The sequence below is a fragment of the Notothenia rossii genome, assembly GCF_949606895.1.
Source record: "Notothenia rossii genome assembly, chromosome: 2".
NCBI lineage: Eukaryota > Metazoa > Chordata > Actinopteri > Perciformes > Nototheniidae > Notothenia > Notothenia rossii.
Window position 1 is genome coordinate 43,930,419 of NC_136904.1, and position 71,901 is coordinate 44,002,319.

General features: G+C 42.2%; 3 protein-coding genes and 2 long non-coding RNA genes across 10 annotated transcripts in view; 3 read left to right on the top strand and 2 right to left on the bottom strand.

Moving 5' to 3' along the window:
• Window positions 1-12,349: 12,349 nt before the first annotated feature.
• lins1 (lines homolog 1) lies at window positions 12,350-20,697 on the bottom strand. Of its 2 annotated transcripts, XM_079664572.1 has the most exons (6): window positions 20,219-20,697; window positions 18,949-19,038; window positions 18,194-18,326; window positions 14,755-15,351; window positions 14,365-14,551; window positions 12,350-14,093 (listed from the first exon to the last, which is right to left on the bottom strand). In XM_079664572.1, exons 1-6 carry the CDS (start codon window positions 20,561-20,563, stop codon window positions 13,313-13,315), a joined length of 2,133 nt encoding a protein of 710 aa, XP_079520698.1. In that variant the 5' UTR covers window positions 20,564-20,697; the 3' UTR covers window positions 12,350-13,312. The 2 variants fall into 2 exon arrangements, with proteins under 2 accessions (XP_079520698.1, XP_079520699.1); XM_079664573.1 differs by lacking the exon at window positions 14,755-15,351.
• A 145-nt stretch (window positions 20,698-20,842) lies between these two features.
• LOC307029023 (uncharacterized protein) lies at window positions 20,843-26,157 on the top strand. Its single transcript, XM_079664577.1, has 4 exons — window positions 20,843-22,557; window positions 22,659-23,086; window positions 24,094-24,173; window positions 25,943-26,157. Exons 1-3 carry the CDS (start codon window positions 22,541-22,543, stop codon window positions 24,129-24,131), a joined length of 483 nt encoding a protein of 160 aa, XP_079520703.1. The 5' UTR covers window positions 20,843-22,540; the 3' UTR covers window positions 24,132-24,173; window positions 25,943-26,157.
• Window positions 26,158-26,284: 127 nt separating this feature from the next.
• On the bottom strand, window positions 26,285-27,259 carry LOC307029024. The gene is made up of 2 exons (XR_013805198.1): window positions 27,122-27,259; window positions 26,285-26,602 (listed from the first exon to the last, which is right to left on the bottom strand). It is a non-coding gene; the product is annotated as an uncharacterized lncRNA (long non-coding RNA).
• Window positions 27,260-43,320: 16,061 nt separating this feature from the next.
• Window positions 43,321-54,649, top strand: asb7 (ankyrin repeat and SOCS box containing 7). 5 transcript variants are annotated; one of them, XM_079664574.1, is made up of 7 exons: window positions 43,321-43,539; window positions 44,246-44,353; window positions 45,215-45,426; window positions 46,347-46,952; window positions 49,263-49,360; window positions 52,935-53,050; window positions 53,240-54,649. In XM_079664574.1, exons 2-7 carry the CDS (start codon window positions 44,316-44,318, stop codon window positions 53,487-53,489), a joined length of 1,320 nt encoding a protein of 439 aa, XP_079520700.1. In that variant the 5' UTR covers window positions 43,321-43,539; window positions 44,246-44,315; the 3' UTR covers window positions 53,490-54,649. The 5 variants fall into 5 exon arrangements, 3 of the variants coding, with proteins under 3 accessions (XP_079520700.1, XP_079520702.1, XP_079520701.1); XM_079664576.1 differs by having other exon boundaries at window positions 52,935-53,056; window positions 53,240-53,360; XM_079664575.1 differs by having other exon boundaries at window positions 43,539-43,666.
• Window positions 54,650-65,941: 11,292 nt separating this feature from the next.
• Window positions 65,942-71,901, top strand: part of LOC307029529 — an 8,729-nt gene continuing 2,769 nt past the window's right edge. The window contains exons 1-3 of the long non-coding RNA XR_013805371.1: window positions 65,942-66,658; window positions 68,773-68,859; window positions 69,033-71,901. The exon at window positions 69,033-71,901 is cut by the window's right edge and continues 1,269 nt beyond it. This is a non-coding gene — a long non-coding RNA (uncharacterized lncRNA). The remainder of the gene's footprint in view (window positions 66,659-68,772; window positions 68,860-69,032) is intronic.

Here is a 71,901-nt window from a genome sequence, read left to right on the forward strand (position 1 = left end):
GCGGCAACATTCACGCTGTAGTATCTGGCGAATGTGCTCGGAGATGCCCATGTGGCCGCAGCACATATGTCCTCCAGGGGCACACCTCTCAAGGTCGCCCATGACGTGGAGACACTTCTGGTAGAGTGGCACTTTACTCTGGGTGGCAAGGGACGGTCATTCGACCTGTATGCCTGGGCAATGACGTCCACGATCCAGTGGGACAAGCGCTGTTTTGAGAGCGGACAGCCCTTTCTAGGACCACCGTAACACAGAAAGAGCTGTTCAGACTGACGCATGCCTGCGGTAGTCTGGACATAAGCTCTAAGGGCCCGCACCGGGCATAGGAGTCTTGACCTCTCTTCCCCCTCTCCTGATGGGGGGTCAAACCGTGCCAGCTGGATAGGCCGATTAAAAAGAGAGCGTGCCAGCACCTTAGGGAGGAACGCTGTGTTCGGCCATAAGGTGACACCTGAGCCATCTAAGTTCCACCTCAGACACGAGCTGTTCACGGACAAGGCCTGAAGCTCGCTTACACGCTTTGCTGAGGTGATGGCAAGAAGGAAAGCAGTCTTGGCTGAGAGCCACCTCGGTACTGCCTGTAACAAGGGTTCAAAGGGAGGCGAGCATAGGGCATCCAGCACCAAGGGCAGATCCCATGTAGGGGCCCTTGGGATGTTCGGGGGGCGAAGTCTCAGTGCTCCCCTTAAAAAGAGGGATACCAGCCTATGGCTCCCCACTGTGCTGTTGTCAACCCTTGCATGTTGAGCTGATATAGCAGCCACATACACCCTCATGGTAGCGGGACATCGGCCGTCCTCCAGGAGGGACTGCAGGAACTCAAGGACAGTAGGCAACAGGCAATGTACTGGGTCCTCATTTAGCCATTGGCACCAGTCAGAGAACAGTTTCCACCTGTTTTCGTACTGTTTACGAGTAGATGGTGCCCTAGCATTGAGAATAGTCCTCCTGACAGGCTCTATGCAGTCGCTCAGCAGTGGGTCGGGCCCTCCAGTGGCCAGACCCACAGCTGGAGGCGGCAGGGGTCAGGGTGCCATATCCGACCCTCCAGCTGAGACAAGAGGTCCTTCCTGTCGGGGAGACGCCAAGGTGTCCCACAACAGAGTCTGTGCAGCAGGGAGAACCAAGTCCTGGCTGGCCAGAAGGGGGCCACCAGAAGAAGCCTGTGGCCCTGATGAAGCACTCTGAGGAGTGTTGGTAGGATCAGAGGGAGGGGTGGATAAGCATAGAGAAGACACCCTGGCCATGAATGAGCCAGGGCGTCCTGACCCAAAGGGCTGGTTTTCTCCATCAAGGAGAACCACAGGAGGCAGTGGGTCGACATCTTATTGGCAAAGAGATCTACCTCTGCCCTGCCGAAGAGACCCCAGATGTTGGCCACCACCTCTGGATGAAGCCGCCACTCCCCTGGTGGAGGTTTGTAACGGGAGAGGGAGTCTGCGACTTGGTTCTGCTCTCCGGGCAGATACATTGACCGTAGGCTGGCCAGGCAAGGAGCTGCCCAGGTCAGGAGAGTCTGGGACACCTCTAGCAAGCGGGCAGATTTGGTGCCCCCTTGGTGGTTTATAAGATACACCGTTGTAGTGTTGTCCGAGCGGACAAGCACATGTCTCCCCCTCAGGTATGGCAGGAAGTGCCTGAGTGCTAGGTGCACAGCTCGTAGCTCTAGCACATTGATATGTTCTGTGCCGTCCAGAGCAGACCACTGCCAGGGCTGTCCTGTTTTGCCACACCGCACCCCATCCCGAGAGGCTGGCATCCGTCGTAATGGTCTCTCTGCGGAAAGGGTCGGAGCCCATGGCCACGCCCCTCAACATATACGACCTCTCCCTCCATGGGAATAGAGTGGAGAGGCACTGTTGTGACACCCTGATTTTTCTGTGCCTGTGCAATTTGGGGTCTAAGTGGAGGCCGTTCAGCCATCTCTGCAGGGGGCGCAGTGACAACAAGCCCAAGGGAATGACAGTTGAGGCAGCTTTCAGCATGCCCAAGAGGCAGAGAAACAGGATATATCCCAGAGACCTGCCCCTTTTGAAGAGGGGAAGAAGCTGGAGGATGTCGTCCAGGCGCTGAGCAGATGGACAGGCCCGCATAGTGACTGTGTCCAGAGCCACCCCAATGAAGGTTAGGCTCTGAGAGGGGTTCAGACAACTCTTCTCCATGTTCACCTTGAGGCCTAGCCGGGCGACATGAGAGAGAAGGAGAGCCTTGTGCTGGGTCGACTGCAACCGGGATGGTGCACAAATTAGCCAGTCGTCTAAGTATGGCAGAATCTTTATACCCTGAGACTGCAGGGGCGAGAGGGCTGCCGCGACACACCTGGTGAACACCATTGGGGAGAGGGAGAGTCCGAATGGAAGCACCCTGAACCGGAAATGACGGACTCTGAAGGCAAAGCGAAGAAACTGCCTGTGATGAGGCACAATAGGCACATGAAAATAAGCGTCCTTTAAATCGACGTACGTGAGCCATTCCCCCCTGGCCACGGTACGAAGAACGTCCGCTGTGCTCAGCATATGGTAAGGTAAGACCTTTAGGAACTTGTTGAGTCCCCTCAGATCGTGGATTGGGCAAAGTCCACCGCCTTTCTTCGTTACCAGGAAGTAGGTCGAGTAGAAGCCCCCGGGCTTTGAGATGGGGTCCACAGGCTCGATTGCACCGTTGGCAAGGAGGACTGACAGCTCCTGGTTTAGGGCGATTTCTTTTGCCGGGTCGCTTATGGTGGTCATTTTGACCCGGCTGAAGGCTGGGGGCCGGCGTCGGAACTGAAGCTTGTACCCTTGGGTTAAGGTGGAAACCACCCAGGTGTCTGAAGCTTGAGCTACCCAGTAGTTGAGCTGCTGCTGGGAGAAATAACCGACAGCCGGCCCCAGACCCTCAGTACCTTGCCCCCCGGCCTCTGGAGGCTCTGGGGGGGCGACGGTTAGGCACCGGATACCGAGGCTGCCTTGGGGGCGAGTTAACAGGACCGTAGCTGGCCGGCCCCCTCGTGGGATACCGAGGCCCCTGGCGGGTACCGGGGTGAGCCGGTGGACGGGAGCGGCCTCGGGAGGCAGATGCGGACGTCTAGGCCTACTGGGGGGGGGGGGCATGTCTCTACGAAGAGCTGAGAACTGTTGCCTGGTCTGACTAGTTTGGACAGTCCGTTTGAGCACCTGTACGGCAGCTGAACCAAACAGTTCCCCCGGCTCCACTGGGACAGCACGGAGAGTACTCCTACATGCCTCTGATAAGGGTGACTGTGCCAGCCAAACCTGGCGACGAGTCTGGACGAGAGTGGACATCAGGCGCCCAAGCTCTCTAGACATCAGAGCAAACGCCTGTAATGAGGCGTCACTGAGGCTGGTAGCGGAAGCGCTAAGAGCCTCCTGCTGCAGGGAAGCTGAGAGGGCAAGCATGAGGTGAGAGAGGGAATTGCCTATACGGCCCATGCGTGTCGCTGCATCGTACGCCTTAGTGAGCAGGTCATCAGTGACCCGACATTGGGGTCGAGGGAACCTGGCCTCCACCCTCAGAGCTTCGTCAGGGGAAACTATGAGGGAAGCAATGGTTGGCTCAACAGCCGGCATGTGGTCAAGGCCGACCTTTGCCGCTTCCTGCATGGCTGCTAGGGCTCGGCCATCGGACGTAAGAGTGTCCCTCCAGCATGCATGTAACTCCCTCAGATACTCACAAGAGGGAGGAACTGCAAGGGTGGCGGGTGCCAAAGTGCGCCTGAAGAACGCACTGGCAGGCGCTGTTTCGGGCTGCTGTACATCCAGCTGCTGGCGAGCCAGTGCCATGCGGATGACAGTAGCCATGGAGCCGACAACCGCCCCCTCCGAGGATGCATGAGCTGAGGTACATAGGCCAGGCCCAGAAGCATGGGACGGGCCCTCTCCGTCATACTCATTAAATTGAGTGGCTGAAGCTGCCATCGAGAACACATCGTCATCTGGAATCAGCTCAGCCATGGGTGGACTGGGTGCAACAACGTGCTCTTTACGGACACCAGAATGGAGAGCCAAGAGGAGTGACTTCATCTGGGCAAGCTCAGTAGTGAGTAGGTCCACCCTAGAGGACAGCCTATCAGGCTTAGTCCTCTTTTTGGGCGGGGCACCCGCAGCCTCTGCTGCCCGACGCCTAGGACGGGTAGGTTGGGATGTAGTCGACTGTGCAGGGGTAAGGCCACCCTCAGTCAGTAGTTCAACCTCGACTAGTCTAGCAGCTCTTACTGCAGGAGGCATGATGGTGCAATTCATGCACAGGTCCTCCGAAAGGCCCTCCCTCAGATGCTTGAGGCCAAGACAAGAGGGGCAAAGGTCATGGCCATCCTCTGGTTGCAGAGAAGCCATACAGGTGTTACAGCCGTTAAACATAGCGTCAAGGGGGAGCACTCAGCTGACTGTAAATAACTGGGCCAGGAAAGAAACTCCGCAGTGGAGGGGAGTGAGCACAATAGTAGTTAGCGTGAGCGTGAGCACTCTGCTCACTGGGGTGAGAAAAAATTAGCTGTCAGTTAGTGGTATATATATATGCTGTGAAAAGGAGAGTGGGAATACTCTCTTCACTAGCGCCGTAGCGAGTTAGCCTGAGCGATAGCACTCTGCTAACTGGAGATGGAACGGGTATTAAACCAACTGTGTGTAGTAAGAGGGGAGCGGAAGCACTCTCTTCACTAGCGCTGTAGCAAGTTAGCTTTGAACGAGAGCACTCAGCTTACTGGAGGGTGGAACAGAAACCAACTGTGTGCAGGGAGAGGGGAGCTGAAACACTCTCTTCACTAGTGCTGTAGCAAGTTAGCTTTGAGCAAGAGCACTCAGCTAACTGGAGGATGGAATAGGAACCAATTGTGTGCCGTGAGAGGGGGCAAAGACACTCTTTCACTAGCGCCGTAACAGTTAGCTTGAACGGGAGCACTCAACTAACTGGACGATAGAACAGGCAAAGAGCCAAATGTATGTAGTGAGAGGGGGGCGGAGACGCTCCCTTCACTAGCGCCGTAACAGTTAGCTTGAACGAAAACACTCAGCTAACTGGAAGATAGAACAGGCAAAGAGACAAATGTATGCAGTGAGAGGGGGGCGGTGACGTTCCCTTCACTAGCGCAGTAACAAATTAGCGAGAGCCCTCGGCTAACTTGTACACAGTTATCTCATTAGCTTGAGAATAGATAGCACACTCAGCGATAAATGGTAGCGATCTCACCGGCTGACATGCAGGAGTGTCCGCTCTTTACCAGTCCGGAGCTCCTAGGGTCTGAGCGGTGAACACCGCGGTCCCCTCCCTTGGGAGGGCGGACAGCTAGCTCGTCGCAGCCTTTGGAGGGCGAGCGTTTTCCTAGCCAGCAGCTCCGATCAAGACGATCAAAAGGCTACAGGTAGCGATGAGCTAGAACCTTAATTTTCAGTAAGCTAGTTTGGCTTCTACTCATAAAGTAGTAACCTGTGCAGCGAGAAGATGAAAAAGGACTGAACTCGTTGACAGCACCGGAACTTATACCTTCCGGGGTAATACGAGGTCACACGTGACTTTGTTGATATAAATATTCGACCTGCGCATGCGCAAGACAGAATATATCCAGTGCTAAAGCACCGCCTCTGGCGGTCAGTATAGAACTTGATTTAATAAAGTCATGTCAATCATCTTTGACCCCAGTGTGACACAAACAGCTTTGTTCAGTCTAAAACAATTTATAACCTAGAGACATAATATAAGTGAAGAACATGTTGTGTTGCTGTTTTGTATTGTATGTGTTGAGATTGCTGAACATTTTGTGACTTACAATAAAGGAACTTATTTAAATTAAGCTGTATTTGTCTTTTTAAAAGGAAAGAACAACTAGCATATAAAAAACAAAACAATAAATCAACAACACATGTATACATAACACAAAGGTTATTTTAAATGTTGTTTGAAGTAAAATGTTAACTATCCGTATTATATTCACTTCAGATGAATAGTATCAGAAAATGTAAAATAAGAAACCAAAGTATATCAGTAGGTGATTCTCTTTGCCATTGTTTTCATCTAGTCTATACTTTTACAACAATTAAATGCTTGGTTTTGGTGGGCCACCCCAAGATTTTTAGTGGCCCCATTTGGCCACCTCTTTGAAAGATTTCTGGAGGCGCCACTGTGTCTCTGTTGAAATCCATTGACGAGAACAACTTGGAGGATACGTTTGCTGAGACTGTTATTTTGGTCAAAATAATAGTAACAACTCCGATGACGACATCCGAGTCAGAGAGGAACTTTTCCACCCTCAAAAGGATAAAGACTTTCACTCGCAACATCATGGGACAGCCGCGACTTAACGCATTGGCCAGGCTCTCAATTGAAAGCCAGTTGATCCAGCAACTACAGGACTTCATCCCCAAAGTGAAAGAAACATTCTGTCAGAGGAAGGACCGCCGTGCCGCTTTTCTTTTCAAGTGAGCCTTCAGTTTTGGCAAGTTCATTTATGTCATATATGTTGTTGATCTTCTGTGTTTTGCTTTGTGATGGTGCCCCATTACTCCATGTATTAAGGTGCATTACAATATGACATCCCCACGCTGTGTACGTAAATGTATGCGCTCACAGTGTTGCTCTGTGTGGTCTTCAGTATGTAATTTGACACTCCCCCCCTCTCTCTCTCCCCCCCTGTCTCTCTCCTCCCCTCTCTCTCTCTCTCCTCCCCCCTCTCTCTGTCCCCCCCACCTCTCTCTCTCCTCCCCCCCTCTCTCTTTCCCCCCCACCTCTCTCTGTCCCCCCCCCTCTCTCTCTCTCTCTCTCCTCCCCCCTCTCTCTGTCCCCCCACCTCTCTCTCTCCCCCCTCTCTCTCTCCTCCCCCCTCTCTCTGTCCTCCCCCCCTCTCTCTTTCCCCCCCACCTCTCTCTGTCCCCCCCTCTCTCTCTCTCTCCTCCCCCCTCTCTCTGTCCCCCCCACCTCTCTATCTCCCCCCTCTCTCTCTCCTCCCCCCTCTCTCTGTCCCCCCCACCTCTCTCTCTCCTCCCCCCCTCTCTCTGCCCCCCCAGTTTTGTACACATGGAAACGCCACTGACTAAACGTAACACTTTCAGACACAATTCTGTGATGGCCTATTTCACATCCCATACAATTTGTAATAAAGACATGTGTCTGTAAAGTCCTTTGCTCTAAATAAACTTCAGCAAGGTGAAATTGGAAATAAGGCTTATAAATGGCACAAACAAAAGAACAGAGTAATGCATCTGGCCAGTAAATGCATTTTTAACCTGACAACAAAACTAATGGGTAACAAAAAAACTGGTCATAACAAAACATAGCAGTTTCTTGATCGGGCACCGGTTTGTGGTCAGGAGCAGAGATTTGGTCTGCCAGTCTGTCTCTCCGGCCCTGTCCACCTCGCTCCCCCCTCACAGGACGAGGTGGAGACCTCTCTACCTCTTCCTCCTCCAACATTTCAAGAATGTCTCCTGCAGTAAAGCAGATGTTGTGTAGGACACAGCAGGCAGTGACCACAGCAGGGACAAAGTTATGGTTCACCTCCAGGACCTTCGTCAAGAGGCACCTCCATCGCACCTTCAGTTTCCCGAAAGTGCGCTCGATTATGCTGCGCGCTTTGGCATGGCAGCCGTTGAATCGGCTCTGTACTCTCCCCTGTAGTGGCTCCTGATACGGGGTTACGATCACTATAGGTAGACCCTCCAGAAAAACGCGATTCTGCAATCGCAGAATTTAACGCATAACCAGCAAAATGGCGCAGATTTGAATAGCCCAATTGCTTTTACAATAAATAAACATTGAATGTGTTTAATTGAATAGTAAAGGGGTTTAACGTTAGTGGCAGGTTGTGTGTGAGAGAGAATAAATAAGACAGCCCAATATTTAAAACATTTTTTATTCTTTTTTCCCGCATATTTAGCATATTTCGCAACTTTCTGCAATTTCACCACATAAAATCACGTAAAAACCCTGCATGTTTAATCGTATAATCAAGGATTTTAGCCCGCATAATCAAGGAATTTAGCCCGAATAATCAAGGATTTTTGCCCGCGTTTTTCTGGAGGGTCTATATAGGGTGTACAATGCAGGGGTAGCCACCATCCCCCACAATGAAGTACCCTGGAGGAGGGTAAAGAGCCTCTTTATAGAGGGCATTGTGTTTTAGGACACGGGTGTCGTGGACTGAGCCCGGAAATCCAACAAATGTTTGGAGGACTTTCCCCATCCCATCGCATACAGCCTGCAGCTGTATGGATGGGAAGAGCTTCCTATTCACATAATCCTGGCCACAGGGTCCAGATGGGGCCCTGATTCTTATGTCGCACCCATCTATTGCATCCACACACGTATGGAATGCCGGACTGTTGGCCAACTCCCTGCCCGACCTCCTCCAGCTCTGGACCAGCAGGCAGCTTGATAAGCGAATGCAGGAGAGCAGCGGTGTCCTCCACTCCCTGGTGGACCAGTCTGTGGACCGTGGAGAGGGGTACCTGAAAGGCCCGGCACACCACACTGTAGGACAAACCGTGTGCCAGCCAGTACAAGGTCGTCAAGATAGTCATGTCGTGTCCCCGGGCCTGTCTCCTCTCAGGCCCCAGACATCGCATCAAGGCCTCCAGGGAGTTACGGCTGATCCTGTAATCCTTGAGCAGGCACCCATCACCCTCGAAGTACAGCTTCAGCAGGGGGACACTGTTGTTCAAATGTCTGTAGATGGGAGAGTGTGGGTGCTGAACCTACAGGAAGAATAAAATGTACAGAGGTCATAGCTTTGTCCAGCAAACTAAACTCCTTTATCCCGCAATTTAAACTGCGCATAAATATTCTCTCATAACAAATTAAGCCATGGCTAAATCTGGTAGGCTACATTTGATGGTCTCAAGTGCTCGTGTTAACTAATGTGCATGTTCCCTTCTTGAATAAATACAACTACATAATAAAAAACACAACTTTCTCTCTGACAAACATGCTTTTTCTCTAACTTCTTGTGCCTGGACCTTATAGCCTGTCAGGTCCCTCATGATTCGGTAATTGATTAGAAATTCGGTAGCCTACAGGTGTTTAGTCAAAGAACTGTGACTTGATGACCTATCATGTCATTAAGCCTACTAGTTTAAAAACGTAAACATACTTTGTATAGTCATTGGGTTTTTTAGGCTTTCGTGTGTGTGCATATGTCAAACGTATATAAGACTAATGTATATGTCTCCCTTTATTTGTAGGGTACTTGTCATAGCCTACTAATGTTTTAGTGCGGCACAATACAGAAGAGATGCTAGGCCTATGTGTTGAAAATATTCCTACATTCTTGTCATACTATGCCTTGTTGTAAATTGAATTACATGTACATATGTGGGGGAACAATGTTCAGCTGATCTAACAGAGATTATAAAATACAGCGCTATGACAAAACACTTGACAGCTGATGCAGCTGTTGCTACGTAATAATTAACGGACGTCGCTTTAAAATGACCGCTAAGAGGAGAAGAGTTCTAATTTCTCTAACCGCCTGCTGCTTCCCCTCCTCTCTCCTCGGTTCCCCTCCTCAGTCCTCCGCTCGCATCTCCTGTGGGCGGCACCAAGTCTCGAGGATAGGAGTCGAGGAGGGGAAATTTGAGTATTGAGAAACCTCTAATGATGGGTCCGCCACTCCGCCAAGGTTCCTCCGTGGATGCATTTCCAGCAACAGAGATGTTTCAAAGAGTCGTGACGCACGGCCGGACTTATCTCAGCCAATGACAGCTCTGCATACATCCCCCTGGATATTATTTTATTAACTGCTTTCATTGCGACGCAATGTTAACAGTGAGAACAGCTGTGAGGTCCGTGCAGAAAGCAGAGCAGTGTGTATAATATATATATCACTCAGTATAACAGGCCTACTCTATTTGCTTTAGTTTAGTTTAGGGCTGACAGCCCAGGGGCACAGTGGAGGACCCGGAAGGGGTCTCGGGCGGACGGCACGGGGGCAAGGCAGAGATCAAGGATGGGGTCTCGGGCGGACGGCCCCGGGGGCAAGGCAGAGTTCAAAAAGGGGGACTCGGGCGGACGGCCCGGGGGCAAGGCAGAGTCCAAGGTGGGGGACTCGGGCGGACGGCCCGAGGGCAAGGCAGAGTCCAAGGTGGGGCGAAGGCCAAACAGCTCCGGAGGCCGGGCAGGACCCGGTGTCTGCCGAACAGGAACCGGAGCCGGTGGGAAAGGCTTCGGCAGGATCCCCCACGGAAGAGGACAAGGAGTTGGCAGGACCCCCGGGGAGACAGCTGATGGCGGGGCCTCCAACGGAACAGGACAAGGGGTTGGCAGGACCCCCGGCAGAAGAATTGATGGCGGGACCCCCAGAGGAACAGGACATAGGATTGGCAGGACCCCCGGCAGGAGTAGTCGGCGGGACCCCCAACGGAACAGGACACAGGGCGGCCGGCAGGACCCCCGGCAGGAGAGCAGTCGGCGGGACCCCCAACGTGACAGGACACAGGATTGGCAGGACCTCCGGCAGGAGAGCAGTCGGCGGGACCTCCAACGGGACAGGACACAGGGTTGGTAGGACCCCCGGCAGGAGAGTAGTCGGCGGGACCTCCAACGGGACTGGACATGGAGCCGGCAGGACCCCCAGCGGAACCTCCATCGGCACAGGACATAGGGTTTGCAGGACCCCCGGCAGAAGAGTAGTCGGCGGGACCCCCAACGGGACAGGACATAGGGTTGGCAGGACCCCTGGCAGGAGAGTAGTCAGCGGGACCCCCAACGGGACAGGACATGGGATTGGCAGGACCCCCGGCAAGGGGAGTAGTCGGCGGGACCTCCAACGGGACAGGACATGGAGCTGGCAGGACCCCCAGCGGAACCTCCATCGGCACAGGACACAGGGTTGGCAGGACCCCCGGCAGAGGAATCGTCGGCGGGGCCTCCAACGGCACGGGACATTGGGTAGGGACTTGAGAGGGAACTCGAGAGGAGACTTGAGAGTCACCTATCTGGGCTGGAGTTGGCCGGTACGCCGACAGGACACAGGGAGCTGGCGTCGGCTGGAGACGAGGGGCTGGAGTCGAAACCATGGCTGCTGGGTCAGGACTGAGGCTGGAACCATGGCTGCTGGGGCCAGAACTGGGGCTGGAACCATGGCTGCTGGGGCCAGAACTGGGGCCGGAACCATAGCTGCTGGGGCCAGAACGGGGGCTGGAACCATGGCTGCAGGGGCCAGAAATGGGGCTGAAACCATGGCTGTGTGGGCCAGAACTGGGGCCGGAACCATGGCTCTTGGGGCTCGGGCTGCTAGCCTGGAATCACACACTGAGAGGAAGTCCAAAATCCAACCAGGTAAGAATTTAACTAAACCTGGTCTCTCCATTGCCATCTGGTGCACCTCAGCCAGAGCAGCCTCACGCTGCTGAACTCCGGACGCTCCCCTCCACTTATCCGAGCAGCCAGCCAAAGAAAAGGAAAAATCCAATAAATCCTGCTCAAAAGGATCTGGCAGGACCCAAATTTCTCAGAAAAAACACCTTTATTCCAAGGCTAAATTAAACTAAACAGAACTCTTCCCCGTGAACGAGGTCAAACTCCAACAAGGAACTCACAAAGACTAACAGAAAACACAGAACCTAAATGCACACAGGACTAATCAAACAAACAAGAGACAGGTGAGGAGGGAGGAGAAAACACAGGGGCACCAGGTGAACACAATCGGGTAATCAGGGAGGGAAAACAGACAGAAAGCAACAGGCAAGACAGAAGGTGAACACTTTTCAAAATAAAACAGGAAACCAAAGACAGAAAAAGACAAAACACAACACAGACAGATCGTGACAGTTTGCTTCACATAATAAAATACACAACGGCTGTAGCCTGATTGCTTTAGGATCTGTAGGTGTGTGGTACAGTGTGTGCGTAGATGCAGCGGACAGACAGCTCTCAGTTGGTTTGGTGTCCTATGCTTACTTTTAGTACTTGTAAATACAACTTTTGGCCCGTAATTTATTTTCCTCATTGTAGCGACCGGGGGGGGGGGGATATGTCTAGTCTCTGATAGTGTTACGTTATTATGAGAGTGCTCTCATACTTGTTTGATTATGAAATGGTATATATTTATATAAGTGTGTGTGTGTCCCCGCATCTGTAGCCTGTTATTGTCTCATTATACCGCACTGTGAATGAATTCAAAGTAAATATATAAGTCATCATGAACACATCTGTCCATCAGACAGAGGGCTGCTCTGTGCCTCCTGTCATCATTAATGGACGTCTCTTTAATATGACCGCTCAGAGGAGAGGAGTTCTCAGTTCTCTAACCGCCTGCTGCTTCCCCTTCTCTCTCCTTGGCTCCTCCGCTCGCATCTCCTGTGGGCGGGACTAAGAGGGTAGGAGTTGAGGAGGGGAAATCCCAGAAATGAGAAACGGCCTATGAATGGAAGGCTTGTGACTTTTATTGAAAAGATGGGTGGCTATATTGGTATATGATCTTTTTTTTATGTCAGAAAAGTTTATTTGTACAGTGAGACGGGCAATATTCTTTTTTCCTTTAGTTGCATATTAATTGTGCACAGAGTTGAAGCGAAAATCATGACAGTACAGATTCACACAAGATTAATCAAATGAAAGATACAATTATATAAAGGTAAGTAGCTGTTAAAACAAGAAATTAATTAAATGAACATACATATTTGAGTCCCAATGTTAAATATATGTACATGTATGTGTGCAGGTCAAAGTTATTGTGAAAACAGTGCAACAGTACATGAAATGAAATATTGAGACTTGAGGTTTATAAACATTGATTGACAGAGAGCACTGTAGTTCTTCAATAATTAAAATCCTCAAAAATACAACTTGCCTAATAAGTGTGCACACAGTGCATATGTGTTTTTTTGTTTTTCTCTCATCCTCTGCAAGGGTCCGAGGACAATGATATTGTATAATAAAGATTGTAAAGCCCCCTAAAGCTAAATTATAACATTGTACTATATAAATAAAATTGGATTAATGGGTTTGAATGAACAGTCCATTTATTATTTATTTGATCCGTTTCTGCATGTCATCCACTTGCATCCTTGTATTGATTGTTGTGCCAGCACTGCTAAAAGAGTATTTCTCCTGGAAACATTTCACAAAGAAGAAATTATCAAAGTTATCAATCTGATAATCAAAAAACCATACGTTCCTGGTTTGTATGTGTGTATTTCGGGCCTGTGTGTAAAACCTAAAACAGGGTAAAACATTTTTATCAATACCTCCAGAAATACATAAGTAAAACTTCTTGCCAGTCCTAGCATGCACCGGTTGAAACACACTGGACCATTTAGATAACAAGCTAGCTCAGAAAACTCAGAACCTATTATAAAATCTTAAAACACAAAATAAAAAAGTTTTATAATTGTTCTAGGAGCCTTAAGAGTGAAGAAGGGTTGTATGGGAAGAGCTTCTTTGTGTGCAGCCTCTTCACCACCTCTCTGAGTTGTGACATGCAAAGGACCACCCTGGCTAATGTGTCACAAGTCACATGTCCTGACACAGGTGCCATGTTTGGACACAATGTTTGCTCACTCTGGAACACCGGCACTTGAGGCCCTTCTGCTCTTCTGTGTGGTGTGGTGTTAGGTTCAATCAGTATTCCTGTTAAGTCCGATAATCTTTGTAGTTTCATGTCCAAAGCACTGAATCTGCTTTTCTCACTTACAGACGCCACTGGTGCACCCTGAGATACCTCCATCTCCTCTGTATCAGACTCGTCAGAACTATCATACTCTACAAGGTGAAACCCAGTGGCCATACTGATCATTCCTGCTGATGAAATAGCACCTGTGTGCTGAAAACAGGCATTGGATCGATATGGATCTTGATCTCTGTTAGTCACCTTTAACACATCACCCCCACATAAGGCAGTAGGTGACTGCTGCAGAGAAAGGTGGCGATCTAACAAGCTGGTTTTTCCACATGCTGCAGTGAAGCCCTGCCAGTCAGCTCTAAGGTATTTAAGGTACCGCACAAGGTACTCCAAAAAACAGGTTTCAGTGGAGATGAGAAAGTCGAGGAGTATGCTGTGATCGAAGGAGATGCTCTGAAGCAGCAGCAGGAAGTGGCAGTGAGGGTTGCATCCAAAGACACAGGCTGCCTTCAACATAGAACAGTCATCCAGTCCAGAACACAGTCTGCAGGAGAAACAACAATTCAGTTGGCTTATTGTCAAAGCTACCTTACTTTTTTTTGAATATCTGTTCCATATACTTTAATTTTCCAAGAATTTGAAGAGGCAGGTTTTTATTTTCAGCTGAATTTAGAAAAAAAATCCCCTTTGCTCGGTTGTGATCCAAAATGTTATGTGTCAAAGTGTTATTGTGTGTTTTTATCACACTCCCCTACTGACATTTTCATTTAATGTTGGTAAAAATAAAACACACTACATCTGCATAATTGTAGTACCTGTGATGGAGGAAAATGGAAAACAAAGCTTTAGCTGCCTCCATCATGTCGTCGTCCTGTTCTCCAAACAGCAGGCTGAGCCAGCAGCAGCAGTGTGTGACCTCTGTCCTCAGCAAACTGCCCTGCGTCAGGAAGCCCCACACACTCTGCAGATACCCACGCACCTTGAAGGCACTATTCACTCCTGCTGTGAGAGGACACAGGAAGTATCAGCATAACCACTCGACAAGTATTGTGATTTTTTTTTGTATTCAACCAGGAAGGTTGATTGAGATTAAACTTTTTTTTTTCAAGAGTCCTGGCTGAGATAGGCAGCAGCACAGTTGAACATCTTACAGCTCACAGTTTTGATTTTCAGCCTGCTGCCAAAAAGATTCCATGGATCCTCACCTGCTCCGCTAGGTGTTTGGATATAAAGCTCCAAGGACTTGAGAAGCAGCAGGCCAAGCGCTCTCAGCATCACACAGTCTGCTTTGCCTTCCTTTCCTCTGACATGTCTGGTCCCCCCAAAGAAAGAGCTTGACTCCACTTGAACCCTTTGCAACCAATTAGTAGCCACTGCTGTTAACATACTCTTGGACAGTGTGCTCATATCAGCGAGGAGGTGCTTGTTTTTCGGCCCAATGTACAGCCCTTCCCCTAGAGCCCAGTCCTCTCCGGACTTCTGAAGCACAGCTCTCTTCAGTAGCAGCAGTGCGCGCTTTTTGACAAAATAATGCGAAGAGCCGCCGATTATTGTCAGGAGGGCTGAGGAGTGAGTATAAGTTATTCTCTGACTCTGCAGACAGACATCAACTGCACAGATCACACTTGATGCAGTGAGCAGCTCCAGCAGCTCCAGCAGGAGGCACAGTGTTGTTCCCCAGCGTCTGCTGCGGCTGACATCATCCAAACGCAGCAGTACCTCACTTCTCACTTCAGGAAGAAACTTTGAACAAATAGCCATCAGGCTGGAATCAAAAGCAGCCAGAAGTTTTGCAATGTTCTCTGGTGGAAGAAAATGCATGCAATCAAAAATACAGATTGGACACAGCAACACAACAACAATCACACTGCCAGCATCCTGGGCTGCTCTACTCTGACCAAATGTTGGTCTTAGCTAGCAAAGAATCAATATTGGATGATTATTTTAATAATGGATCAGTTATGCTGCCATGATCATCATGTGCATGAGTGTCGGAGGATACAGAACACACCAAACATTCTGCTGTTCTCTGATGCTGGTGGCTATGTTCACCAACATAGTAAACATGTTTGAAGGTATTTAGTGATGCCGTCTTTATTGAAAACATACTCACTCACAACCTACTTTAACAAAAAGGAATTAAGGGATCCCTGTCAGAATATGTCTATGTTATGTGTTGACCGAAAATAATGAATATAAGCCTTTATATCATTATGATTGGTTTAAAGACTGTATTTATTATATATTATTAAGAAAGTGGGAAATGACAAGCAACACAGGTTCTTTTGACATGTCTTCCCCCCCCCTAACATTTCCTTTATTATCTGATAACTTAAAAAAGGTCTTCTATTATACTCTTTTTCATCATTATATTATAGGTCTCAGATATATACAAAACATGTCTCTGAAGTGTTTGTCTGAAACACCAAACAGATCATTGCAGCATCCCATAATCCCCTCTGTTTCAGCCCTGTTTCCAAAATGCTGATTCTCTGTCTGTTACTTAAGCTGAAAATAAGGAGCCCCTCCCCACGCCCCTCTGAGATGGTTGAAAAGAACACAATGGTGCTCTAGGAGGAGATTCAGGTGATAAGGTGTGTGCGGGGGGGTACCTTGGTTGCTGATTGGCTAATGGTTACACAAGCCAAAACATCGTGGCCAAAATCTGATCGGCTCCTTTTCAGAAAGGTTTTTAATAAATGGATCAGGAAAAAAAGAGAGAGAATCTTTGTTCCTGAAACGTTCAGAATCTCTTTACACAGAGGGGACACATGTTGATGTAGAAGGGACATGAAGAAGAGGGGTCACATGTTGATGTAGAAGAGACATGAAGAAGAGGGGACACATGTTGATGTAGAAGAGACATGAAGAAGAGGGGACACATGTTGATGTAGAAGAGACATGAAGAAGAGGGGACACATGTTGATGTAGAAGAGACATGAAGAGGGGACACATGTTGATGTAGAAGAGACATGAAGAAGAGGGGACACATGTTGATGAAGAAGAAACATGGAGAAGAGGGGACACATGATGTAGAAGAGACATGAAGAAGAGGGGACACATGTTGATGTAGAAGAGACATGAAGAAGAGGGGACACATGTTGATGTAGAAGGGACATGGAGAAGAAGGGACACATGTTGATGTAGAAGAGACATGAAGAAGTGGATTTTGCATCATAGGTAACCTTTAAGAAATACTGGACCATCCTTTTAAACAATCGTGTCCGACAAATGCAGATCATGTAAGTAATGGTGCTTATTAAGCATTTTTCAAATAAATGCCATAACATTTCTAAAAGTTTTATGTGTTTCACTTTCAATAATATATCAACCAAAAGGCAAATTATGAACGTTACGCTTATTATTGGTTATATGATCTGAACAGTGATATGCACAGTAGTAGATGTGTGGGCCTAAAAAGTACTGGATATATGGCATTGAGTTCTATAAAATCATACCAATTGGGATACAAGTCAGTCAATGCAAAAATAAATCATTTCCTTTCACTTTAATTTTTTTATTAAAGGGGACCTATCATGCAAACTGCACTTTTTGATGTCTTTTATACATAAATATGTTTCCCCGGTGTGCCAGGGAACTCACGCAGCGTCAGAAAATAAAACCCTCTCTTTTCCTCCGTAACCAAATCTCTAAAAACGGGGCTACAACGGAGCTGATCCAGATTTGCGTCCGATATGACGTAATATCTGAAATGTGGACCCACGGCCCTATCAGAAACGTTTCTATCAGAAACAATGCCCGACTGTTTTGGACGTAATATGGTCGGTGCATGTTTACATTAGCATCGCTAACACTCAGAGCTAACCTGTACTGGAGAGCATGTGTGTGAAGAAGCAGGAAATAAAAAGGAACTCACCTTGTGGTATAACCGGCAAGAGAGAAAGTCTTCGAGCTCCATACTGTTTCAGAAATAATCCTTGATAATCCATGATATGGCGTTTCATCACGGCAGTGTTTAGTTTAGACAGTAGCTGCCGGGTCCCACATGAGCTCAGCCACCTCCTTTTTCATTTAATCAATTTCTTCTTTTTAAAAAAAAAAAAGCTTTAACCCCAAATCAGCACTTTAGAAACAGGAAGTGAAATAGAGGGATATGAGGCATGGCTAGAATGGGTGATCTGTTTGGTATTATGAGCAAAACACTTCATAGACATGTTTTTTATATATTTTTATATATCTGAGACCTATGCTATTGCCTAAAAATAGCATGATAGGTGCACTTTAATTCAAACCTTGCAAATAAAGTAACATCTGTTTCACTGCTGTCTCCTTTTATAAAGCCCAAATGAAACAACACGATAAGAAAACTCGAGGCAAAGTAACAAGATGCCCTTTTAGAAGTCCAAGTATGGAAATTGTTGATTTCAACGGCAGTAAACATCAATCAGTCGTCTCATCAGTAATAAGCCCAGTGTAGTCAGATTCTCTAAAGTCCTGATGTATTCTCCTTCACACCTTTCCTTAACCTCATGACATTTTGTGTGAAACACTGCAGTCTGCCGTTCACACATCAGCCTAGTTCAGCTGTCACTGGGGCTTAAGATAAATGTGTGAATGGACAAAGCTTGTTGTATATTGTGTACAATGACAACAAATGCTTTCTATTCTAGCTCACTTGCTTACCTTGATGACCTCCTTGAAGAAGTCTTTTGAAGACATCAGTTATTGACCACAGACAGTTGTCCAGAGCAGGGCTGGGGGTCGAGCTGTAAAAAGCCTGAACACACTTCTGCTGCCAGACAGGACAGACTGTGCTCTAAAAAAAAAATATATATATAATAAACATATAATGTGGGAATAAAGCACAGTATATTAGATACTTTATGAAACTAGTATTGGTCAAATAAAGTGCTGACCAGCTAATTTCCAGGTTTTATTAACAGTTATACCTATAACTTCTCGTGACATTTTTACCTCCAATGCAATGACTACATTTGTAAGCCAACTCTTTGCATGTTTTTAGTGACAATTTGTTGTTTACTTAAATTATTTGTCTATGACAATCACCACCAAATAAGCTGATTTAAATGTTCTGACATGTACAGAGCAAATTCTTTCTAATCATTTTCCAAATAAAGTATATTTGTAAAGACTCGGGATTGCGGGGACAGTGAACTCCTATTAACTGCCAGCGTAACCAAACAGTTTTTCCATTGTATTAGAGTTTCATATTCTATATGCTTTTACAAAGTTTCATTAAATGTACAGGTGAACCAGTCGGGCTCTGGGCGGTGTGAACAAAACGGTGGCTGAAAAGAAAAAACGGTTCCGAACAAGAAAAGCTCGGAGCTAGAACGGGAACCGTGTTGGTGTGAAAGGGGCAAGATTGCATAAAGGGCAAATTAAGGCAAATGTGTACTACAACCCTGAGAACTTACAGATGTGTGGAGCTGATAGAAGACACATGTTGACACGCTCTTTGCAGCTAGGTGTGAGATGATCTGGTCATTGGATTGGAAATGAAGGATCTGTAGAATAGAAGTCTTTTAGGATATCACTGTGGAAAACATGTGGGCAGCAATCAATCCCTTACATAAATTCAAGTAGAAAGCAGAGAATTATTATCTGGATTATTATTATTAATATTATAGCTAAATTAAGTAAAATGTATTTCATGCATAACAGCCATCCAGTATTACATTATTTAAGAATGTATAATGTTCGTTTTTCATTACCAATATATTTTAGGGTTCATTAATGTTGTAGTTTATCAATGTAGAACCACTTTCAATTACTTAAAATACATGACATATTAGTAATAGAAAATAGTAATCATACCATGTAATTATATAATCCATTTTTATAGTGAACAAGTAAATAGGAGTGTTAAATAAATGTAGGAGTAAAAAGTGCAATAACTGTCTGTGGGTGTGTGTGTGTCTGTGTTTGCGGTGTGTGGTGGGGAGGTTAAATGCCACAGCATGCCAGTTGAAATAGTTAACGATCGCCATTGTGTATGTATGGTAGCAGCCTTGACAGGCCACTAGGTGTTGCCGTTGCGCAGCAAATTGTTGTTTTTTGGCCATTGTGGGACACTGTTCCCCCGCTGTTCTGCTCGCGCCGCCATCTTGGTTCTAATGTTTACATTCACTCATGCTAGGTGAGCAGTATTTAATTGTGGCAAATCATTTTACATATTATGACGTAAAAAACGTCCAAACATTCAATTTCTGTGACAACTGGGTTAGTTTAAATGTTTATTTACCAGTTTGGGAGTGAAATGTTTGTATTTTGTCTGTTAATTTTGTGGTTTTTATTGGTTAGCAGCATGCTGCTAATGTCTAATGTTTACATGGAACAAATAAATCACCGCTCAGCGTCTCCCCCACAATCCCAATCTGCTGGGTCCCGTTTTCTTCCCCTCTGTATAAAACCCCATCACACATACGAAACACAACGCAGAGTCCGAGGGTGTTAAGAGAGGCTACGGGACATTTGGCTATTTCTGTTGTGTTGAATATGATAATATTGTAGTGTATTCAAGTTAGCAGTTATATCAGTTATCACATGAGCACAGAACATTTACTAGCAACGCCATGCTGTCATATTAGCAACTACTAAGCTACTGCAGTGAACAAATCCTGTCGCCGCCCATGTTCATTGGCTTCGATCTTTAAAATGTATGTGTGTTTTAGGAAGCCCACTTACAAGTTGTAACATGAGATCCATGTCTTGTAACCCCGTCAAGACCTTGGCGTAATATAAGGTGGCTGCTGGTGGCAGGCTCCCAGACATCAGCGCGGAGCAGATCTTCTCCAGCAGAGACATACTGATGCAACTCAGCTCCACGGTGGGGTCACTGTGGTTCTCTGGAGGACAAATCTCTCTGTCCCCGCTGGAGACCCCTCCACACACCCCGACAAATATCGCAGAGGCCACATCGTGAGCCCTTTGGCTGGGACATGATCCCCTCCGCAAACACGTGTAGGCCTCTGTAAGGCAGGCACGGCGCTCTCTGACGGGACCCGGCTCTTTGCTCGCTGTGGGCTCCATGCTGCTACCGCTTCCGCGTGCAGACTGTCATGTGATCTGCGCGGAAGCAGCACTTCAACAAATCAAACAAACGGTTAAATCACAGAGAAATCATACCGGATGTATGCCATAGAGGCCTTCAAATTAAAACGAATTTCAGCTCGTTTTAGTTTTGTGGACTATTACGTACTGACTAACTGACATATTGTTGGACACGACTTGACTTCTTATAGAACATACATCTTTTGCAAAACGAGCATGGGTTGGGTGCTTTTAATCAAAGGTATCAGCGAGGATTTCATTTTTCGGAAAAATAACTGAATCATGGATTTAAATGTCCCATGACATGGCCATTTCTACTGATCATAATTCCATTGTTGAGGTCTACTAGAATAGATTTACATTGTGCCATTTTCCAAACTCACATTGGTTTCTCATACAGCTTCTTTGTATAGTATGCAGGGCCGTTTCTAGCTTTTTGGGGGCCCTATGCAAGTTGCTGTTTGGGGGCCCTAGTTTTGACAGTTTTTTAAAACTACAATGGGGGGGGATTGCGAAGCCTTTAAGATGATCTGTGGATATGCATCAATCTGTTATACTTTAATAGGAAAACAGGCTAATTTCACAAAAACCAAGCAATTGAAAATTACAAAAAATGATTTAAAAAAGGTAAACAATAAGGCTCCTCTATGTCCATAAATGCAAGAGATGCAGCATTTTCTCAACAATGTTTAATTTACATTTTTCATCTTCCTCAGACGTCACTCATTGGCTGTCAGCCAATGAGTGATCGTTGTCGTTTGTGTTTTGTCGAGATTTATGATAGACTTTTTAAACTACAAGAAGATAAGGAGGACTTTTACAAAAAAGTAATAGAGATTTTTGTCCAGAAGGATAGGCAAATGGACTTAATCTTCAAGTCAAGGTAAGACCGCAATTTTATTGAAAATGGGATCTTACTAAGAGAGAACAATTCAATATTTGAATGATAAGATTACATTTTTTGGGTATCCTTTTGTCGAACTGTCTGTTTAAAATTAATCGAAGCATCAGAAAAAAAAAGCTTTTGAAAATAATATTATATTTTGATTTAGGTCAAAATATAATATTTGTAAACCTGAAGAGTCAGTGCCAGTGCCTCACCAGCCATGAACCTCACTGCAGAAGCTTATATATAGACATCTACGTTTTTTGTGCCCCACCACTTTTGTACATATAAAAACGCCACTGCGAACAAAGGAGGGGGCTTGGCTGTATACAAATAAAGACGGCTCATTGTAATTCTCCCCAAATATATTGAGGCTGAACCTGAACTTTGAATTCTTGGCGATCTTGTTAAAATTGTGAATGCAGAATAAAAAATACTATGTAACTGGTTTGCAGTTAATAAATTAACCCTTAATGTGGCCAAAACAAATTACATGTTATTCAATACAAAGTCTGAGAGTAGAAATTACTGCATTATACGGATTTGCAATACAGAGATAGAAAAAGATGGTGCATGTACATTTTTAGGAATGCTTGTTGACGAAAAACTCAATTGGAGCACCATACTTTATAAATTATGTACAGACTAAACTGTCAAAAACAATAGGTATTTTATATCATACTAACCCCCATGTTAAAATGCCCAACTTTACAGCAGAAAAAAACATGTTTCTACCCATGGATGCAATACATATTATTATGAATATAGTTAGATTCCACCTTCATGATTATGGATCTGTGAGTGAATTGTTTTCTAACACGACCCTTTTATTTATATTAGGTCTTAAAGTTTTTGCATAAATTAGGCCGTGGTCACATTGAGTGACGGCTCTTTGAAGTAACTGCTGCTGTTAGCTTCTTGTCTCTCTGCTAGCTGCTCCGTGAAGCTACAGGCACTCTGCCTGTTCAGCTCATCCAGGGAACACAACTTGCCCCCGGCCGTGTTTGTTTGTTCTTCATGCTTATATATCGGACTATTGTGACTCACTCTGCGGTTGAAACAGACGGTGCATGAATGCAGTTTTGCGGTAAGTGAAATTAGAGTACTTATTTATGTGTTAATGATTTTAATCTGCAAGGAATCTGGATGTGACCCTAGATAACAAACTGTCCTTCACTGCAAATATAGCTGCTACAACCTTTACAACATCAGGAGAATACGTCCCCAGCTGACCCAGAAAGCGACGCAGGTTCTGGTCCAGGCTTTCGTCATCTCTCGCCTAGACTACTGCAACTCCCTCCTGGCTGGTCTACCTGCATGTGCCATCCGACCTCTGCAGCTCATCCAGAATGCAGCGGCTCGTCTGGTCTTCAACCTTCCTAAATTCTCCCACACCACGCCACTCCTCCGCTCCCTTCACTGGCTTCCGGTAACTGCTAGAATCCACTTCAAGACAATGGTACTTGCGTACCATGCTGTGAATGGATCTGGCCCTTCCTACATCCAGGACATGGTTAAACCGTACACCCCAGCACGTGCACTCCGCTCTGCATCAGCCAAACAGCTCACTGCAACCGTACTGCGAGGGGGACCCAAGTTCCCATCAGCAAAAACACGTGGGTTTGCTAATGCTATCCTTGCTCCAAAATGGTGGAATGAGCTCACCATTGACATCAGGACAGCAGAAAGCTTACACATCTTCCGGCGCAGACTGAAAACTCATCTCTTTCGACTCCACTTTGAGCGATAGAACTATTAACAAAGCACTTATATACTAATAAAGGACTGGCTTATCTAAAGCCAGTTGAGTAGCACTTGAAATGTTTTAGCTCTATGAAACCTGATGTACTTATATGATTCGGTTTTCTTCAAGTTTGTACTTTATTGGTCGAACGCACTTATTAAGTCGCTTTGGATAAAAGCATCAGCTAAATGCAATGTAATGTAATGTAATCAGCTACGTAATTAATGTTAAGGCTTGGGTTAGCGTGTAAGCGAGTGGTAGCTACATCGGTGCTAACAATGCTAATAGTAGCCTCCAAGTTAAAATCATAGACTATATTTATAAAGGTTAAAACGAAATAGACAAGTGTTAAGCGTTAAGTGGGATAATACTGTTGAACAAACGGCTTCTGTTTGAGGTTGATAAAAATAAGGTCATCCTTGTAACTTAGAGAGATGATTATTATGTAGGTAGGAAAGGAAATGTATGCATCGCTAAGGTTAATTTAAATTGGCTATGCTCAAGTATGTAGACAAGCTAATGTCGAAGTAGTGTATGTGAAATCAACCTCACAATAAGATGTGTGTATATTACAATTATTAATGTCATATTTCAAGATGATTACTTAGATACAGACAATATGGTTGGTTGAGCTGGAGTTCATTATTGAGCTTACACGTTAACATCTGAAGAACAAACCCAAACCTTGTTGTTTTTATGAATTGTATTACCAAATTGGTATCAAATAAACAGTAAGCATTGGTAACACAACTTCCAAAGTTACAGTATAATAAAAAAGACCCTGACTCGGACAATACACAATCCAACATGTTCAACAGAAGGGAATCAGTTATATCTTTTGTACACATGGTACTTTACATATATATCTGTTTGTTTAAGGTGTCCAGGTGATGCAGACAGGCTGGACCAGAGAGTGAGAGACAGAACTGGACTCCTCACAGCAGTGAACTTCAGCTCAGGTACAAAGACTCTTTTTTTCATACTGTACAAAGAATCAAGAAAGATATTGGTTTAAATAAATGAAGTATTGACTTTAATACACTGATATACATTCCATTAAACCAGCGGTCTTCAAAGTGTGAGGACGCGCCTCCCCTGGGGGGCGCCAGAGAGCTTCAGGGGAGGGGCAGCGTGAGACAAAAAAGAACGAGAAAAAGACGAGTAAAGTGACACTTGCCCACTTGTGGCTGTCTGTGGAGACCGAGTTCCCCCATCTTGCCAAAAAGGCTGTAAAAGTGCTCATTCCCTTCACCTCCACCTACCTGTGTGAGTGCAGGTTTTCCGCATTGACTTTGATCAAAAGCAAGTACCGGTAAAGGCTGCAGCCAGAGTATGATCTGCGTTTATTCCTGTGTGCATCAAAGACGCAGACTCATTGTTCCCACTAATGTAAGGGTGAGTGTAATAAGGAGGCAAAGTTGACGTTCAGTGTGTTACCGGGAGCATATAAGGATTTATCCACCATGTTGAAAATGTTAAAAAAAAATATGTCTTGAGAACACGGCGTGTGGAAATATACGGGTCGTTCTGCAGCTAGATGTGCCTGTCCTCTGTAAGAAGGTCTTGGCGACTGACATGCAAGGAAGAACGGCTGTCCACAGGCTGTTCCAACTTTAACAACTGTATTAACTTCCAGGGTAGTGAATTGAACATGCAATTGTAATTGGGTGTGTGGCATATTTTCATGCACGGACACGCATGTTCCACAACACACAAACTGAACAACACTCAATTTTCCGATCGCTACCAGTGTCCTTGCGATCTTGTTATAATAACAAGTGCACGTTACTGATGCAATATGGTTGAGACCATTCGGGCTTATTCTAGAGGGGTGCAAGGAATAGTCCAAGTAGTGGGGGAGTTTTATACAATATGTTTAAAACATGAAAATAAAAAGGTTTAAAAAAAGTTATTGTTTAATGTTTTAAGGAGGTGATGCTACTCAGCCAATCAAATCGGTGCAGTCAGCACGATAGCACGATTTCAAACACACACACACAGAGACGAGAGAAGAGGAGAGAAACAGTCGGAGTAATTTCAAATGGCGGAAGGTAGACAGCGAAAACAGAGCATTTAATTACATTTTCTCTTACTGGACCTCTTTGAAATGCAATTGAATACCCCTGCATTATAGCAACAACAACAATAATAATAATAATAATAATAACAGCAATAATAATTGGGAGGGGGGGCGCGGCTTTTCTTATGTTCTCTGAGGGGAGGCTCACCTACCCACACTTTGAAAACCCCTGCATTAAACAATACTAGATCACCTACACATCAGTGAAGTTGAGGGTTTTTTCCATGCAAAGTTACATTTAGATGTTAACAAGCAATGTGATTTTGTCCGCTTTCTAATTTAATGTATTGAAGGCAAAGATATTTAACACATAGTGAGAACTGCTACTATTTATCTCTCAATATTTTCTGTGAAAAACCTGGTAAAAGTTATTCTTTCAGTGAGACAACAGAGCAAGCTTCTACAGTTGCACTACGTTTTCATAACAGTTAAATATTATTTTGATAATAACATATATTTCAATGTTGAACTTCATACTGTTCATTCATAATCTGATTGTCTTTGTAGCTCATTGTTGAAATAAAAAAAAAACATTACAATTACAAAATAATTATATCTACAGCCCCTAAACACACAAACACACCGCTTTCATAAATAACGCACTTGTTCTGCAATAATATGTTTTATGTTTCCTGTATTTTTCGTTAGGAAAGGACATGCCTGAAAGACACGACATTTTCTCCTTCTCTGAGGGTCAAGACGAACATCCAAGAGGAAAATTAAAAGCTGATGCTATGAGATTTTAAGACCAGTACAGGACATTCTCTAAGAAACTACTTTTATTGTAAAAACAGTCAGCTGATCGAATGCACCTATTTCCACATCTACACTCCATCCGCTGATTATTTCTATGTGCCTCGCTTTATGAGCTTCACAACACTTGTGCCTTGTACCCCAGAGTTTGCAACGTCACAAATAAATGGGGACAATCTTCAGTCCGATGTGAATTTGTAATCTAACATTTTCAGTAAGAATAATGGACGAAAGGAGTGCAAATACAAATACAATTTATTGAATTGTGAACCAAAAGTTAATCAAATGTTTTAAATAAAAAGCACATATGGACAGAAGGTGTAAACCTATTAAATGTAAAAGTAAACACATTTACTCAAATAACGTGACAGATTAGGCCTGTGCAGTTGGTATCAGCTTTGCCCAGCATGGGCTCCTCCATCAGGCCCGGTCCTCCATGCTGAGGAAAGACCCACAGTCCTCTCCAAACCAACAGACAGCACGTCCATCACACGGAGGTTTCTCCCTGAAGTCTCTGCAGCTCTATGGCCACCACGCTGTCTCAATCCGTCCACACTGAATATGAGAGGGGGAAAATGAAAATAATAAATGCTTTAGACAACAAGAAATATAAAGTTGACTGTTGAGTTGCTCAGTTTTTTAGATTGTCAATACTATTACTGTATAACTAATATATCAGGTTAAGAGGCACATTCAAATAAAGATTGGTCTTTAAATAAATGTTGTCTTTTGAATTGTTTGTCTAAAGTCAAGGATCTAGAACTGGTACTTAGTTTTAATGATACAGTCTGGTTATTATGCTGTTTGGAGGAGGCCTCACAGGTAAGAACTACCTACCATGAAATGTACCTTAGCTTGACTTAAATGTATTAAACGTATAGTTTGTTAAGTGATATCAAAATGTAAATAACTAATGTCATGCAAACATATTAATATTTGCTTGATTCCAGTGTTGAATTTAGCACAATTGCATACAAACGTTAAGGGATTTTAAGATTCTGAAGTATTATGCTAAAAATTAATTGACTTAGATTATTATTTATAGTTTTGCTGAATAGTTTCATTTCCGCTTACCTTAGAAACGTAAAATGCCACGGCAGTGTGCAGATGGGGAGCATGTTAGCTTAGCTTGGTAGCTTCAGCTAGCTCTGGAACTTTCAGGGTTATGGCTAGAAAGGATCCGTCTTGTGTAAAACTCTCGCGAGAGTTGGGCTGAATGTCACGTGGATGAATGTTTACGTTTGGCAGGCAGCCTTTCAGTTACGATCGTTAACATCAGTTGGCCAAAGCAAATGATGGTGAGAAGCTAAACTATCTATTAATTATGTCAATGACAGGGAGTGTGATTGTTGAAATAGGGTGTTAGCGGTCTTGTTGGTGTTCAAAGAAGAATGACAACACTGTAGATCACCAACACTATGGTTTATTTTTTATTCACAGGCAAGTCAACGTTGTCGCAGTAAGAGTCCCAAGATAGCTCCTGGTGCAATAAAATGTTCCCTTGCAGTGTTTTACTATTAAGTCTGATTTTTCTCTATTAATATTGCTGCTGCATTAATGTGTATGTTGCATCATGTTACTGCTGTAGATGTGTTTCCGAGCCGCTCCGATTACAACGAGAGTTACAACGAGAACGTGACGTCATATTTACACTAGACGGATCCTTTCTAGCCATAACCAACTTTCAGCTCGGTGGCAGGAGGTCCCGCCTCTTTGCCCTTATTTGGAGCAGGCTGGAGTCGGCGGGAGTTGAACTCTGACGTCACTGTCGAGCCGTTAGTGGCCGACTCCGCCTACTAAAGGGTTATGGCTAGAAAAGATCCGTCTAGTATAAAACTCTCGCGAGAGTTTGCAAGTCACGTGACTGAATGTTTACGTTTGGCAGGCAGCCTTTCAGTTACGATCGTTAACATCAGTGGGCCACATCAAATGATGGTGAGAAGCTAAACCATCTATTAATTATGTCAATTACAGGGAGTGTGATTGTTGAAATAGGGTGTTAGCGGTCTTGCTGTTCAAAGAAGAATGAAAACACTGTAGATCACCAACACTGGTTTATTTTTTATTCACAGGCGAGGCAAGTCAACGTTGTCGCAGTAAAAGTCCCAAGATAGCTCCTGGTGCAATAAAAGTGGTCCCTTTCAGTGTTTTACTATTATGTCTGATGTTTCTCTATTAATATTGCTGCTGCATTAATGTGTATGTTGCATCATGTTACTGCTGAAGATGTGTTTCCGAGCCGCTCCAACGAGAGTTACAACGAGAACGTGACGTCATATTTACACAAGACGGATCCTTTCTAGCCATAACCCTACTAAGGGCTTCTCGGCAACTCTGCAGAATCCTATGGGTGACGACACGGACCCTACGTCCATTTATATATACAGTCTATAGCCGCTTTCACACCGCAGGACTTGCCGTACTTCAGTGCCGGCACTAAAGTGCCACGGCACTGAATCCGCCAGGGGGCTAGTGCCAATCGCATTTACACCGCAGTACTTTCCCTTAGGCAAGATTACGCTGACGTCACTTCGTCTTCTTCTTCTCTGGTTTTACTGGCAGGCCGCAAAACCACTTGACGGCAAGTACAAAAAAAAACGAGAGAAGAAGAACTACACGGGGGACGGGGTATAAAGCCCACCCACTGTACATGATATATATATATATATATATATATATATATAATAGGTAGACTCAGCAGACAGACCGTAGTGCAAAGATAAAGTGTCACTTGATTATCTACTAAATAGTGAATTCAGCATCAACTTCACCAAGATGAAGTTCATATCTTCCTAAGATACGTGTTACTTTATGTCCCTACTAGAATCCGAGCTCAAATGACTCAAACCAACAAAATGTCCAAGCAAAGAATCATGTGCACCATGAGGCTGGGTTATTTACAAATAAAATACCCCATTATAACAATGGACTTTATCTTTATGTATTTATTATATATTACCCCCTCAGGCTGATTTTGGAAAAGGACATTAACCGTTGTTTGGTGTTTTTCCCTTATTTATCTAAAACAAATGACATGATAAATTACTTGTGTTTATGTGTGTAAGACTTGTGTTTCTGCCCCTGCCTTTGCTGCACAAGGTTGCAACATTGTAGATAAATTCAACCACCGACACCTGTCTGCTCTCACATTCTTCAATTCTGCAAATTTGGTGTGGGACACAATAAATAAAGCTTCGCCAGTTTTTTTGTTTTATTGCACAGTCAAGACATAACAATAACGGCATCACGCCGCTCAAGTAGCTTTTGCGAACATCGCTCAAAACATTTGGAGTTGGGAACTGCTTTCTGTAGAAGCTGCTGCATCCCGTCCTCATAGTAAATTGCCAGAAGCGCCGACACTTCCTCATCATTCCACCGCTCCGGTGTTGTAGTACGTGTGGTCATAACTGCTTTAAAGTACAAAAAACCTACTCGCTCAGGTGTGGATGTGGTTTTGTAGCGAGGAAATAAATGGCTGCCTAACAAAACAAATTCAGAGTCTAACGGAGCGTGGTTTGCAATTCGCCCAGCCAATAGAAATAGAATAGAAATTGGCACTCTTTTATCACCAGGTTCGTACCACCTCTCTAGCAGGCACCAAAGAAAATGGCCAAAAGAGTTCCCGGCACTGAGCAGTCCCGGCGGTGTGAACGCAACATTATTGGTACTAACGGAACTAAAGAACCAAAGTACCAGGGAAAGTCCTGCAGTGTGAATGCGGCTTATGGTGTATTCACGTGCGGCTTGTTGGAGCTCCTGCCCCCGCCCCCCCCCCCCCCCCCCTACTCCCTGTGAGCCCAGTCTGCTCTGATTGGTCAGCTCGCCCACTCTGTTCTGATGAGTTACACCGTTACAGCTGGACATCAGTGATTATGTGTCAGATTGGCGTTAGCAACCAGAAAATGACACCAGTAATGACAAACAGATGAGAATGCTGCGTGGGGTCTGGGTGCCGTGTTGGCGGGACGTTGCTAGGCTCGCTGATGCGAGGAGCGGACAGTGTGAGCTGGCTTACTGGTGTGGTTTCCTGGTTGCTGCGTGGGGTCAGCAAGACACAGCGAAACCCAGCCCGAGCACACACACACACCCGCAGCCTGGCTGTGAGTCTGTGTGTGTGCTCACGCACAGACTCACAGTCTCGCCGCGTCCCGCCGTCTCACGGCCCGTCCACACACAGGCATGAAAAAAATCTTTCAAAGCATCGCCCATTCACTTGAATGGGGTGACGTAGAAGATTTGTAATCTTCGCCGAACTGCATTGTGGGGAGCGGAGCATGGCTTTGCAAGCATCGTGAGCATCAAAAGTTGAGCAATGTTCAACTTTTGATGCTCCCAATGCTTGCGAAGCTGGCATCAGCCAATCAAATCCCGTTTATGCAAATCCCGCCAGTGCAAGCGCTAGCCAATCAAACCGCGTGTACTGTATGCAGATACCGCTGCGGTCTTTTCCATATGTCATAAAATGGAGGATAAATTAATCATCGCTGTAGGAAATGTCCCGGTCCTTTACGACTGCTCTCTGTTCACCAGGGGCGGTTCTAGCAAGTTATACCTGGGGTGGCGAAAGGGTGGCATGAGGTTCCAGCTGGGGGGCAAATGTTATCTCCCCCGAAACCCATTTCAACTTCAGAGACTTCATTTTCTGCATTCTCTGGTGATTTGTATGCATGTGAATCACATAATAAGACAATGTAAAATCAACTTATGTTGAACACTTAACCCAGTCCTTGCATGCAATAAAAACTTACAACAATTAGTTTTACGGTTTTTAATATGTCTTAAGCCCTTAAAGTCAAATATTCAACTTACACACACACACACACACACACACACACACACACACACACACACACACACACACACACACACACACACACACACACACACACACACACACACACACACACACACACACACACACACACACACACACACACACACACACACACACACACACACACACACACACACACACACACACACACACATTAGTTTTTAAAGTAGCCTACAGTACTTGAAATTACATTTACTAATTTACCTTCCTCCCCTGAAGCACAGTATCATATTTTGTTTATGGTAAAATCTTAATTTTTAGTAATTTGAAGAAACCCCCGCACATACACTGTGTGAGCCTGTGTGTTGTTTTTGTGTGTGTGGGTGTACATGCATTGGGAATGTCCAGTTTTTCCAGGTGGGGGTTGTATTTGTTAAGGAGCCTATAAAATAGTGGATATAATGTGTGAATCTCAGAAATGTACTTAAGTAAGTCTACATTTAGCCTACTTTAGTAATGCAATTAGTTCCTTTCTACTGGTTGTGCAGGCCCCCAATGTGCAGGTGTAAACTATTAGTAATATCCAGTGTTATGATAGTGTGCAGCCCAGCAGAGGCCTGCTCTGATTCCAGACTTCACCACCAGCAGCTCCTATCTCCTATCTCCTCACACACACACATATATATATATATATATATATATACATACATGTGCACAGAGTACAGTATACAAAGATTAAGCCAATTTAAGGCGGCGGTTATCATGCTGTCCAGCAAAGCGTTTAACAAAAATATCTAGGTCCAGTGCCTTTGCACGCTCACTCTTAATGCTGAGCACAGCTAAATGTGTCAACCGCTTACTTGCCATTGTTGACCGCAGGTGAGTTTTAACAAGCTTCAAGGTTGAGAAGCTGTTCTCACACCCAGCACTACTCACTGGCAAAACAGCGGCAATCTTGCATAAACGAAAAAGCTCAAACAGGACGTCCTTAAAAGGATCCAGGAACTTGACTAAATCCATCAAAGTGGTGGGAGTCTCTTTTCCCTTTGCCCTGTTTCTTTCAAAAAGTCTTCTTGCCTGATTTAGTTTGTTCTTCAGATCTTGCAAATCTGAGCCATAAGCTTCTGCAAATAACAACACAATTTCTTCCTTCAAGAAGTTGCTGCTTGACGGATTTAGAGCCTGTATTCCCTCCATTATGTTACAGTTGGACTTTGAGAAATGTTTCTCCATTTCACCAATCATGGAGTTTATGATGGGAAGGAATCTTTTTACCCTAAAGGCCTCTTTACTGTCAACTTGGGTTCTCTGTCCAAGTGTGGATTTGACTACACCATCATCTAGTCTGCTTGCTGTCTGTGTGGCTCTTTTCTCTTTCATCACTTCAGAAATATTACAATTTTCACATGTTTCAATTACTGTATTCCACAGCTCATTGAAGCTTTCCCCTTCATTGCGATATTCCTCAAAAGTCTGCCTGAGGGTCTCGATCAGATCAATAGCTTTGCAAAGGTCTATTTTCGATGACTGGAGCATATCTGATAAGAACTTTGAGTCACCTAGGACCTTTCTGAACACTGTAAGTAGAGCAATGAACTTAATGTCAATTTGACAAAGTAGCCCGCGTGCCTCTACAGCCCTGGTAGGATTGGGCTCATCTGAGATTTCTTCCAATACTCTTATTACTGCAGTCAACCTATCCATGAGGTTTCGACAAGCAATGTAGCGGCAGGCCCATCTGGTGTCGCTAAGTCTCTGTAGTTCCCGTGGTGGGCCACTGAACAATTCTTTCTGCACTTCAAGCCATCTTTGGTGGACATATGAGGTTGACATGAACACATACAGCTTTTCCAACAACGATAAAAAACATCCAGCTTCAGGTACCTTTTTCTCACAGTCTACAAGAACGAGATTTAAACAGTGTGCATTGCAGTGGATATAGAATGCATATTTGGCTACTTGCTTCACTCTAGCTTGGACTCCAGAACATTTTCCACTCATCACTGCAGCGCCATCGTATCCTTGACCCACTAGATTCTCTCTGTATTCCAGCCCATATTTCTCCAAGCAGGAAATTATTTTATTGGTTAAACTACCTGCATCTAAGTGTTTCTGCTTCCAGGTACTCAAGGAAGCTCTCCTGTACCACACCATCATAATAGTACCTTACCACAAGGGACATCTGCTCCTTTTTGCTGGCATCTTTTGTCTCATCATTCATAACGGAAAAATGCTCGCTGGCTTTAACTTCATTTATAATTCCCTCCTGCACCATTCCTGCCAAACATTCTAATATCTCATTTTGAATTATTTTACTTGTGTACTTTGCATTTCTGGGCCTGTGACAATCTTTTTTTAATAAATGGATCATGGTCACTCACAAGATTCAATATCTCAAGGAAATTTCCTCTGTTTTCTGATGTTTCAGTTTCATCATGTCCACGTTGTGCGATATTCTGAGTAGCTGTGAGCAGCAAAACTTCAGCCAAGGTTTTGATGTATTTTTGATTTTCCAGTACTTGTTTTTGATTTTCAGCTCCCATCATTCCCAGGACAGATGTGTTTGTTTCAGCCATTCTTTTGTGTTCACCCCATGAGATCATTGCATTAATATGTGTCTCTGACTTAGCATGTACATTAAACCCACTATCCCTAAAAGTGGCCTTTTTCCAATTAGAATATCCACTGTCAGATGCATAAACAGTCTTAGGGGCATTTGTAGGGGCAAAATGTCTGCATGCAAAGCAATATGCTGCATCCTTAGATTGGGAATATTCTAGCCAGGTATGCTCTTTACACCACTCACTGTGGAACGATCTTCTTTCCCCTCCTTGTATGGTTTTAGGAAAAAGGCTGAAAGATGTGGCTGCATTGGTCAATCGGTTTTTATATTTTGATAAATCTAAAATGAGAGAAAATAAACAATTAGGGCCATTCATTTACTACTGTATCAGTAGTACTTACTAAACAATTCAACTGTCCTATACTTTTATAGTTTTAGTTGTGTTACGGTTCAGCTCTCAATTTAAAAAGTAGTGAAAGAGAAACACATTTTAAATTGCCATCTTAATGTCAAATAAGTTACCAAAGAAAGGGTTTAAATTGGCTCATATCAATATTTGTAGTTTAAGGAATAAAGTTACTGAGATAGATTAAATACTATCATCGGGTATTCATTGTTTAGCTATATCAGAAACTCACTTAGATGACACATTTAATGACGCAGCAGTTGACATTCAGGGATATAGTATATTTAGAAAAGACAGGAATGCACATGGAGGTGGGGTGGCAGTGTATATTCAAAAGCAAATACCAGCTAAAGTGAGATACGATTTAATGTCTCCTGATATTGAAGTACTTTGGTTGCAAATTCATTTACCACACTTAAGACCTTTGTTGGTGGGATGCTGTTACAGACCTCCTAATGCTAACCTTGCTTATTTAGAAACAGTATGTCAAATGTTAGATAAAGTTTGTGATCTTGATAGAGAGATTTATTTTACAGGTGATTTAAACATAGACTGGAATATGTCGCACTGTGCCCTAAAAAATAAGTTGCTGACAATTACTAACACATGTAACTTAGTACAAATGGTGACTAAACCTACTAGGATAATCAGAAAGAAAGATGGATCAAATAGTGCAACTTGTATTGATCATATATTTACTAATTTCAGCCATTTATGTTCACAAGCAATTTCAATCCCGGTAGGGTGCACTGATCATAATCTAATCATCATTGTGAGAAAGACAAAGGTGCCAAAACCAGGACCAAAAGTAATAGTTAGAAGATCAATGAAATATTTTTGTGAAGAGTCATTTATAAAGGATGTTCAAAAGATATGTTGGAAACAAGTTCTTGAGAAACTAAACCCAGATGATGCTCTTGATGGCTTTAATTTCTTATTCAAGCAAGTGATTGATAAACATGCACCACTTAGAAAGCAGACTGTAAGGAACCTTAGAACGCCCTGGTTAGATGATGAGCTAAGAGAACTAATGAAACAAAGAGATGATGCAAAACTTGTAGCTATCTCATCAAGTTATGAGTCAGAAAATTGAGGAATTATGTTACAGCATTAAATAAAAAGAAAAAACGAGTGTATTATGGAAATAAAATTAAAGCTATTAATGATGATAAGAAGAAGATGTGGGATTTAGTCAATGGCATGATGGGCCGTAAGCCCAAATCCACCTCAACATATCTTGAAGTGGAAGGGAAATTTTTGACTAAACCGGTACAAATTGCTAATTATTTAAATGATTATTTTCTTGATAAAGTGGATACTTTGAGGAGAGATATGAAGCAACCTATTAACAGGAACTCCACTTTTCTAATAAATGATTTAATCATGGAAAATAAGAATTGTAAATTTAAAATAGAGAAAGTGTCAATTGCAGATGTTGAATGTCTACTAGGTAAATGTAATGATAAACCACCGGGTGTTGATAATCTAGATGGTACATTTCTTAGATATGTTGCTAATTTGGTTGCGGAGCCTATCTGCCATATCATCAATGTAAGTATTGAAAAGTGTATTTGCCCACAGGCATGGAAAATAGCAAAAATTATTCCACTTGCAAAAAATCCAGCCGGATCATTTTCTGGAACAAATAGTCGCCCGATAAGTTTATTACCAGCGTTAGGAAAGATAATGGAGAGAATAATGTTTAATCAAATACAGAAATACTTTGAAGGTAACAATCTTAATACTGCTTATCAACATGCCTACAGACCGGGCCATTCCACATGCACTGCTTTAACACAAATGACCGATGACTGGAAGGTGGAGGTAGATAATAGGAAGTTAGTGGGAACGGTACTACTTGATTTTAGTTCTGCCTTTGATGTCATCGATCCTCCATTGTTGTTGAACAAGCTAGAGCAATATGGTTTTCATCTGAATGCACTGAGGTGGATAGAAAGTTATTTGACCAATCGATGTCAAACTGTTTTTTTCAATGGAAGTCTGTCAACTATTAAGAAAGTCAGTTGTGGAGTTCCTCAGGGGAGTTGTTTGGGACAACTTTTATTTTCTATTTTCACAAATGATCTACCATTGGTCTTACAGGAATCGAAAATTGTTATGTATGCAGATGACTCGAAAATATATGGAGCAGGTTCATCTACAAGGGAGCTGAGTCACTGTATAAATAAGGATCTACAAATGATTTCAGAGTGGGTAATAAATAATAAGTTGGTACTTAATGCAGGAAAAACTAAATCTTTAATAATTGGGTCAAATCATCAGTTAAAATGTGAACCTAAATTGCAGTTACATTTAAACCATATTGACATTAAACAAGTCAAGGAAACTAAGTTGTTAGGGATAACTCTAGATCAAACACTGTCTTGGTCTAAACAAATTGATAATGTTGTGTGTAAAATGGGAAGGGGTGTGTCACTCGTTAAAAGAATTGTAAAACATTTGCCAATAGATGTCAGGAGACAAGTCTTGGATGCTTTGGTGCTATCACAGCTTGATTACTGTTTTGTTGTTTGGTCTAGTGCTTCAGAAAACGATTTAAATAAACTACAAGTAGCACAGAATAAGGCAGCACGATGTGTTCTGCAGTGCTCCTACAGAACCAGAGTGACTGAAATGCTGGAGACACTGAAATGGATGAGTGTTAGACAGAGGTCCATTTATTCTCTGTTAAATTTTGTAAAGAATATTACAGTGACACACTTACCACATATATTGTCACAAAAGTTCATAGCACAGTACTCTACACATAACTATCAAACCAGACATGCAATAGAAAAAAGGTTCATTTTACCCAAATCAAGATCAAATATCAGACAGAAAACAGTACTATACAGAGCAATGGTCAGCTGGAATTCGTTACCGGTCCATATCATTCAAGACAACTCAAACATACATTTCAAACATTTGCTAAAACAATATCTGAGAACTACAAATTAAATTTGAACTGTACTTGTGGGTCAATTAGTAATTAGTAATTAGTATTATCATGTAAATTATATTGTTGGTAAAATTTTGTTTAGGTTTTGACTTGATGATGGCTAAAATGTGATGACTATTTTTTTCTGTTTTGTTTTTGCTTTCACTTCCTTACCATGCACTTTTCATGAAATGATGAGTTGTTCCGTTCTGGTTTGTATTATGTATGTTTTGTGTGGGTGAGGACCCCAGGAAGAATAGCCAATGCTCATGCTAGTGCTAATGGGGATCCTAATAAAAACTAAACTAAACTCAAATCCATTCGCCCACTCACAGCCTAGAGTGAGGGACCTTCCATTAACTTCAACATACAATAGTGTGCCTAGACCATGCACAATTCTGAACATGTAGGCTACAGTATGAACTCAATAGGCTACCACAGGCCAATATATGAGAACATGAAAGCCATGTTGTTATATAGAAATATGTTAACAGTGAACTAACATACTGTACCATGTGGTCCAGCTGGACTTGTAGTACTGATCTGACTACCACTGCTCCTGTCTGTCTGTCCAGCACTGTTCTGCTCTGCCCCTCTTTCTGGGTCTCCGTCTTCTCTCTCAGTGGCTCTGTCTCTGGTGTTTTGTTCTTCACACTCATCACTAAGTTCTTCTTCATTGCTCATTCCTCCTTTACTCTTGCTTTTCTCTTCTCTTCCTTGACTGTTCTCCTGTCCCTTGCTCTGCTCTTCTTCACCGTTGTCTAACTCTCCTCCTGCCTTTGTTTTTTTTGGTTGAAAACAGCTGGCTATGCCACCACTTTTTGTCCTTCCTTTTACTTTTTTGCATCTGCTACTTGGACCTACAATATTCAAGAAGATGAGGGGGGGGGGGGGGGGGGGGTATTATCTCACGATAAATAAATGTTTAAAGCTTGTAAATGGTAGAAGACAGGCAGCTCTCACTCCACTCTGCTCTTCCAAAGCGCCGCTCCCCCTCCCTCCCGTTGCAATTATGAAGTAAAGGCTTATAGTTACCATATAGAGAGTTTGTTCTCATCTGATTTCAAAATAAGTCTTGGCTTTCAGAATATTAAACTTGTTTCGGCAAATTCAGATGATAAATACAGCTTTGAAGCTTGTAACGGCATAATTACAAGCGGAGAACGGAGTAATTTAACGTCACAGCAGGCATAACAACAGCCGGTGTTTCTTGTGAGTGTTTCCCCGGGAAACAAACGCAATACACACAAACGCAAAAATACACAAACACCCCCCCCCCCCCCCCCCCCCCCCCACACACACACACACACACACACACACTCGCGAGCGCCCCAGACCAGTAATTCTAACCAAAATATGTTTCCTCTGTACTATCTTAATCATTTGCTCCGCTAATAATCAATCAGATCGATGGATTCCAGAGAAGAGGAAACTTTGAAGGCCTTTTTCTCAAAATGATGACTCGGTGACAGTCATAATGTGACATATTTTGCTTAATATTTGGAGTACAACAACCTGATATAATTAGAAAGCTAGGAATCTCCTCTTTCCAACAGTGTCTATAATTCAAAATGTGTCTTCGGGTCAATGTGACTGATTTCGATAGAGTAAGTCACATATAGGCAAATTATAGCTTACTCAACTTTCACTCCGACCGACTCCGTTGACTTGTTCGAGCAGGGTGCAACAGCGCAGCAGCGAGGCGATGAACGTGACACGATTTTCCCGGGGCGGGTGAAACCATTATTTAGGTGGGGGGGGTGTTCATTCTAAACTGTTGCGTAAAACGTTTCCACAAACTATGGAGAAATGTCACAAACATTTATAATCGACATTTAAATGTTATTAATAAATGAATTGCCTACATTTAGGGTGGCAACTGGGGTGGCAAGGCATTTTTCTGAGGTGGCAGCTGCCACCCCGTGCCACCCCGTAGAACCAACACTGCTGGGGGTGGACGCGTTCGCGCACCGACCTTGGCCCAGGGTGTTACTGTACGCTTTCCCACCAGTCCCTCTGATCCCTCGGTTCCTCGACCGAGTGCAGGAGGAGCGGCTGATAGCGGTCTTAATAGCCCCCGGAGCGCACGTGAGCGTCCTGGTTTCCCTGCATACAATACAACGTTTGTGGGCATGGCCCCTGAGCGGGAACACTTAGAGAGGCTTGGCCTCTCTCAAGATGTTGTTTATTCAGGGGTCTAGGGCCGCGTCCACCAGGGCGTCTTACACAGCCAAACGGACAGGGTTCCAGCGTTGGTGTGTAGGGAAAGGCTTGGACCCCGTTACGTGTCCCCTGCCTCACGTGCTGTCATTCCTCCAGCTGTTGCTGGACAGGAATTTGGCCTATAGAACGATAAAAACATATGCCGCTGCCATTTCTTCATGCCACGTAGGTTTTGAGATCAGCACGGTGTTTAGTCATCCTCTGACAAAACGTTTTCTACTAGGAGTACAGAGACTCAGACCGGTGTCACGCGCTTTAGCGCCTCAATGGGATTTGGCTTTAGTGCTGCGCGCACTGGGTAAAGCTCCTTTTGAACCATTAGATCAGGTTCCCCTGAAGTTTTTGTCAGCCAAAGTAGCTCTGCTCTTAGCTCTGACATCAGCTAAAAGGGTGAGTGATTTGTCTACTCTCTCGGTGGCTCCGTCATGTCCCCAGATCCAAGGAGATGGCAGCTCAGCTGTATTGCGCCCGAACCCGGCGTTTATGCCAAAGGTGATCACAAGCTCTTTTAGATCAAGAGTGATAACCTTGAAGGGCTTCTTTCCCCCTCCTCACACATCGGAGGAAGAAGCCACTTTTCCTCTCCTCTGTCCCGTGCGCGCGCTGGCAGGCTATATTGCACGTACGGCTGCTTTACGCAAATCCCAGCGTCTGTTTGTACATTATAGAGAGCGCTCATTAGGGCAGCCTCTATCTATACAGCGCCTGTCACACTGGCTATGTGAGGCGGTGTCACAGGCGTATGTCTCCGCTGGGTTGGATCCCCCGGAGAACATTAAAGCGCACAGCACCAGGGGAGTTTCAACCTCTACATCGTTGCACGGAGGAATGACAGTGAAAGACATTTGCACTGCTGCATCTGGGTCTTCACCCTGTTCTTTTATTCGTTTTTTTTTGAGGGATGTCTCCCATTCCTCTCTGACACATTCAGTACTGAATAGCCTGTCAGAATGAGTAATGTCGGGGTTTTTAATTGCGTGCCCTCTCTCCTACCTGTAGGCACTTAGAGAGCTGCCCTTTTTCCCCTCTCTTGATCGTTTTATTTAATGAGACTGGGTCCCTATCTTTTATAACGACAGGTAGCCTAACTTCTTTCCGTGATGGAGAATATTCATTTTTTAAATGCTATATTCCCTGGGAATGTGATGCTCCATTTACGCAGGACGAAATGGACATGGGATATTAACTGAGTAGGTGTGTTTTGTGCTTCTGATAACGGACGGAACCAGTGGGGCGTAGACTACATCCTGCTTCGCCCTTAACCCAATAGCGATAGCCTTAGAGGGCTAAGCCTTATACGATATAGAACTGGGGTTATGTAATGTAACCCAGCTTCTATGAGTATAGGCGCAGCCCTCCAAGGGTCGGGCCCCACTGGCTCCGCGAATAGCTGAAGAAAAGCTGTTTGTGTGGGAGTAGATGGTAGGGCCTAATTCCTATTTATACGGAAGTGAGCCCGGAGGTGGGGCCCACGTCATAGGTGGGCGTGGATTAAATCTGTCAGTGCTGCACACGTGCAGGAGGGATTACCCAATAGCGATAGCCTTAGAGGGCTGCGCCTATACTTATAGAAACTGGGTTACATTACGTAACCCCAGGTCTATTCTCTGGCCCCACTCGGCAACCCGGCAAGATCAAAGAACCAAATATTTCACGCTTACATTGGAGGGGGCGGGATTAACCTGAGCAATAACAGTTCATGGCGAGTATACAAGTTGTAACAAGCAGTAGCGCTGAGCAAAGTGACTAGAACGCGAACACACACTTATAAAAAACACTTATATAAAGTCAGGCAACACTAACCAGGCTTAGTGTGATTCTGTTTATTTGACCTTACTTTAATAACCGTCCGTTCACTGTTACTGACCATTGTGACGAGGCAGACGTTTTCCTGTTGTTTTGTATTATTTCAGCTATCGGATGGAATCAATACATGGGCTAAATGTGGCCATCACAAGTAAAATCATAACGAAAACTACGCCGGTAAAATATGGGTGTAGAAAGCGGCTTATGCCACAATATAATAGCAACAAGTAGTCAAGATAGTCTGATTAGCTAACATCACCTGTAGAATGCCAGAGAAACGTTCATAACAGCGTTGTGATGCCAAACAGCTTTCAGACTAAAACACATTCACTTATGGGGATGGGGGATATTTATCAGCTGCTTGTTGTGTGACAGTCAGATAATGAAAACTTTACAGCGGCCGATGTCGCGAGTTAACGGGAGAATAAACTCCGGTAGGCGAGCAGCACTGCAGCGGGCAGTAATGCAGCTGAACCACATTAATAAACAATGCACCACGGCACTCTGGAGAAAGGTATAAGGTTGGAGAAGTTGTTCTTTAATTTAATCTGGCTTCGTATAATTAAAAACTACCCGACGCAGTCCTCTATTGATGTTGTTGTGAGCAGTGTTGCGGAGAAAATCGGCGACGTAAAACGCTGTGTGGGTCCTAAGAAAGCACATAAACGGTTACGTCATGACGCAAACGATGACGCAATGACGCAATAATTCACCTCTGAACCTGCATCTGTAACAATGAGTGGACCAAAGAAAAGAAAAGTCAACATTGAGTGCCGGGTCTATAAGGAGGAGTGGACAGCTAAATATGTTTTCACCGATCTGCTACTGGCCCGGCCCGTCTGTCACATTTTAAAACTCAGTGGCTAGTCGCTAGTGGCCCCCGAGCCAAAAAAGTTTGCCCATCCCTGATATACGTGGTTAGGATATCAAGACTTTTGTATTTCTTACTGTGGCAAAGACACAGTGGTCACTGATGTAATTTGCAAATATAGAAGCAACTGTGTGTTTATTTTACTCTGAGTTGAAGTTTTTATGCTACAGCCTTGCCAACTAACACTGTTCATAGGCACATCTTTTGCATTTTGCTTGTACAGTATATGGGTAAGTAGATGGTTATCTGTCCACAATATAAGGTCATGCCCTTTTAACCAGTGACTGAACTTCTCTGACTGACAAGTTCCCTTTTAAGGCCATGAACTCTAATCTAGACCAGTGGTTCCCAACCTTTTTTCCCAATAGCCCCCCCAAATGACTCCGGTTGCAACAGCGGTAATTAAAGTTTAAAAGTCTCAAATATGCTACAACTACTGTCACAAACTGGATGAATGTGAAGTATTTTGTTAAAGGAGGATGAAAGCGTAATTAAGGAGCACTATTGGAGTGACTTTGATGGTTATTGGACTCAGGATTAATTCATTTGGATTCCCGCTGTATGAAGAAATTAAAGGATGCCCCCTGGCGCCCCCTATTTTCCAAAATGAAAATGCATTGGTATGCCTATTCCCCAAGACAGACTGAACCTATCCACCAAAATCTGTGATGTTTGGATACATTGTTGATGAGTTATGAGCATTTCTTTCTAAGCCCCGCCTTTTTGCGAGTACGTTTTGATTGATAGCGGCAATAATTGATCTCTGAACATGCTCATTTTATACGGTAATGTGTCTGACCCTCCACCGATGTTGTATACGAAGTTTGGTGTTGAAAAACTGAAAATTGAAATTTAAGTGAATATTTAAGTGTTTTTGAAGATTATGCTAATTACAAATAAGTGTAGGCGGAGTTTAGGGTTCCAAGAGGATTATTTGTAGAACAGGTCCACTCGGATATGTGTGCGAAATTTCAGGTCATTTGGAGTTACGGTGCGATTTTGTAAATGTATTCAGAAATGGAATTTTCATAGGTGGCGCTAGCGAGCAGGTTGAAATATTGTAACCCATTGACTCCAGAATGTTGTAATTTTTACCGGTTCGGAAGTCCTTGCAAATTTATACAACTTTTTAAGCGTCCTAAAGCCCTCAAAAGCAGGAATGATGGCGACTAATAATAATAATAATAATAATTCCTCCAATAACAATAGGTTCCTCGCACTTCGTAATAGGACGCCGTCGGGTCCTAGCTCGGGCCCTAATTATTGATACATTAGGTGTTATCAAAGTTGGTAAAGGTGCAGCTAGTTTTAATGACTTTGTATACTGCAGGGTAGCTTGTGAATTTAGTCCAGGTGTAACTAAATGTTGATTATATTTCTGCTAATCTGCGAAGTTACTAAACGTATTAATTAAATGTTGCAGTAAAAGCACAACATTAAGATCTGAATTGTGGTGGATTAAAAGTAGCTTCCAAAAAATATATAAATACTCAAGTAAAGTCCAAGTACCTCACAATTGTACTTAAGTACGGTAGGCTACTTGAGTAAATGTACTTAGTTACTTTACACCACTGGGTATAGACCCAACAGACAAGTGGGACATTCTCTCCATTTTTAGCGAAGTAGCAGTGGGTTTATATTTAAGGAATGCTTTTATTGTGAAGGATTATAGACGGAAGTTGTCGTGTTTTACTGTTTAAGTCAAACTGATGTGCTCACAGCTCTCTGAGAACACTTTGTTGTTAAAGCGGATTGTTGAACAAGGAAATGATTCTCAACATTAGTGAAGTTTGAACAGACAGTATACTGTTACATGATGTTGAGGAACAGAATGGTGCAGCTCTGACAACTCCAGCTCTTCCTGAGTGGAAGCTGATAGGCTAAGCTAGCCGTTGGCTCAGCGTCTGTCCAGTATGTGAAGTCTTTGTTGTATAGTATCACAGCTGTTGTGTTTATTAGCAAATGTGAAGAATCAACATTATCATCGATGCACCCAGTGCTTTTCCTGTGTCCTATACTTCAAGTAACGTTACAAAAGGTGAACACAAGATAGCGAGCTAGCGTCTATGAGTTTGTTAGCCTGCTGGCTAGCAGTGTTAGCTGAAAATATAATATAATATCTTGTCAAAGGGTGCATTCATGACATTTTCTACGATATATAACACGAATGGTGTTCATCAGCCCGTTTTCCTCCCGCGGCTTTTGTAATGGTCTGCTTGTGCGTGCTTTGTATTGTGGGTTATGTTAGTAAGTAAGAAATAATTCTATTGTCCTGTCTTCTCATCATCCGGTGAAGATAAAAACTCAAAATGTTACTAGTCACTTTGTGACTACTGTCAAAGCTTTACATTAGTAAATAAGAGTCAAAATTGACCTCGTTTATAAGCAAGTAATGCATTCCCTTTTTTCTTACATTCCTGTAAATTATAATAATTGTGTATTTTTTCTTATAATAATAATAATAATTAGTATTAGTTGTAGAAGTAGAAGCACTCCAACATTTTCTGTAATTGCACATTTTCACATCGAAGAAAATAATATTCATTTACACGTGTCTTTTATGACTTAAAGTGTGTGTGTGTGCGTGTGCGTGTGCGTGTGTGTGTGTGTGTTGCAGGAGAGCAGCTGAAGACAGACTGATGTCCTACCTGACAGGTCAGCTGTATATTTGCAGGTGAAGCTCCGACATGACTAAGAGAAGCCCATCTATTCAGCTTGTCAAAAGGTACATCTACTTTTTTGTCATATTGGCCGTTTCAGTGGTTAATAATAAACTTGACATGAACTCAGATGCAGTTTAGTCCAGAACAAAATACTGTTGTCTCTAAAGCTGCATATCTCCCCAGAGCCTTCGGTCTTAAATGTCTCTATGACGTTGTTGCGTAATATAAAATATGCCTTGCGAGAACATGTGCACACAAACCTGTATATCTACACTCGGTTTCTGCATAGGTGGTGGACATGTTTACACGTATTTGTCAGTGAGTGTGGGCCACCCATAAGTCTACAGAGTCATACATTTTGTCAGGAAACTTATTTTCAGTTAACTTATTAATTACAATATGTCCAGCTGTGGCTCAGTCAGTAGGGGCTTGGACTGGGAGCCATAGGGTTGCTGGTTCAAGTCCCCAAACAGACCTACATATGGAGTGTGGACTGCTAATTGGAGAGATCCCAGTTCACCTCCTGGGCCCTTCAGTCCTTGAGCAAGGCACCGGAGACCCCCCCCACCCCGCTGTACAATAGCTGCTCCTAGTACTAGGATTGGTTAAAAGCAGAGGTCAAATGTCACTGTGTGTGCATTGTGCATGAGCATGTGTGACCATTAAAGAGGGTTTCATCCTCCAATTCTATTTAAGCACCTGTCTACAATGTGTGCTTTTGACAATGTTCAGTTCAAGTTGAAAAACCAATGACATCTATTTCAAAGATGTATATGATTTAAGATTGTATAATATTTTCATAACATAACACCAACCTTTGGAGTCATAACCTTATACATACCCACTTAGTTACCCAACACATAAAGAATGTGTTCCTGACAGAGGTGATGAGCAGGTGATCAATCCCATGTGAAATGTGACAGGATGCTGAACCATCACTGCAGAAGGAACCCGGAGCTTCATGAGGAGCTGCAGATCCAGGCTGCAGTGGCAGCGGGGGATGTGTGTACTGTCAGGAGGATGCTGGAGCAAGGATACTCGCCGAAGATCCGCGATGCCAACGGTTGGACACTGCTACACTTCTCTTCTGCCAAAGGCAAAGAGAGATGCGTTCGAGTCTTTCTTGAGCATGGAGGTTAGAGGCTCAGTTTTGTCTTTCTGTTGAAGTTGGCTGCCTTTGGTGATTATAATTGGCTTGACAGGTCTTAACAATAGAGGTCATTACTTTACTGGAAGAGGCTCTTCTAGGCCCATTAAAAGTACATATATTAAGTCTGACTCATATCCATGAAAACTCTTACATTTGCCATATCGAGAAAATCAGATCTATAATAATATGTTTTCTATATACTGTAAGTTTACATATGATACTGTAAAAGCAATTTAGGAAGCAACAATAAAATACAACTATGGCTAGCGCCATAGTCCTTTCAGATAAACTTTCCAATTTTGTTTTACTTGATCATACTTACATTTTGGATGTTGATATGAACACAATTAACATGTTAAAAACCTATAATTCCTGAATGCATGAACATGTTAACAAGGAAATGAAAACCGTTTTAGAGGGCATTTCCAGGAACACCTGTTTTGTTTTGAAAGCCTTATTTATATATCAATTTCTGCAGCCAATTGCTGCAAATTTAAATGAACGGTTAAAGTCAAAGTCAACTTTAATGTCAATCTTACTCAGTTTGTGTTTACAGACAGAGAGATCGAAAGGACGTTTCCAACAATCCCGAATATAAAATTGTACAATATACAGATATGTACAAAAATATGTATAATATATGAATATACACAATCAACAGACACATTTACACATAAATTAAAGTTTTCACACTCAGGAAATCTATTGTCTAGTCACAATGTCCAGCTGTGTCTGAAACCCACTGCACTGTCACTATCAGAATCCTTAAGTATACAGGGAACTGTGCGTTAGGGTAATAATATTAGAGATAAGAGGGACTGTAGAGTCCAGGCTGATTACAGATCATGTCACAAACAGCCTGTTTATTTTTCTTTAATTTCACTCTTTCCATGTGCTCTATGCAGCTGACCCCACAGTGAAGGACTTCATCGGGGGCTTCACAGCCCTTCACTATGCTGCTATGCATGGCAGAGCGCGCATCGCCCGACTGATGCTTGAGTCTGAGTTCCGCAGTGACATTATAAATGCAAAAAGCAACGATGGCTGGACGCCGCTACACGTGGCTGCCCACTATGGTCGAGACTCGTTTGTACGCCTTCTCCTCGAGTTCAGGGCCGAGGTGGACCCGCTGAGCGACAAAGGGACAACACCACTACAGTTAGCCATCATCCGTGAGCGCTCTAGCTGTGTGAAGATCCTTCTGGACCACAGTGCCAACATTGACATTCAAAATGGCTTCCTGTTGCGATATGCCGTCATCAAAGGCAATCACTCATACTGCCGCATGTTCCTGCAGAGGGGAGCAGACACTAACCTGGGACGTCTTGAGGATGGTCAGACCCCCCTGCACCTGTCGGCTCTCAGGGATGATGTGCTGTGCGCTCAAATGCTCTACACGTACGGGGCTGACACTAACACCAGGAACTACGAGGGCCAAACTCCGGTTGCTGTCTCTGTTAGCATGTCTGGGATCAGCAGGCCCTGTCTGGACTACCTGCAGGAGGTCACCAGTGAGTCTCCAACATACCCATTACATTACATTACATTTCATTTGGCTGATGCTTTTATCCAAAGTGTAAAAACCATAAAGATTCAAATTCAGAACAGCGAGTAAAAAACGAATAAAACAATTAGTTATCGTTATTTATAACACATTGGTTATTTTATTGATGAGCCTAATGATAATTTATTCCAACCAACATTTGAAAAAACACACCATTTTATTTACTGGATAGAGCCTCAGAAAGGCAAGGAAGAAGGGAAATTACAGAAAGGGATTTCGATGGCCTCTGAAGGTCAGTGTTTTGACAATGATTCAGTGTTGCTGTAAACGTCTTTGGTATTTATTCACGTCTCCCCTTGTCGACTAATGCTTTCAATCACTTATATGCTCCCTGTGACAATAACATTTTCACTATGGTTTATGTTGCTGGTGGTAAGCAACTTCAGAATTTCTGAAATTAATAATCCTAAAGTGAACCACATAGATACAATTCTATTGATGGATGTTGAAAGAGAAAGGGGAAGGATAAATATAAATCTTGTCATCTCAAATATGAACGGTTTTCAACTTATTTTTTATTTAATGTTGGTCATAGTAACAATTGTGAATTTTTCTCCCCAAAATTCTAAAAATAAATGAAGACATAATGACTCGCAGTATGAGTACAATGGGTCCTTACCCATTGGAATACATCTGTGAACATGTATAGGGTGCAGAAAAGGATTCCAGGTTTAGCTCAGAGTGTAAAGCTTTTTACTGTTAACTGTGAGGAGGAAAGAGTAAAAGAGGTTCTAAAGACTTCTGTTCAGACACAGGGAGCACATCACCTGAAGCATTACATTTAGAGGGAACAATGGCTCGCTGCATTCCTCCACTGCCCCCTGCTCTTTGATATCAAAGAGCTGTGCTCTGATTTAGACAAGCCCATTCAGAGACTCCAACCCTCAACCAGATCACATATCTGCTGGCTTTTTGATTTCACCTCCACCTCCTGGATTAACTCATATGCCATGAGAGACTTGTCCCACAGTATGACAGGCACCCAGCTCTGTTCAGCTGCTGCACATCTCAGTGTTGCTTGTGTGTCCCAGGTCAAATACTGCATTAATGCATTATTTATTCATGCATGCTTGAAAGCACTTGACACCAAAATACAAGTATTAATTTTTGATAACCATGCAGCATGTGTGGTAATATAAAATCAACATAATAGACACAACTTGTAATAAAGTTCTTGGGGGCATCTGAGCTTTCTGTGAATTCAATCGGGAAACACTTTTTCAGCTCATCAGCCCTCGGTTAGAACACATATAACTATAGACTCTATACAGAAGGGATGACTAAGTCGGATCCTACTTTTAAAATAATTTTTTCATCAGCATTGTTATTTATCAATATAGAACCAAACCGGTTTTATTGGGAAATGACTAATCCTAGCTTTTGTCTATAGTGTTATTGAGTATAAATGTCACATTTCTCCAAAATGCGACTTTTGATGTTGAGGTCACACAATTCAATAAGATGTTTCATTGAATATATAATAAAACAAATCGCATCACTGGCAGCCATTGTTCAAGTCTTAATTGTTAAAAATCAACAGACCATTGGATTTCTGTTCTGACAACCGTCGTTTACATTTAATGATACAGGTGACATGATATAAAGATCATATATCCACAGTATGATTCTTTTTTCTTCTTTTATGTACCAAACTAAGGCCATAATATGGTTACATTTCAGTAGTTTATTTTAAATTAAATAATAACTTATTGAACTAAATAACACATTGTAAAACACAAAGTGAATAGCCCCTTGATAACCTTTTCGGATCTCAACTATAAAAGTGTCTAACAAAGAACCGATACCGCAGTATTGATAAAGAACCAAATTGATCTTATTTGGTCATAGAAATCCATTTTTTTTTAATTTCTCCAGTTGTTATTTTAAATGTAATATCATAATGTAATTTTTTTTATTTTTGAATCTTTTGTTGATGAAGCTACCACTGAGATAGGTAAGGTGATTAACTAAAAAGTCAAACTAAATTAACTAAAAAGTCAAACTTTCACAAACATGAATAGCATCATTTATCAGCTAACTGGGAGGTCAGTCTACTAAGATCAGTGTTTTGCAGTCTGCTCTAGTGAGAACCTGTTCAAAAGGCACACTGCTAAATAACATTACTCTTTTTTACTTTTTAATTGCTAATCGGCCAATACTCACCTATCTGCAATAAGCCAAAATTGGCTGACATAGCAGTTATATATGCGGTCCAGTGTTATTCACTGTGTAATAACGGTTTCTGTTCTTTTTTCAGGACAACCTCGGACTCTTCAAGACTTGTGTCGAATACAAATCCGTCACTGCATTGGCCTTCAAAGTTTAAAATTGTTGGAGGATCTACCAATTGCAAAGGTTATAAAAGACTATTTAAAACATAAGTTTGACAATGTGTAAAGGGTATAACAACAGAAGATTAAAGGGTGACTAAATCCCCTCTACTGTCATTTATAAAGACTATGCAATCCCTCTGTTCCTTGTCTGGAAGAAAGGTCCACAGTTCTGTCTATTACACACTGAAGGATAGTTAATGTAGTGTGGTGGTCCAGCTTTCTGGTCCTGTTATTTATTTTAGCCTTTTTACATTTAGATCAGTGGCTGAAGGATGGAAATGGATTGTTTGAAAAAGAACACCTCATTTGACAGAAAGCATTGTCACTACAGTTAACATCATTTCCATTGATGTTGTTACTGTAAAAAGGTGCATGATTCTCATCAAGTGCATAATTGCCAATGATTCCTTTTTTTTTTTACTGAGCTATAACCTCAACTTGCATTGCTGCAGTAACGATTTTCTTTCTGACTCAAAATCGACAAAGTATTCAGCTATTTGGACAAGGATGGCTTTAAAAACTGGACAAGGTATAGTCCCAGATTTAGTTTTATCACCCTCTAGTGAGTCTAATTCCAAAAATGTATGTCGTTACAAACCTCTCTGTAATTGTTAAATACTTTTTTAAGCAGATAGCATTTGATGTGCCCAGTAAAGCTATTTGACAGTTGACGATTCAGAGCTACCTATCATATAAATGTCACAATTATCAAAATCCATAATTTGATTGGACTTTTGATGTTTAGGTCAAAATGTATTACATTCAATAAAAAAAAAATGCATGCCTGGTATAAATGTAAACAACGGTTGTCAACAAAAAGACAACTGTGTGTCAACACAACAAAAAGACAGGATATAAAAAATCACATGCTGTTAAATGAAAATAATCATTTGAAATGTTATAACTTATTTCACAAATTATTACACACACAAATTAGAACCAATAGATAACATTACGGGTCTTTACATTAATAACAGCATGGGTTTGCTCACAAAAGCAAAAAATCCACCAGACCCCAACATTTAGCTTTTCTGACACTTTGCCTATGTTGTGTAGATGTTACATAGCTCATGGGTGAGGCCAAATGTTGCCACACCACTTCAGGAAAGCAAGAGACATTTGTAGTTTAGTTCCCCCCCAATCTCCGAACCTGGCGTTGGCTGTGGTCTCTCTGAAACGGCACGGTAACTTCACTCTAGTGTCTTTGGAGCATCTGCAGGCCCTCGATGTTAACATTAATAAACATGATAAAAGTACAAAATAGACAATCCATATGGCAAAAATGATCATGTGAACAGAGACTCTAGGAACCACAAGGATCGGTGCATTGTTGGAGCGCAGTGGGGTAAAGGGGTTTAAAATAAATCGGTCTAACTATTAAGGGCTTGTAGGTGAAGAGTTGGAATTTAAATGATATTGTAGAGCCAGTGAAGAGAAGCTAATATGGGAGTAATAGGATGTTGTTGTTAATGTGCCGCAGTTTTTGAATCAACTGAACAGTCTTGGGAATGTTTAGGGGCAGCCTGATGATGAGGAACCATACAATAATCCAGCCTTGAAGTAAAAAATGCACTGGTTTTTCTGTTTGGTTTGAGACAGTGTGTGCTGGCTTATTGCAACCAAAGAAAATGTCTGACCTGCCACAAATCCTTATCTCAATAACAAACGGTTGATAATTCAGGCAATTTTATTATGCATGTATTAATTTCTAAAGTTTGAACAGGGCAACTCATTTGGTGTTACAATTTGGCTTAATCTGTACAATGCATCGATCATAAGATTAATGTATCACACTGAATACATCAAATAAAGGATAAATAATCAAAATGTCTACCCAGCTCTTAACTGATACTCTGAAATTAAATAGATTTTAAAATATCAGTGCACTGTAATAAATTAAGGAGTGTATCTTTTCTAAATAAAATCTAATATGCAAGAATCCTTAAAACAAATGCATTCTTTTTTTTTTTTAAATGGCAGCAGCAAGTAACTTAAATTTCATTGTTAAATGGCAGCAGCAAGTAACTTAAATTTCATTGTTAGAAATAATAATTTGATAGTTAACAGGTCAATATTGAATCATTCTGCCGTTTTCTATGGACCAATTTCTACATATGTAATAGATTACATGGTGATACAATTCTTCCAGAAAGCACAGTTGCTCACAGTCGTGGATGGCATCATGAATAATAAGCTCTGTTTTGGATTACACTCACACAATTGCTAGAAGCTACAGTCAATGTAAATATGTCTAAAACAGATATTTTTGTAGAATTTATTTAAGAAATGATTTCTGGTATTCTTAATGTATTTAAAGTTTGGGAAGTATTTTGATTTGTTTGTGTCAAGTGTTTTTACTTATTGATGTGTTCAAGTACTCTGTTCAAGGGTCAGTTGGAATCCACATTGCTGGGTGCTTTCAGAATTAATCATCTCTTGCAGGTAACTGTTGTGGAGTTTATACTGTGAAATATTACTTTTGACAATTCAAAATAAAATCTTATGATTTTCTACTTAAATCATTCCCATGCCACTGGAAATGTTTTTTCGTTGTCTCTTTCTTTGTGTTGACATTCTGAATTAGCATGTTGGTACGCAGCTTTGGTTTAGGACATTTTTTGGAAAATTGCTCCTTTTGAAATGCAATCGGTTTGCTCTATTTAGGTAAACTGACATTACATGACTTTAAGGAAGACTACAGATGGGCAGTAGGTGGGTTACTATAGCTGAATAGAAGTGGGTTTGGAGGAGTAACATTACATTACAATACAAGCAAAAAGGTACACTTCATCTGTCCATAACTGTCCAAATCTGCCTTTCAAAACAAATTACAGTGTAACAGATTTTCTGAAAAAGTCTTATATCAAATATCTGTTCTATATCTATGTATATATTCACACAATCGGAACTTCCTCTTAATTTATAGCAACATTTTAAAGTTAATAAGACTGTCTCATACTTTGTGACCAACGATGGTAAGGTTTCCGTTATTATTCTTTAATTGCTGCATTGATATTTGTTTAATGGTGCCCTTGCAGTCTGGATATGTATGTAGCGACTACTTTGTATTTACCAGGTGATTGGGTAAAGTTGGTCATCGGTTTAAAAGACATTTCAGAACTATTATTACCTTTTATTTTGATAAGGATCCTTTGAAAGTTTGGTCTCTGTGAGGGTCGAGTGTTTTTTAGGTGTTCGGATACAGCCCAGCAGCTCTCAGTCTTCACAATGGATAAATGCATATCTGTTAAAGAACATGTTAATTTAATTATTTAGAACTTTGTGTATGCTTTCTCAGTTAGCTTCAGGCCTCACTGAGGAGAAGTATTGAGGTAGAAAGCTGGTGAAGCCATTTCCTGCTGTCATTATATTCTGTTTGCACAGATAATAAACCTGGTTGGCAAAAAGGAAGTCATATTCATTCGACCATACAACACAACGCAGTGATACATGTGGCGTCAAACCAGAGAATGATTAGTTAAATAAAAACGGATATAATTTGTAAGTGAATTTATTCACGTGTTTAATAAATTCTGGCTTGAACAACCACACAAACAGCAGCAACTTTCCCTTCATTCTTTTCTCCCGTTCAACAGGCTTATTATCTGATTACCAGCTCTGCTCAGCGGACTTGTAACACTAGCAGCAGTGGACATGGAGCATCAGAACCTGGAGAATACAGCAACAACAACAAGGATCCATTTGAAGATAGGTAAATGTAAATATTACAGTAATATTGTACTTGCATTGTGTGGGTGTAACATAGTTAAATAGGTTGTAAGAGAGAGAGAGAGAGAGACTCCTGTCCCACCTGCCCATTTTATTTTAAACATTCGACTTGAACTTTATTTGAATGAACTTAGTGGTAAATATTGTCCTATATTTCTTTCCGATTTCACAGCTGCCTGGGCAGCAAGAACCTCCATCTGTGCCTACACCCAGGTCAAGATCTACCGTGGCTCAAGGGCCTTCACCAGAGCCATCACCACCAAGGACCAGAGGACCAGCATCACTACAGCAGCCTCCATCTCCATCTGTGCCTGCCTGTTACGTGCTCAATGTGTTTTCTCTGTCTCAGCTGCGCAGGTACACCTGGTCCGCCCCTGGCTCTGCCTTCCCCAGGTGTCCTGATGACATTCAGCTGGGGATGACTTAAAGAGGAAAAGCTGGAGGAGAAGGGGTCTCTTTTCCCGTCCTGAAACCAAGGGAATACGACCGTGGATTTCCTCTCACCTCGTGTGGATTTATATATATTTTGCTGTATTTTTTTGTGTGAACTCTGGAGGATATTAGTATAGGTTTTTCGTTGCTTTGTTTCCTTCCCAGTCGGCTGTGTTTGGACCTTTGGGTAGAAGAGGGAAGTCTGGGTCCTACGGCTCATGGTGTGGCTGGCCCAGGCCCCCTTCTTCTTTTTTTGTTTGTTTTACGATCCTCCAGACTTGGTTCCTTATTGCCGGTAGGCATGCATGTGAGTTACGGCTGTGCTGAAAATAAATGCCCGTCGATAACTCAATTCTGTGTTTGGCGTGGTTGTTTTTATGTTGCGGGTCTTCCCACGACCCACTACCGCTTGGTAGAGGGACGGGACGTAACACTCCCACAAGATTAAGATACACCTCGGTACAAAGGCCTCCAACACAGCCATCACAATCAACCCAGCCAGCAAAGAAGTCTCGCCTAGCACACCTACCTCCCTCCAACACAGCCACCAGCAGCCCATGCACCATCACCCCCACCTACACAGCAGCCAGACCCACTGTCTTGGAAGAAAGACAAAGACCATGACACTGCTCGCCCTGTCTTTACATTTATAATGAATAATTGGTTGAGAAAGTTCTGATATTGTCAGGGTTCGTACGGTCGTTAAAAACCTGGAAAAGTCATGGAATGCAATATTTTTCCCAAAGTTTTGGAAAAGTCATGGAAATATAACTAAAGTTGCATCAAATATAATTTATATGTTATCTAACCGCCGAAATAGTAATACTATAATGATAATAAATACTGTATCGTATAATGGAACGTAAAATGGCAACTGTGGCGATATTTCGCTGGTGAGAGATGTTTACAATCACGTCTACAGGAGCTACTATTTGATATAAAGCTGCCAAGATGCCAGGGAAGTGCAGTTTCAACAATGTATGGCTTCTAAAGGATAAGTACCAATTGTGGTTATCAAAAGACATTGACCCAAGACGTGCTAAATGCAAACTGTGTTGTAACATATTCGATATTTCGAATATGGGCGAGGCAGCGCATGCTAGCCACATGAAAGAGAGAGTAATTTTTTTTGGTCATGGAAGATGAGGTAAAGGTCATGAAAGTCATTGAAAATCATTGGTGAAAAAGTGTATGAATCCTGTATTGTAAATATTGAGATTTTACAGTTTCTTATGTTAACATAAATAGTTGGTTGGAAAAAAAAGGTTGTAATGCTCAATTTGTATTTGTACACATCACATGAACCTCAGTATGGAATATAAAGTCAGGAATCAGTCCTGATGTAACTTTTCTGTGGTGAAAGTAGAGTGATAGAACTATTTTACTCCAAATTCTAATTTACACATTTTCATTTTAGACATGAACAAAACATTTATATAGGCCTATAGTGTAATTCATATATTTCACTACTTTTGTGAACCAAAGACTTTGGTAAACCAAATCTGATCACATGAGTACATGTGAACAGTTTTGAAGTTTTCCAAAAATCGGATTTCTAAGCTAAGTATCTCAGAAGACAGTGCTCTAAGGTGAGTGACTTTGCATTTCTAGCATGACCAGAGACAGAGATTTTGATATGTAACACCATGCCATGTTATAAGAAGTACATTTAAAAGGTGATTTAAGAAGACATCTAAAAATTGAGACAATACCCTTCACTTCACACTCCAGAGGGTTAAGGAAAAGGGTAAGGCGATTTTATTTTAAAAGACAATGGAGGCAGGTTATATTGATTGATATATTTATTATATTGAAAGGCAAATTAATACATAGTCCCCTGAATCTGGAATAATGTACAATTCACAGCCTCACAATGTCAGGAACTTTTAATCTACAGATTGCTTTGGTCTGGCTTTGCTCTTCACTGAGTGGTAACAGAAACTTTGAACTTAAACGGACCTCCCCGTTTATTCAACCGACCTCCCTGTTTATTCACGCGTACTTTCGCGCGAATCATGGCGCAAATCGCTTTCCATACACTGCGGGGAAGCAGTGTGTGGACCTGTCAGCGCAACTTACATGATGCCGAATTTAATAAACAAATTGAAATAATTGGTTTGAACGGCATAATAATAAGGACGATCGTCTGTTCTGTGATTCTCCAGAACACACATGTTATGATATTAGGGTCATGCAGAGTGACATGAGATCGCTGTCCCTTTAAGAGAGAGAGAGAGAGAGAGAGGGGTGTGGTGTGTGCATGTGTGTGTGTGGATGGTAGAGCGACAGTGAGGGAACGTGTGTATGTTTCTGGAAGTGAAACGAGGCAGCAGAAAAACAGAAGTCTGTGATGTATTTTGCGAAACAGAAGAACAACTAAATAAATGCAACGGCATACCAAGAAGAGCTCGCCTCTCTCCAGTCATTTAAGCTAAAGTGGGTTATTGAACCTCAAGCTTGTTGCTTCTGCCCTGGGAGGGAAAGTGGCAGAAATTCACTTGGAGTTAGTAAGAGAGCGGGGCTGCGTTGCGTGCAAGGCTTCCTTCTGCAGGTAACGGGGAGACGCGCTCTGGCGGCGGTCTCGTTCAGGATCCGAAAATCTAATTTAAATATTTTGCACACTTATTCCACTTATTCCTAGTGTGCCACTGGTTACGGTGCCGCGTACCAATGGTGGTACGCATGCCAGGGGTTGCCGACCCCTGCTCTAGCCCATGGCCAGGACCTCGGTAATTTTTTTCGAGCTGTGTATACAAAACTTGTGAAATAATTGCACTAAACGGGGTTCTTTGTAGTACTTCCATTTACTGACGATGGGGGCGCTGCATAACTACGTACATGTATCAACAAACCACCGCAGCCCGGACTTGTATCGGAGCAGTGAAGGAGTGATGAAGTATCTAGAGATCTGAGTCCAGCGGCTGCTTGTGTTCCTGTTCATCAGGACATCATATGACCAGCAGATCCTGTGTGAACGCTCTACGTTAGTCAATGGACGTACGACAACATGTACACTAACTTATATTGCAGCTATATGCTATACTTTGGTTTAAATTGCGTGAATAAACTAGCTAGAGAGCTAAAGTTAATTACATCCATCCAGTGTCAGAAGGATTACCTTTTAACAAACGTTTTAATGCTTTTCTTTCATTTCAATTTGAGTAAAACATTGAAGATATAACATTGTATTGTTTTCTTTTTACACTAACTCAGATATAATGAAAAGACTACGTCAGTCGAAGATCAGCGTTGGTAAGGAAGAGACAGGACAGGCAGAGAGAAAGAGAAAGAGAGAAAGTGATGGAAGTCAGGGAGGAACTGCAGGTACAGTCACACACAAAAATCCATCCATCTATCTATCTATTTATCTATAACAATAGTCTTAATTTACAATAGGCATAAACGCATAGTTGTAAAACAACATACATCTATTGCAGTTATGATGTCATAATAACATACAATTGTATAAAACACAATTTGCTTGCATCTTTGTTCTCTTTTGAGAATCAAACAAACAAGTGAAATCAACTAAATGGTTGAATTGCTTTTAATTCACTGGCAGGAGCGACAAGTGAGGAGGAGCAAAAAGTGAACAACGAGGGAGAGATTGAACAAAGAGAAAGAGTAGAGGACAGAGAGAGTAATGAACAGGAAGAAGACAGAGAGACTAAAGAAGATGGAAGAGAGACTGCAGGTTATGGAAAGGAGAGAGACATGGAAAATGAATGTTGACAATGTTTTGTGATAATTTTAGCCTCTTCTGCATGTCCAGATCATTAATAGTAACAATCAATTGATTCTCATGCATTACACTTTCAAAAATAATTTATGCTGACATTGTCAGCCAACTGACATTGTTTGAAATCAATATATTATCCTATGTGTGACCCCCCACAGGACTTAAAGGTCCCATGTCATGGCCATGTCCACTGATCATAATTCCATTGTTGAGGTATACTAAAATAGAAAAAATACTGTGCAATTTTCCAAACTCACATTGGTTTCGCATACAGCATCTCTGTAAAGTATGTGTATTCAGCAGTATTCACTTTCTCCACTAAACGGCTTTCGTAAGCATGTACCCGGAAGAATCAAATGGATGATGACGTTTCACCAACGAGGCGTTTTGGGGAGGTATTTTCTGTGTTAGAATTTTACTCGCTACAGGGTGTACTTTAAGGGTTTTTGACTCTGCAGACCGTTTACATGCAGAAAAACCTTCATAACACACAAGGGAACGGATAATAACCGGAAAAGCATGACATGGGACCTTTAAAAAGCACCTAACTAGATCATGAAAATCCCCTGAACCCCCCTAGCGTTTGGACCTCTGCATTTAGGAAATCCTGGATACGGCCCTGCTCTAGCCCACTGTATCCACGGGCTAATGGGCAGGCTGAAAAAGGGGTCCAAATTGTTAAAAGGCTGGTGAAAAAGGCAAGTGATGGTAAAACTGACCATTGCCTGGCTTTGTTGGCAATGACAAGAAGGTGCTGGATAATAAGAGAGTGAAGCTCAAGCTCAAACAGAAAACGAACTATGACAAAGTGACAAGGAGACTGGAACCTCTTCGGGAAGGGGATGTTGTGAGAATTGAGGGTCCTGATTCCTGGACCAGGAAAGCAACTGTCCTCAGTGAAGTGGGTCCCAGGTCATTCACTGTGAAAACGGAGAATGGACAAGTGCTTAGGAGAAACAGGAAGAGTCAGGAAGTTCGTCAGGAGACTGATGTTGCGTTCCAATAGTCCATTTAGCTTTAGGAACCTTCCTAACCAAGTGAAATGACCCAGAAGTACGTCAGTGGCAGCCATGTTAAGTGCCGTTCCAATTCTCCAAATGAAAGGAAAGGAGGTTTCAAACTTCCTTTATAACCTCCTTTAGCTTAGGAACCACTGGACCTCCCTTACCGAAAGGAGAGGAGAAAATGCTGCCCCACAATGCCTTGCAGCCGCAGCATTTGCGTCACACAACAGTCAGCCGTTCACGGAAACAAACTATTATGACAGAGAAATTATATCATGAAAGTTACGGTGCATATTAAGCATTTTAAAACGTATGTGGTAAGTTGCCAAAGTGCTTTGTTTTGAACGTTCATCAGTATTATAATCAAAAAGAGAAATATGAACGTTAGTTTATACTGAAATTATCAAATAAAGTCAACATTTCACTAAGTTGTGTGGGGTTTGTTCAACTTTTAAAAGATGTTTGAATGGTGATGTACACATTGATAGGTGTTAAGGATAACGTTTATAATAAATACATTTGTATTTTGTATTTTAAGATCTTTTCATAGTTCATACAATCATACGTATTGGGATCATTTGTATTAATGTGGACCGGAGGGAGAGGGTGACGAGCATAAGTTTCACTTTCATTTTTTATTTCAATTCCAACTTTGGTCATGAAGAATATGTTTCTCTGTTGTCCACGTTCATAAAGCAAAGCAACAGCATCAGAGCACGGTGCAGAGTCTCTAGATGAGTTTACAGTCGTCCCTCGTTCTTATTAAACATCCATGTTGTAGTCCGCTGAATAGAAAACTGTAGTTTCCATAGTTTCCCCATAGCAGACGCACAAAATGATGTCCGCTGGCGCATCATAAACACGTCGGATAGTGAAAGTGCATTCCGATTCACTAAAGTACCGCAGTCTCTTCTCCAAAGTCCTTTTGAATTCTCCTATCCACTATCCCTTAACCCCGTGACGTTTCACTCAGAGGTCAAAGAATAGGAGATAGGGTTAGAATTTAGGAGCTGATTTTTGGATTATCGGAACGCAACCTGAGTCTGAAAAGGGAGTTGAGGAGACACCAGACTTGCAACATAGTGAGCCTCCTTCACCTTCCGCAGTAACTGAAGCACCAGATCTGAGAAAATCCACAAGACATAGAAAAACCACCTGACAGACTTATAGAACAATAAACTGTTGACATGCAGTTATAAGTGACTTTAAGAAAAGAGCATGGTTGGCATTTATTTGATATTTGTGTCATAAGTTTTGTTAACAGATATTTTATTTAGAGTAAATAGCAAGTTAAAAACTGCTATACTTTCTTTACAGTATGTTTAGACATTTTGAATGTTTAAAATGTTTACATTTGAAGACTGTACGTTCCAGAAGCTTTATAATTAAGAAATGTGTTATACTGACCTGTTTGGAAAGGGGATGTAATGATAAGTGTTTATGCTTAGTTACAATGCATATATGTTACTACTATGCGGCAGTATAACATCTATGGACATAGATGTTAGCAGACAAAGATGTGAAGTGACTGCATGTTGGCTAATAAAGCATACCTGCCAACCCTACCGATTTGGGCGGTAGTCTACCGCTTTTGACACGTTTCTACCGCCAACCGACTTAGCTGGCTTTCCCTAACAATTTTCAATCTTCCCAAACTATAGCAAATAAAAATGACACTACATAGACACTGGACTCGACTTTTGGCGGACACTGTTTGCAGCGTGTCTGTGATCGCATCATACAAACAGTCTTCTGCAGCGACGTGCGGTCAGGGGAGGCAGGGGAGGCAGAGCCTCACCTGTCATACTCCAATGTAATGGAAAAACAACTAAAGAAAAACTAAACAGTAATAATAATAAAATGTCTCCACTGATCTGTGTTGTAAATGTGCTTTATGTATGATTCCAATCGCTTTTTAAAGTCAAAATCAGCAAATTTGCCGAGCTCCGCTACAACTACGGGTAGCGATGAGAAGTGAGGCAGGGACGAGCTCTGCCTCTCGTAAGCCCATAGTAATTGGCTGGAGCGCGGGCACTAATTTAACGTGGGCACTTATTTTGTGAGCGCGCTCAAGCCAGTTACTGTGGGGTGAGGTGAGGCACAGATGATCTCTGCCTCACCTCAGAATGTGTCACCCCAGAGAAACTGGCTGGAGCGCGGGCACTAAGCGCATGCCTGTTACCATCTCACTGTATGTCACCAATGTAATGTTTGTAGATCCCTTTATTACATTTATCCTCGCCATCCATAGTCTCTAAATAAATTATTTAACGTATATGATATTTAGGCTCGCTGGTCTCATCATACAACGGCAATGAAAAAAGCACCAGGGGAGGCAGCCATAACCTCTGCCGCACTGAAGGGGGCGCACATGAGCCCACAGGTTCTTGTTGCTACTGTTATTCTACGCAGAGACGGTAGACACAAACAACAAGCTAGACTTTTCAAATTACAGGAAGATAAGGAGGACTTTTACAAAAAAGTAATAGAGATTGTTGTCCAGAAGGAGAGCATGGACTTCATCTTCAAGTCAAGGTAAGACCACAATTGTAATGAAAATGGGATCTTACTAAGAAAGAACAATCCAATATTTAGATGTTGGATATCCTTTTGTTGAACGGTCTGTTTAAAATGAATCGAAGCATCAGACTAAAAAAGCTTTTGAAAATAGCCGAATATTTCGATTAAGGTCAAAATATAATATTTGTAAATCTGACTCTGAAAGAGTCAGTGCCTCACCAGCCATGAACCTCACCGCACGTCACTGGTCTTCTGTGTTTCTGAAAGAGAAACAACGTGCAGACTGGGGGTAATGCTGCCTTTCCTCTGCACCCCCGGGGCTGATGGTAATCACTCCGAAATGAGTTAAGGCAGTGTTTCTCAAACTTTTCTGTCATTCCCCACTTTGAACAGGTGGACCTTTTCAAGCCCCACCTGTTCCTCATCGCTCCAATAAAATGGTAGGTATAGGCCAAGCTTAAAATTGTCAAATGTATCGTTCTATAACAGGGGTCTCCAAGCTTTTTTAGGATGAGAGCTACTTTCAAAAAATAAAACAAGTCGTGAGCTACTTTTACTCCTCTTTTTTTGTTTTTTGCAGTGTATATATTTCGCACATTTGGACATTATTATATGCTTACCTTTAACCTTTGTGTGCTGTTTGGGTCTGTGGGACCCGTTTTCAATGTTTACTAAAAGAAAATGTATGAATTTAATTATTTTAACCTGCTTTATTTGGGGGTGGGCCTCACCTCCTCTAGGGGGGTCCGGGGGCATTCACCCCCGGGAAGATTTTTTTTTTTTTAAATGTTGAAGTGAAATGCCTCAATCTGGTGCACTTTGAGCACAAAATGAATTGACGGATACAGCTCTCAACACTCACATGAAAGGGAGCTGTATACTTTTCAATAATCCAAACATCTTTAGAATATGGTCACAACCAATAACAAATCATTTAAACTTGTTTATTCTTATCTTATGTTACCTAGTTAGCATTCTTTCTTTTTATTTATGCAGATTTTACTAATCACTCCCCTTTTAAACTTTTTTTTTTTTTTTACTGTCCTACAGTACACATTGGAATGATTTCTTACTTTATTTTTTACAACTAGTGTCAAGGAGTGAACTCTGAAGCATGAACTCAATTGCACGACTCACAACTCAGACTCGGATAGTGTTTCAAAATAAAGACTTTACTGGGATTAGCACAGTAATGAAAACAAGGAAAACAAAACGCTCTTTCGAGGAAAACTAGAACAGTGATCAATAACATAGATCCGTGAGAAGTCTGTGAGGTAAGCAGGAAAGTAGGTCATAGAGAGACAACAAACTGACAATGAACAGGAGGGAGCTAACACCATATATACACAGGTAAAGGGGACACAGGTGGAAACAATCAGGGCGGGGAAAATAATCAAGGACGCAGGAGACAGAAGGGGGCGGGGAGTGTGGAGGCCTGAAATGAGATGGAGAATTAATTAAGGGAATAAACATAAAGCACAGGACAAAGGGACATGACACAACTAACGTAAAGAATAAACTTTCACTATAAGTTTCTTAGACATGACAACTAGGCTGTATTAAATAGATAAAGGTGTGCTCTCTCTAGCTCTCTCCCTCCGTCTCGCTTGCTCACAGAGGCTGTGTGCTACTCCGTGGCGGTGACGGCTTGCGTTAAAAAATTATATTAAACATAGGCCTATTTGTGAAGTGAGGACAAACACACGGGATTTTGAAAAGTGTCACGGTTAAACTCCTTATGAAGTGGTGAGGTGCCGCTCCACATTGCTTTTCTTCCCGACTGCAACGCTGTTGTGTGTGTGTGTGTGTGTGTATGTGTGTGAGCGTTTCACATGCGTGTATGAGATTTACATATGTCTGTAAATGACTTTGGTTTCAGTTGTGTGTGTGTGTGAGCAGGCTCGGATTGGGCATCGGGAGATTCTGGACTTTTCCCGGTGGGCCGCTCGCTGCCTTTGGTGGGCCACTGGCTCTGATAAGGTGGGCCGTGGACTTTCACAGTGCCGGTACCGCACCCGCCGCCGTAAACACCTGCCGTTGCGAGTCTCCAGCTGTAACAGTCCACTAACGCCCGGAGGACCCAGGTTCAATTCCGGCCTGAGGTCCAAACATTTTTTTTAATAAAAACTCCTGTTCATCGCGTCCATTTGCGACCCACCTATCACATCGCCCCACACTTTCAGAAATGCTGAGTTAAAGGTGACCTATCATGCAAAATGCACTTTTGTACGTCTTTTATACATGAATATGTGTCCCCGGTGTTCCAGGGAACTCATCAAGTGTCAGAAAACACAACCCTCTCTATTTTCCTCCATACCCAAATCTCTTAAAAAGGTGCTGCAACGGATCTGATACAGACTGATCCAGATGTGAACACTTCTGCCACAGCGTAAACCATAAACTCCCAGACATTTCAATGATTTGTACGGCATAGTTAGGTCTGGAAACGACATAAGGGCATAACACCGGAGCACTGCTGCGGGGAAACTTTGGCACTGTTCTGAGTTTGTTCTAATCCGTCAAAATGACGGACTGCTTTCAGATTCTTCCGTCATTGTCAAAGGAATTCCGTCATAGACGGAATATATTTGGTTAACGCGACCTCTGGGTCCTACACTATATTATTAAAATATAACATGATAGGTCCACTTTAAGGGAACAGAGACGAGGCATTTGAGTCCTGCAGGATTTTCCCGTTAGTATCAGTGCCTCGAAAACACATGTCGGCGACTGAAAGACATCCAGTGTTTGGTCTTTTCCTGAAGCATCCTTCACCCACAGTGTCTCAACTGAAAGAGGACCACAAACACACACAAAATATAATACAATTTGGAGAGATTTATCTCCCATTCTTTCACTTTTTCAACACCAAACATGTCGTTAATGTCTCTGTTTAGTAAACTACAGCAATCAGAAAGCCTGTAGGCCTACATTATTTATATCACACTTTATCAGTAGAAAAATGCAGGAAATTACTTTTTTAATGCAGTATTTTCTGATATATGGCGCAACACAAAGATATTTCGCTCTGTGCAAACCTTTGACTCTAATAGCCTATGTCAACAACATGAAACAAGAATATGAACCTGGCTTTATCCAATGTTCACACAAGAGTTCTCCATCCTGACACATCCTTCATCTATAAACAGTGTAGTCCTCTTTCAGTTGAGACAGTGTAGATTCTACACTGTCTCAACTGAAAGAGGACCAGAAACACATTAAAAATATAATAAAATGTGGAGACTTTGGGAGAAACTTATCTCCGATTCTTTTCCTTTTCGGGCATTTTACAGACCAGACATGTCGTTGATGTTACTGTTTACCAAACTACCACTTTTTCTGAAAAATGCATACAATGATGCAATAGGCTATGTGTTAAATACATGGTTTATGGGGTTCCATTTCTTCTGATTACCTAATTTGGGCGTGCACATTTGCCGCGCGCCAACCTACCTCTTTTGGATTTGGAAAGGCTGGCATGTATGATAAAGTTGGCTAGCAAAGCTAGTCTAAAGATTCAAGAAGATGTCTTATTTATAACCAATAAGAACATTACAGTAACTCTGGATTTGTTTTAATGTTTGAGGTGCAATAAACGACACAGCAGCTTTTTGGCATGTTAAAACTATTATTTTCTGCCTCGCTCATGAGAGTAACAGCTGGCGAAATTACAGCCTCGCCTAGACGCCTACTGATTTTAATTTAACCTCTTAAGCACTGAGCCTGTTTTTCAGGTTTCAGTCTCCAAAATGCCACTAACACAGCAAAGACTATATCTTCACTTCTAAAAGGGGTAAATTAATAATCTTTTCTCTCAAAGCAAGGTTACATCTGTGAGTTGGATGTAGAAGTGTCAGAATCAATCTAGATGTTTTTATTTTAAAGTAAATTCAGATGGAACATAGTAAAAACATGTAAATTATAATGTCCGCCTAAATAAAACCCATTACTTATAGTGAAAACCACCCTTGAATGATGGGTTAGTAGACTAAAAGCTTTAGGAATCCAAACTATAACATATAATAAGTACCCTGTATCAAGATCGATGCAAAACAAGTGAAATTTGACCTTTTTAGAGAGGTTTAGAAAAATAAAGTACAGGCGGACTCACCTCTGGATAATTTGGGAACCATCGGTTCCATTTGACCTTTTTCACTGTACAAATAATTGTATTACTTTGAATTATCACTATAGGTATTCATTCCATCCAAATACAACTGTTGTGAAAAAAAAAAAAAAAAAAAAAAAAAACATACTCTGTTATCCGCTTAGGCCCCACAATGCTAACCAGTGAGCCTCTGGATTAGCCCCGAGCGAAAAATGCTAACCTATTATGGACCGGAAATCACTCCTAGCTCCCTTATTACTTATCCCAGCTGCACATCCAACACATCGTTTATGATCGTAAAGACACAGAATCTAACGGTGCCCACCTCAACACTGAAAGATACACACTTGCAACGTTATCAACAAAAACGTAAATCAAAAGAAGTGGCGCTAGGTAGCTACACAATGCTAACGTGGCTTACCTTTGTCTTTGTCTGGTCTAAACTGGTCTTCAATGGCATTAAAACGATAACAACTGTTAAATATGTTCTTTATTCTCGCGTCCAGGAGAGAAGCTTTAAAATGAGACTAAATGGAGTCTCTGAGAAGATTCAAATGGGATACTTTAATTAAAAAGGCACGGTAGTGTTACAGACAGAATATTGTTCAGGCAGAAAACAGCTGTGATCTGGCTCTCATGAGCAAGAGAAGAGAATCCCTCGTCCGGTGCTGTTATATATATCCTCTGCTGGCTCCTCCCCGCCAGCCGGCTTGCCTCGTCTCTAATGTCCGTTGTTGCATTTAAACAGAGGATTGGTACTTTTCACATTCAATATATGCTTAACACGCCTTTTCTCCTCATATTCTCTTTCATCACTTTTCATGTAACACATTCTAAACGCTGTAATCAATACTCTAAAATATACAGAAAATACTTCACGGCTGGTTTGGTTTCCGGTCATTCCGGAAGTTGTCACATGCTACTCTCGTGTGTAAACAATATTGTATTCAAATAAACTGTACCTTCATTTAATATTCAGCATGGTAGTATCTCGAAATCTATAGTTGTAGTCTTAAATCAGTAGGTTTCGGTTTGCACCACTCCATGTCATTTCGCTCCTAAATTCACCTCTTTAGGAAATCGTATATTAGCTACAAGCTAAATGCTAACCGGAGATGAAGGATTTTCAGAATAAAAGCTTAACTGGTTGTGCACGAGAATTTCAGTTTTTTTCAGTATAAAACAGCGTTTAAACTGACGGTATGTTTAAACTACATTAGACCATCAAAACATTGATTTTAATTTTTAACACAACGATGATGTAGTTAATCCATAGGTTAATATCCAATGTGGCTGTGTCCCCTTTGAAATGTTCTGATAATCTATAAGCAATAAAACTGCAATTCCGTTATCTGCTGTCCGCTCTGTGCTCCGTGCGCTCTGGGTCCTGCAATTCCTGCTTCCTTACGTAGTAAACAATAAGGAAAGTCTGCTGCGTGAAGTGCTTACGCCGGCTGGCATTCTTCATATTTTACGCAGGACCATATCTCTGGAACCCATTGGTCGATTTGGGTGATTTACACCTTTTTCTTAACCAAAATATCCAATAGAATCGAGGGGCAGTTCCCAAATCCACGTAAACATTACCATAGAACTATATAATAGAGAAGCAAACAAAGCACATCTGAAAGTACAAGCCTGGACGGCAAAACTTTATACCCAGTATATTGCCATAAATATGATGGTGGATTATCAGTAAATAATTCTACGTGACACAAAGACATTGGATTAACCTTGAGCGGCGTTTTTATTCCGGGGAACACAACTTTTGATCACAAATCAAAAAAGGTAAGACGTAATTATTGAAATATTTGTGAAACCGGATGTTGTTTACTTTCTCTTTTCTGGCTGATAGCTCCGCAATTCGAGGTACTACAGTGATGACATTACATGTGTGGAATCTGTAGAGTCTCAGCTTTAATCAGATATCTTGTTTGTGCAGTGACGATAAGTAATAAGCGCATTGCTACCTTGAGTGCTGTGCAAAAGTCCGTTAGCATTAGTTAGCATATTTTCGCTCCATGCTAATTCAAAGGCTTGGTATTACTCTTGTGTTTCTTTTAGCTAAAAATGGTTCATATTGTTAGTTAGTTGAGTTTCTTATTGTTAAAAGTGTATGGAACATTAATAGTTTCATAAATGTTAAGAAGCCCTGAGACATAGTCTCATAAAAACGAATTTAACTGATCTTTTTAATTTTATTTTTTTTTACTCAAAATGCTAGCACTGACCCTCTGAATTAGCCCCAAGCAAAAAATGCTAACCTATTACTGCACCGAAAATCACTCCTAGTGTAATAGATTGTTTTCGTAATATTGACAGTATTTTAACTGTTACCTTTGACCTTTGTTAATGTAGTTTAATTGTAGGATGTTTGGAAAGGATGAGAAGGTATTCTGTCTGCGCTTGTTTGTGTTCGTTTTGGTGACGTGTGATCTGTTAAACTGTGATCGACTCGATGGCCTTGATCTGGGAGACGGAGAACGATTGCTCTTGTCTCCGCCCACATATCTGGGGGGTTTGCGGCACTTTCCTCACTCGAGTAAAGTACCGGAGAATGAAACCTAAGTTTGACTCTTGTCAAAATTCTTCCCTTTTATCAGGTATGTAGATAGTACAAAAATATAACAAATTGGGCCAAACTATAACATAACATGTGTAAGGAGTGTTTTAAAGTGGTTGTGTGAAATATTGAGTGTGTTATTATTACGTTTTATCAGCTTGGGCTGATGTGTGTGATAGCCAAGAATGTGTGTAGTAACGTCTACATGGTTTCATGAACAAACACTGCGTAGCGCGCATTTGCCGCCATCTTGTGTATTGTGTATGCACACAGTTATATGTAATATGTTGTCAATTATATCATCTAATCAATGATATTGTGGTAATTAACACTAGAACCGCCAACGGGTAAATTTTACCCGCAGCTGTTTTTTGATTGTATGTAACTTTTTTTCCATAACATATTAAAGTCTCCTAGTCTGTGACTTTTCCTGAAAGTGTGTTATATAGCACCCTCTGTTGTTAAAAATTGTCAATAGGGAGTCAGATTGAAAAAAATCGCCAAATAAATTGCCATTTATACCCATATTCGCCAGCGGGTAATATTTACCTCATATAAAATGCAGCGTAAACATGACGTGTTGCTATCGCAACGCCTTTTGTCTACTGCGGTTCCTTGTAGATAGAGAGATAGATAGAGAGAGATAGATAGATATATTGATAGATATATATATATATATATATATATATATATATATAGTTATAGATAGTGTAACATCTTGGAGAATACAAGATCTTGGATGACTAAGCTCACGTTGAGGACGTAATGCATGTGTGCAGATTACGTGCCAGTTGAATACAGATGGACACTCGGAATGAGAGAAGTAGTCCGCGTCGTCTGTTTATGTAGACAATTATATGTTCATAGAACAGAACATTACAGATGGATCGATAGATAGTTATAGATAGATAGAGAGAGATTGAGAGATTTGTATCTAAACAAAACACAAGTCTAACACCAAGCGTTTCAATCAGCACTTGTAGTGATATTTTATACTTCATGCTATCTGCACAAACTATATCATATGAAAAGCTGAGAGTCCACAGATTCTATTGGTATTAATGTCATCCCTGTGCGATCAAAACTCACTGTTCTGTATGATAAATAAAATAACATTGTACCTTGCAAATCAATAGCGGGTACATTTTACCCGTTGGCGGTTTTAGGTATACAGCGACCTCTGGCGGTTCTAGTGTTAAGAAGTTTCATGATTGAAATACAGTGTTAATAGCCAAGTTGTATGTGCTATTGAAAGGTGTTGCATTTGTTGACACTCGAGTAAAGTACCGGAGAATGAAACCTAACTTTGACTCTTGTCAAAATTCTTACCTTTTATCAGGGGCGTAACATTTGGGGGCTCGTCCGGGATGAATGTGACGAGGGCCAGCTGTTCCAGATAGATGTCCCCGATCATTGGCGGTTTTAGGTATACAGCGACCTCTGGCGGTTCTAGTGTTAAGAAGTTTCATGATTGAAATACAGTGTTAATAGCCAAGTTGTATGTGCTATTGAAAGGTGTTGCATTTGTTGACACTCGAGTAAAGTACCGGAGAATGAAACCTAACTTTGACTCTTGTCAAAATTCTTACCTTTTATCAGGGGCGTAACATTTGGGGGCTCGTCCGGGATGAATGTGATGAGGGCCAGCTGTTCCAGATAGATGTCCCCGATCATCATTCAAATCCATTTTCAATACAACTAGGGTGGACAACGACGTGTGGTGGTTCAATAACTACGGAGAGGGACTTGTATACAATCTGAGGTCAACTACGGGTGCCAGGAGAGTTACGCTGTCTCATCTGCAAAGTGAAGGTTCTACATTACACTGACAATGTCCACAGGACAAGAGATTGAAATGGGCTCCTCAGCGCTAGAAGACTTGAAGCTAGGTGGTAAACTGTACACACTGACAAGGGGATGATTTGATTGAAGTGTGTGATTTCCTAACTATTGCCGGGTCAACTTTTGAGTAAAATCCGTTCGTCTCTCATGTCACATGTTAGAATGCACTTAGAGAGAGAAGAGCTAAGTGAACTTGAGGATCAGGTTATGGCAGAGCTACTTGTTCTAAAAGATAACATAGTTGAGTTACAACAGGCTGCTTTATTACGAGAAGATAACAGAGAAAAAGAGCAGAGTTCAGGTGACAAACAGACAGACGTGGTGCAGGAAAATGTCATACAGCCGTCAGAAAGAGAAAGTTTGCTTAAAGAGATAGAGAAACTACAATCAGCCTTAGCGTTTTCACTACAGGCAAAACCAGACCAGACCAGTGGGGCCCAAAGGTTAGTGAGTGGGGAAGGTAATGTTAGGGATTAATTCTGTCTTTACTTCTAAATATTTAACCTATTCTGTGTGTTGACATTTACGACCATCCCTGCTTCTAATCTCCCGTAAGGAATGTGATAATGGAGTCGTATGTTGATACTACCAGGTTTTATGGCCTGACCTGGCGGGCACAGGGGGGGTTTTACGACTGTGAGAATGCTGGCTTTCTCAGCTCCACAGATGTGAGAGACATCTCCTGTGGCTCCAGATGTTTACGCCCATCCCCAATATGTGGATTTGACTCTGTAAACTAGTTAAAGGGTCTACCAAGATGCGAGGCTGATCAGATATGACATGGCAACCCACCAGTGTAGTCAGAATCTCTGGCTGTGTGACTTGTGATGTGAATTTCTCCGGCCGATGCTTGTATTAAAGATCCGTGCTTGACATTGAAGGGTTTATCGCCGGCCACTAGAGGGCAGCGTCACTGCTGTCGCTGCCCGGTTATGCCGTGCTCTGACCCGGTAGTGCCGAGCGGCCATTTTAGTTCAAACATTGTTCATTCACTCCGCCTCGAGTTGAGACGTTCATCCACTCATTCATGTAAGACTGTTTCCACTATGATAATTATACTATATATTATGCTATATATATATTATACTATTATACTACTATACTCTGTGTCGTGGTATATATTTGTGTTGATGACATGCATGGAGGTAATACTTTGTCAGCTTATTTTGCTGCATTACTCTGTTTCAGGGTGTCGTCATCCTTGTGAATAAATTACCGAAACTGACATTTAGGAGTGTGTTTCTTCAGACATCCAAGCTCCAACTCTCCTCGTGTCTCTCTGTGTCCTGACTCTCCATTGCTGCAGAAGTTTCCCTTACAAATAATACTATTAAACAAGACAATGTGACTGTCCAACAGACCCCCAAACCACGTGTCTCATTACAGTGGAGCAGAGAATTCAAAATAACAGGCCAGATTGGTGAGCCAGGTCATAAAGAAAAACTTACATTCTCTAGTCTAGCACATCAAATTGAGCAAGGCATGAGCAAGGGATTTCCTGAAATATAAATAGTGGATGCAGTGATAAGGGCAATAGTACCAGGCCTACAACTACGCAGCTATTTAGAGGGAAAAATTAACCTGACTTTACCTACCTTGAGGAGGATACTCAGGTCCCATAACCAAGAAAAAGGAGCAACAGAACTGTACAAACAACTGACCTCAGAGGTCCAAAATAACAAGGAGACTCCACAAAACTTCCTGATCCGCGCTCTGGATTTAAGACAGAAAATTCAGTTTGCTTCACAGGAGGCAGAATCTGGTCTAAGATATGATCCTGTCCTTGTACAGAGTATGTTTCTCCACACTGTTCTCACAGGCCTGCAAAATGACAACATTAGAAGTGATCTTCAGCCGTATTTGCAACCGACAACATCAAGTGATGAGCTGCTCCTCGAAAAAGTTAACATTGCTTGTGCAGAAGCAGAGAAACAAAATAAAAAGAAACTACTTACCCAGCAGCTGCACTCAGCTCAATCCAGCGAGACAACTGCAGAGAAAAAGGAAAAGAATACTAATCCAGACCAAAACAGTAGATTTCAGCCTGATGTTCTGAGTGAACTGAAAGAAATGCGGTCTGATATGTACGGTCGCCGGCAGGTGCAAACGCGGAACAACGGCGCAAAAAGCATACTGTACATAAGCAGGAAACACCTGCAAATAATGAAATGAAAAACAAACAAACCCTGAAAACAAATACAACAGAAAAACGCTGCATTTACTGAAATGATGCAAACTAAATACAACACCCAAACCCCGAAAACAAACGCAACAAAAAAACGCTGCAAATATCAAAACGATATGCAAAGTCCAAAGCACGTACAAATCCCAAAACACATACAAAAAAAAAACATTCCGGAAGTGCTCCAGGCCTCTAGGGGGCGCGCTACGTGGAACAGATTGATGCCTGACCAGACATAGAGAGAACAAACGAGTGATGGAAAACGGGAGGAAAGAATTTTCATTTAATTGGAGAAAGATATAAGAAGGTACGTTTTGTTGTATACATAGAGCGTCATATTTATATAGCTAGCGTTAGCATGCCTAACTACTACACCAGCTGAGGAGAGGAGAGCTTCACGTGAAGAGAAGATAAAGTGAGGGAAGAACATTATTAAAAGAGATG

Coding starts and splice junctions, on each gene's coding strand:
- LOC307029023 (XM_079664577.1), top strand. Junction 23,087..24,093: donor GTTCCCATCAGCAAAAACAC/GTGGGTTTGCTA, acceptor TGTTTGTTTAAG/GTGTCCAGGTGATGCAGACA.
- asb7 (XM_079664574.1), top strand. CDS start 44,316: ATGACTAAGAGAAGCCCATCTATTCAGCTTGTCAAAAG. Junction 49,361..52,934: donor AGGATCTACCAATTGCAAAG/GTTATAAAAGAC, acceptor CCCGTTCAACAG/GCTTATTATCTGATTACCAG. Junction 53,051..53,239: donor AAGGATCCATTTGAAGATAG/GTAAATGTAAAT, acceptor CCGATTTCACAG/CTGCCTGGGCAGCAAGAACC.
- lins1 (XM_079664572.1), bottom strand. CDS start 20,563: ATGGAGCCCACAGCGAGCAAAGAGCCGGGTCCCGTCAGAGAGCGCCGT. Junction 19,039..20,218: donor TGGATCTCATGTTACAACTT/GTAAGTGGGCTT, acceptor TCTATTCTACAG/ATCCTTCATTTCCAATCCAA. Junction 14,552..14,754: donor CCAAACACCTAGCGGAGCAG/GTGAGGATCCAT, acceptor GTCCTCTCACAG/CAGGAGTGAATAGTGCCTTC.